The sequence below is a fragment of the Lactuca serriola genome, chromosome 8 (assembly GCF_051521515.1).
Source record: "Lactuca serriola cultivar US96UC23 chromosome 8, Lser_US96UC23_V15, whole genome shotgun sequence".
Classification (NCBI taxonomy): Eukaryota; Viridiplantae; Streptophyta; class Magnoliopsida; order Asterales; family Asteraceae; genus Lactuca; species Lactuca serriola.
In genome coordinates this window covers 252,388,370-252,460,458 of record NC_136415.1, presented here as the reverse complement: position 1 = coordinate 252,460,458, position 72,089 = coordinate 252,388,370, and positions in this window count along the sequence as shown.

Below are 72,089 nucleotides of genomic sequence, written 5' to 3'. Positions count from 1 at the left end.
ACTAGGCTAGGTTCAATTCTAGGGTGTTTATTGTCTAAGACTGGGGGTTTATGGTCCAAGAACCTTCTTGGGCTGTAAACTCATGTGTGACATGTTTTTGTATGCTTTGGTGCATATCATGAAGGAAAATAAGGTTCTATGCACTCAAGGAAGTTCATGGAAGCTATTAGAGGTGTTTGAGGGGTAGTTTAACACTTTGACAAGTGTTTATAGTCCATGCATATGGGTTTACGGTCTAAGAACATCCTTAGACTGTAAACTCATGTTTACTCCCCAATTGGTCCGATTTTGGTGTTCTTAGTCCTTTCGGGTAAGTCTCTAAGCCATTGCTAAGCATGAGAAGTGTTTGGGAAGGGTTTTTGAGCATTAAAACCCACATCCAAGGGGTTTACGGTTTTGGGATGCTCCCAAGACCGTAAACTCATGTTCTTGGGGTTTTTGGATGATTAAGTCACGAATTTGCAAGCTAGATAAGTTAGATAACAAGCTAGGAAGGTTTACTTACCGATTTGAGGCTCGGAGGGGCGATTTTTGACCAAAACCCGTTTGTAGAGAGAGAAAGTAGAGAGAGAGAGAGAGAGAGTCTAAGGTGGGAAAAGGCTTCTAAGGAGTGTCCACCCACCCTTATATAGGGCTTGGGCGTTGTACCCGGTATACGACTACCCGATACTTATGTTTAACGAGGTTTAAAATTTTACCTGGTTAAATGGCCGTAAATAAAATAAACTTTTTCCAAATAAATGGAAAGATTATTTACGTGTTTTTATTTTCGCTTGACGACTATTAATTAAAATATTCCAAAGAGTTTAAATCCGGTCAAAAATATTTTCGGGATAAATTTGGCTAATTTTTGACGTAATTAATTTCGACGTGGAAACTAACGGAAATTTTTGGGTTGTCACATCATCCCCCCGTTAGAGGGAATTTCGTCCCAAAATTCAGGTTTAGGCAAGGAAGTAGGTATGAATGATCGAGTAGACGTATGAGGGTACTTCCTATTTGGTTGGTCCTCGCACTCCCAAGTGAACTCTGGCCTTTGCTTGGCATTCTAACAAACCTTCACTTACGGGATGCGGATTCCATCTCGTGCCGTTAGCGATTCCTACAGGTTCGTCTACGAAGTTAGGGTTCCCAATGGTTTCTATCAAGATGAGTGGGACACAAAGAATGACGTCGGGCACACACTTATCAATGTCTAAGAAGTGGATTGATCTGGGGTGAAACTTGTGGAATATCCGAAAGTAGTGGTCTGACGAGGGTTGGACCAATCTCCGTAAGGAATCTCGGATGGTCCGAAGCTCTCGGAAGGGTAGAGCTCTTCAGTACTTAGAACATAGTGTACTTCTATGGCGAGATCATCACTGGCGTGATTGCCATTCCAAAGTTCCAACGTTCTCTCTCATACTGGAAGTGTAGTCCTTTAGGTGGGTTCCTCGAAAGCTCGGGCTATCCTTGGATTTCGCGTTTCTACTGTTTGACTTACAGAGGTTTTCTGGATCATCGAATGGATTGCATGTCTACGGGTATCTGTTTGCTGCAGAGTATCTATCTCAATCTTGTGCAAAATGAACCTGCACTTCCGATTCTTGAGATGTTTCTAACGGAAACTCTCCGGATCGGGGAGATAGGGTTTCACTAGACGAGTTTTGGACTATTCGGGAGGTGGTTCTACTATTTCTGTGCGAGATAGTATTCGTGGAACACCTAGTAGTCCAATAAATCTGTTAAGACATGCCCTATTCTCTAAGGCGTTGGTTTATTTCAGTTGCAAAAAGCGCGTGCTCTTGTATAACCCATCGACTAACACCTAGACTGGTGTCGGGTCTATAATCTCTTCGGGATCTGGGTTATAAGGCTTAACGCAACCTACTCTCGTACTTTATTCAAGTATTCATGGCTGCGGAGGTTATCCTGTGGTTCTCGGTATTCTAGTGTTCACTTCGGAGAATGCAGTCTATCGTCTACAGGGCGACAGTGATTTCCTCCATGCGAGAGGGCGGAGGGTCCTAGGCACTACTTGTCGGTAACAGGGTGAACGAAGTGCCTGAGTAGTGCGAACATCTTCTGCAACTACTCTTTCGAAGGTTCTGAGTTTTCTCGATCTAGGTCAAATCTAGTGAGTATAGGGTTCCATCACTCGGAACTTTAATCTCATCATCCACTCTTCTCAGAGTTTAACTTATCGTAGCTCCTAGGGTTCCGGGATATTCGCCGTGATGCTTAGTTCGTGGGATTAAGCGTGAGTAGATGGTCGTAGTCAATGTCCTTGACTCTTACGACTTAGGTTTCCTTACCAACCGAGGGTGTTAGCTACCATGTTGGCTTAACCTGGACGACAACAAATTTTGGATTTGTGGTCTTTATAGCAGCTCAACCCGTAGTGGTTCTCTTGACTCTAGCTCCTATTCTACGGAATAGGATGAAGGGTTTTACTATGAGGTTCGTGGTAGAGCTCATACTCGGCTTAACCACTAATACTTGGTGTATGCAAGTCGTATATAATTGAGGTCGGTAGGATGTTCAGTTGTGCGACTCCACCCCAGACCCACAACCCAACGAGGAACAGGGAGTAGGGAAGAAGCACACATCTTAAATCTTTTTGATCTCAATTATATACCACTCTTATGCATATACTCAGTTATAGTGGTCGGTCCCGTGAGTTCTATCCTCTGGGTTCACGAACCTGATTTGCGAGGTGCGAAGGGTCTTTCTGGGTTTCTACGGTGTCTGCTTCGGGTGGTCATCGTCTTCTGGAATGCCTGCAGTGCCTTTCAATTTGGTTTCTATCTGTCTAAGAGGGGTTGGTTAACAGCGCGCGGTACCTTCTCCTGGGTACCTCGGACGGTTTGAAATACGAGTGACGACTGACAGATCGCATTAGGTTTTATTATTCTTATTTTGTTTAGGTTCGGAAGAACCTTTATTTGCCGAAATGGCTATGGAGAAAGTTCTTTTTACACAGCACTAAGGATTTACACATGGTTGCACGAAGTCGAACCATGATTAATAGGGGCGTCGAAGTTGGCATACTTCGACCTGATATAGAATGAGGGTCGATAGAGTCATATGCCGAACGAGCACACAAGTTCTTGGCGTCTCGGGTTTCGTCCTGTGTATCACTGTTGCGGATACTTGGACCGATAGAGTTGACGCAGAACTGTAGAGGGTCCTGAATGTTTCTGAGTAGAGTACATTTTCATGAATGGATACTCACGAGGCATTTCCATAATCGCCTAATATATACTAGTCATGTATAATTAAGGTGGGAAGGACTGTTGACTGAGCGACTCCGCCCTAAATCCACAACCAAACGAGGAACAAGAAATGAGGCAGCATTCACTCACTCTAGGTCTATCCATCTCAATTATACATGGGCGTAATGTATATATCTAGCCATTATGGTTTTACCTGATGAAATTTTAAATTTTATAACAATGCTGCGCCTTTTGCCTTAATGGGGAAATAATTACATTTAGAATTAGCCTTTTAATGTTTTCGGTTAGTTATCTGAGATTGAGAGACATACCAAACTCTACCTGGTTCCTTGATGCTTCTCCCTAAGCAGTAGAGTCAGACTCCTCCTGTGCCCTTGTCGTTTCCTTCAGTTGGGTCGTCCCTTTTGAAGTATCCAATCTCACCACATAGACGGCAAATTGTATTGGCCGCCACATTGGTGGTTGATGTAATGAACTCAACTGGGGCTCTACAGGTACAAGAGGTATGCCCCTTCCTGTTGCACCTAGCACAGAAGAGTTCCCGACATATACCATGATGGTGGTAACTACACTTGCTGCAGTGGGGAAGGCTTCCTATGTATGGTCTCCTTGAAGTCGGGATGGAAAGGTTGGCAGGGGTGTTGACTACCTCAGCTCGTTGCCCTTCGGAAGGTCCTTGAGCCGAGGTACTTCCCACCTCGATCTTGAGTTTTCTCTTCAGTGGATTTAGTTGAGGTTCTTGGGTGGCTGGGTATACAGAGGTTGGCTGCTGCTGTCCATTACTAGGATCGGAATTCCCGATAGGGCTCTTGCTAACATTGACGTTGTTAGCATTTAGTTGAGCCATGACAGCTGCTACATCTGTCGAGACAGCAGCTTGGAACGTAGCTTCATGGAATAGGAGAGTTGGTTTCTTGCCAGCGGATGGGTTACGCTTCTTTGGAGGCATGGTTTTTCCTACACATAAAGGAACACAAGCCGATGAGAGACGATGGTTAACCCTGGACATATCAATCCTTACTATATTTGGCATAAATTTTTCCCGTGCTTCGGATACTAGTTGTTTGAGTGTCGACCTACATCCCTATGATGTAGTCCGGGTATTCAAGGTAAGAGTATGAGTGTCGGAAAAAGCCATAAGATGGGAGTCGTTCCTACTAAGTTACCTTTATACCGGGAAAGTTTTCACTCTCCGGCTTGGAAGGATTTGAGAACAGTTCGGAACGAAGGCCGCGGGAAGAAAGGCTCATGAAGACTTATGGCTAAACATCCTCAATAGAGGTGCGGGGATCCGCTCTAATCATATTACTTGCAACAGGAAAAGGCAATTTACCTAACACATAGGGTGAGTAGTGTAATCACTAACTCACTAAATTGTATTATTTTATGGGTGCGTCAGTGTGAAGAACACGAGGAAAAGACACTTCTCGGGTTCCATGTACTGGCTCCCTCTGTCTACCTCTTATCTTTGACTGGGACCGACGTTGGTTTCCTTTAGGTAGTTACCTAGGGTTTTCTTCTCCTATAGACATATTGAATTTCTACTCCGTCTTACTTCCGATTCCGACTCTGGGTGTCATCACTTCAGGATGGATGACTGGAAATCTCGGAAGGTTAGGCGAATTTCCCACCGATGTCCCTAAAAAGATATAGGCACTTGGTGATTTCAATAGTCTTGACCTAGTTCATTTATTTCCGAACTGGAAATCTTCTCAATGAACCTCTTCTGGGTCCGTATCAACTCTTCTGTCGTGTACTGAAGTGGATAGGGTTTCCTACAAGGTTCATGCGAGAATGGAAATGTCTAAAGAATCCTAAGAGATTATTAACATCTCACTGAGTGATCCTTATCGAGTCCTGCTACGATTACATAGGGTATACAAATCATATATAGCTTAGATCCGATAGGCCTTCGAATATGTGATACTACTCTATATCCACATCCCAACGAGGAAAAGGAAGTAGAGCGAAACCACACATTCTTAGCCCATGGGATCCTTATTATATATAAACTTGGGAGTATACCCTTTGTAATTGTAGGTATATCAATAAGGATCTTTTTAGTTCTTCACACAAGGTTATCTATGGATCCTAAAATACCCCTATGGTATTTTAATTTCTTGTTTGTTTCTTATCTTCTGAATATGATTCTGGGATTAATGTGAGTCTTTTTGTATTCCAAAATACTCCTATAGTATTTTAAACTTTATGTTTGGCTCTAGCATTCCTAGTTGGTAAGTTTCAGACTCGTTGCAACACCACTATCACTCCCAAGCACACGTTCATCACATCTCGAATAAATGTAGTTGATCAGGTTACATTTATTCCAACTTACGATTACATAACTGCCCAGGTTTGACGGTAATGCTCAATATCCGAAGACTTTTATTCTTGTTCTTCTTGTGATACTTGTGTTCGAGTGTTTAGATTCTGGATGTTCTTATACTTTGGTAAAATATGGTTATATTTTAAAGTATAATTCTTGGTCAGAGTGTTTTATCCCTATGTTTTTATAGGCTGTATATGTTTTATGATTTGATATACTTAGCTCACTATAAACAATGCTCTGATACCAATCTATCACACCCCAAAACCGGAACGACGGAAACGTTCTGGGGTGGATGACGTCATGTCAAGTATCACAACATATGCAGTATAGTAATCAAAGTACAACAATCATTGCATTAATAGTAATAGTTTTACATTACATAGAACATCAAAGTAATACAAGTAATAATATAGGTGCGGCTTGGTACTAAACTGTCTTCACCAAAAGCTCTTGGGATGTACCTGTCTATTGCTGACCAGAGAATACAAGTTATTTGAAAGCAAATATCAACATTTTTATAAATGCTGGTGAGTTCATTAGTATTTAGTGTCATTTTATTCAAATAACTTTATACAATTAGTAGTTTGAAATAAACAGTGTATTAGAGTCCTTTCCAGAAAATCCTATATTTTCTTAAATAAAAGAAGTCTTCTACCAAAACCCGACAGAGTTATGTTGTAAAAAGTAATTTTCCCTTAAACACTATCATTACCAAAATATGGTATTTGATTTTAAAGAAAGTAGGAGAATATTAGGGAAAATAACATATGCCTCAGCAGTGAAAACTGCTGACTAAGGCAAAAGAAATCATAGACTCCAGGAGAGTATTGAATGAACAACACGCCTGGCTCAGTCTAAAGAAAGGAGACACAGACTCCAGACAGTATCAAATGAATGATACGTCTAGCAAGGTCTAAAAAACAGTGAATACAGACCCCAGACAGTATCAAGTGAATGATACGTCTAGCAAGGTCTAAAAACAGTAAATACAGACCCCAGACAATATCAAATGAATGATACGTCTAGCAAGGTCTCAAAATAGTTAGTACAGACCCTAGACAGTATCAATTGAATGATAAGTCTAGCAAGGTCTAAAAACAGTGAATACAGACCCCATACAGTATCAAATGAATGATATGTCTAGCAAGGTAAAAAAAATAGTGAATACAGTGTTAATACCCGTTACCTTAAGGCCATGAATTATAAGGTAACCCCGAGATACTCGTAACCATACTGATAGACACTAGTGAACTTGACGCCCTGCAAGCGTCGGAAAGAATGTGACATTTGTCACCCCTTGGCTTGGTAGGACGTCGAATGTAGCTAGCGGTCACGGTGTGGGGGTGTCAATCCCGTATAGATCTATACACGTAATGCCTGCTCTCCCTACAGGAGACTCTGTTTACCAACTAGACAATGGAGAAGGCCGTGTCTTGAAGATGCATCTCGTGTAGTGAGTTCTGATGTAAATACTGGACTAATGATAGAGACTCACAAATAAACTGACTGACGTAAACCTATATGTCTATGCCTGTATACATAATATATAATTAATGAGCAAACGACCTTCGAACGGATATCCGATCCCACCAGACCACGTCTCAACAAGTAGAAGCGTATCACTAAGTAGAAGCGTATCAAGAAGTAAAAGCGTTAACAAGTAGAAGCGTATCACTAAGTAGAAGCGTATCAAGAAGTAAAAGCGTTAACAAGTAGAAGCGTATCACGAAGTAAAAGTGTTAACAAAGTAGTAGTATTTAACGAAGTAGGAGCATTAACTAAGTAGAAGTATAACGAAGCAGTAGTATCTAACAAAGTAGGAGTATAAAAACATGGGAGAAAACGTTGATGAAAACTTTGGAAAACCTTTATACTTAAGAAAATCATGAGTTGGTATTCTTTTGTAAAATAAGTTTGAAAACCTTTAGAAACCCTTGAAAATCTTTCATAAACAAGTTTTGATTATAACTTTGATAAAACAATATAAGTAAAGAAAACCTTTGTTTAAAATGTTGTTGTAACTGAATTTGAAATAAAACATACAGTGCGAAAGACAATTTGAGAAGAGCTTTGAACAACTAAAAATGTCTTAGAAAACCATTTACAGTATCATACTTGGTCAAACAGTTGACAATGTAAGAAATCCTTGTGCATGCGGGTTATCAATCACATGTGATTGATATGATAACTGACATGTTTTAACTTGTATTCCCCCCCCCCCCATAAAAGCATGTAAAAACATTTAAAAGGTTAATTCAGGGGTATGAACTCACCTGTTGTAAGCGGATCGAACGAAAGTGTCGGTTGGGTGCTCGATGTCAAGTAAAGACATGAACACACTTAGTGACCTATTAACATATGATGACATATGTTTACATACAATTAGTAAATATAATACTAATTAAACACATATACACACCCTAAAGTGCGGAAAATAGTTTGGTTAAGTGCTAAGAGTGTCCCGGGTAACATCTAAGGGTGTGCATGGCCTAGATAGGGAGTTTACTCTTCAAGAGTAAACTCTTTATAGAGTTTATGGCCCTAAGACCTTGTCCCCATGAGTTTACGGCCGTAAACTCATGGATGGTGTGTTCTTTGATGCATTAAGGTCTTATAACACTCGTGGAACTAGGCTAGGTTAAATTCTAGGGCTTATGAAGGGTTTAAGGCTTCAAAATGGGCCATTTAAGGAGTTTACGGCCTATGACTACTCCTTGAGGAGTTTACGACTGTAAACGCATGATTTTACGGTTGTAAACTCATGTTGGTCCACTTCTTTTGTTGTTTGGTGGTTCTAACTCATGAATGTAAGGTTCTAGTCACTTTTAGGAGCATAGGAAGGTGTTTAGGGCACTTAAACACCTTGGAAAGGTGTTTACGGTCTAAGAAGATGTTCTTGGGGAGTTTACTACCTTAAATACATGAGTTTATGGTAGTAAACTCATTTTTTCCATGAATCCTATGTTTTGGTGGTTGTAGCTTAAGCATACAAAGTTCTAGGTCCAATTCCAAGCCATACAAAGTGTTAAGGGCACTTTAACACCCTTTGGGGGTGTTTATGGTCTAAGAATGGGGGTTTACGGTCCAAGAACCTTATTGGGCCGTAAACTCATGTGTGACATGTTTTTGTATGCTTTGGTGCATATCATGAAGGAAAATAATGTTCTATGCAGTCAAGGAAGTTCATGGAAGCTCTTAGAGGTGTTTGAGGGGTAGTTTAACACTTTGACAAGTGTTTATAGTCCATGCATATGGGTTTACGGTCTAAGAACATCCTTAGACCGTAAAATCATGTTTACTCCCCAATTGGTCCGATTTTGGTGTTCTAAGTCCTTTCGGGTAAGCCTCTAAGCCATTGCTAAGCATAAGAAGTGTTTGGGAAGGGTTTTTGAGCATTAAAACCCACATCCAAGGGGTTTACGGTTTTGGGATGCTCCCAAGACCGTAAACTCATGTTCTTGGGGTTTTTGGATGATTAAGTCACGAATTTGCAAGCTAGATAAGTTAGATAACAAGCTAGGAAGGTTTATTTACCGATTTGAGGCTCGGAGGGGCGATTTTTGACCAAAATCCGTTTGTAGAGAGAGAAAGTAGAGAGAGAGAGAGAGTCTAAGGTGGGAAAAGGCTTCTAAGGAGTGTCCACCCACCCTTATATAGGGCTTGGGTGTTGTACCCGGTATACGACTACCCGATACTTATGTTTAACGAGGTTTAAAATTTTACCTGGTTAAATGGCCGTAAATAAAATAAACTTTTTCCAAATAAATGGAAAGATTATTTACGTGTTTTTATTTTTGCTTGACGAATATTAATTAAAATATTCCAACGGGTTTAAATCTGGTCAAAAATATTTTCGGGATAAATTTGGCTAATTTTTGACGTAATTAATTTCGACGTTAAAACTAACGGAAATTTTTGGGTTGTCACACGTATGATGGGCCAAGTAAAAATATATATATATATATATATATATATATATATATATATATATATATATATATACACACACACACACACACAATATATATATTTGCTAAGAGCCCTGGTAGTCTCGACAGGAGATCTCGAGCGGACGTTCAAATTAGATCTGAAGTCAAGAAACAAAGAAGACTGTAGCCTTTTCGTGAAAATGTCAACATATTGGAATGAATGCGAACCTACCTAATGACAACCTTATCGCAGACAAAGTGGATGTCAGTCTCAATGTATTTAGTACGCTGATGTTGGATCGGATTGGAAGATAAGTACACAACTTCAACATTATCACAATATACCATAGTAGCAGTGAGTGGTGGGTAAAGCAGCTCATGTTACAGATTGTGAAGCCAACTCGTCTCAGTAACATCATTTGCAACATCTCTATACTCAGCTTTGGCACAAGACCGTGATAGAGTGCGTTGTCTTTTAGAAGACCAGGATAACATATTCTAACCAAGGTAAACACAATATCCAGAAGTCGAGCGTCTAGTAGAGGGACAACCAGCCCAGTCAGCATCAGCATAAGCTACCAAACATCTAGAAGGAGAAGAGTATAACTATAAGTCATGATCCATAGTGCCTTGAACATAGCAGATAGTGTATTTCAGAGCTGAGAAATGAGGCTCTCTTGGGTCATGCATAAACAAACAAACTTGTTGAACTCCATAAGTAATGTCAGGATGTGCAAAAGTCAAATACTGCAATGCTCTGGCTAGGCTGCGATAGAGTTTAGGGTCTGATACAGGGGGCCCATGCCATCAAATTTTGCAGAAGTATCTGCCAGTGTACAAGCAAGCTTGCAATTAATCATTTTAGCTTGTTCCATAATATCATGGGCATACTCTTGTTGAGAATGAAACATATCGGGACTTTCGAGGGTAATCGAAATCCCAAGGAAATAATTTAACGAACCCAAATGTGTAATAGAAAATGCTAATTGAAGATATTTTATAATCTCTTGACGAAGATAGGTGGATTAGGCAGTCGTTAAGACAATATTATCAATATAAAGTAGTAAGTATGCAATATGAGTACCCTGTTGATAGATAAAAAGAGATGAGTGTGATTTGTTATTAAAGAACCCAAGTCTAGTAAGAAACTGTGCAAATCGATGATACCACGCCCGAGGTGCTTGCTTTTGGCCATAAAGGGACCACTGTAAGAGACATACATGATCAGGCATGGATGGGTCAAGAAAACCCGATGGTTAATGCATATAAACCGTTTCTTGAATATGTCCATGTAGAAAATCATTTTGTACATCTAATTGATGAACCGAAAAATGATGTGAAATAGCAAGACTTAGTGCAATCCTCATAGTAGATGGTTTGACAACTAAGTTGAATATCTCATCACAGTCAATGTCTGGTTGTTGATTGTGCCCATTTACAACAAGTCTGGCTTTATGTCGCGCTAGATAACCATATCATTAAGTTTCTTCTTAGACAACCAAATACAATTAACAATATTAGCATCCGGTGGCCGAGGTACAAGTACCAAGTTCCATTAGCAATAAGTGCACTATATTCTTCTTTCATTTCATTTAGCCAATTAAGATCTCGAAACGCTTGAGAGTAATTACAAGGAAGAGGATAGAGAGAGATGCAAGATAGCAATGTGAAGATTAAGCTTTTGTATATGTTTAGAGATCTCGCTTCAAGCACAGGTGAGCATGGGATGAGTGTTTGTATGAGCAGAAGTGGAGACAGAAGATTGGGTAAGGGTGGGGGATGGTAAAGTAGTGTTGGGAGGAGATGTTAGGATGGTATGAGTACCGACCGAAGGTTGGTTTTTGGCACCCAAGGAAACACCGACAAAAGAGTTAACATCGGCAGTGGAATGACCGTTGGTGGATGGGATAAAACCGAGAGGGTGAGAAGGGTTGGTTGGGTTGTTGAAAAAGTGTCGATTCAAGATCCAAGAAAGTGTATCGGGAGGATGGTTTGCTGTCGTGGAACCAAAAGGAAAAATGGATTCGTCAAACGTGACGTGACGAGATATAATAATTTGTTTGGCATGAAGGTTGAGACACCGAAAGCCTTTGTGATGAGGCGGGTAGCCAAGGAAAATGCAAGGCACAGACCGAGGTTGAAGTTTGTGAGTGTTGTTGGTTTGAGGGTAGCAAAGGAACCCGAACATACGAAGGTTATTATAGGAGGGATATTTGTAAAAAAGTTTATTATAGGGAGTACCATTTTTTAAGAGTGGAAGAGGGAAGTATATTGAGGAGGTGAGTTACTATATGAAGGGCTTCCACCTAATAGGTAGGCGAAAGCTGAGCTTGAAATGGAAGAGTTTAAATAGTGTTATTTATCAAGCGAAGCATTCTCTTAGATTTACCGTTTTGAGGAGAGGTGTAAGGACATGAAAAACGCATGTGTATGTCATGATTGTCACATAATTTGTGAAATTGGAGATTGTCAAAATCTTTTCCATTATCACACTGAAACATTTTAATATCACTGTGGAATTGATTTTTGATATAAGCAAGAAAGTGAATGAATTTAGAAACACTTTAGATTTTGTAGCACCTGATGGGTTTTAGCCAAAAGAACATCCTATGTGCTCATACAAACCCTAATGCTTGGATCTAGGTTTCTCTATTGTACATGCAATACATCCAAGACTTTAAACCCTAGATATAACATTCAATTAATCTAATTAACTTAAGAATGGGTTTAAGATATTACCTTGATTGCTATGTAGCAATAACAATCTCAAATCCTCCTTGTATTGACTTTTGAAAGCTTAGAGTCACAAATGTTACTCCTCTAATGGTTCACAAACACCAAGAGCAAAAGGATGAAGAGGAGAAGAGAAGAGACACCCAAAAACATGTAGAAACCCTAAGGATTCAGTTGCTCACGTTTCTGGTGCCCAAGGGGTCCTTAAATGGTGAGGCTATTAGGGTTATCTAACAAGGAAACCCTAATTTGGATGTTGAGGCCCTAAGCAACCCATGAAACCTTCTTTAATAAGCCTTGGACGATTTCTAATGGGTTTCCCCATAGAATTCATCCAACCTTATATTATAAGGTAATCCATAGCCCAATTGCAATTATCTTATAATTAAAATTCCAGTCCCTTAAGTTTATTTAATCTCTTTTAGCCACAAAACTAATTACCAATTAATTATTGACTAATATCAATTAAACAATATGATTTCTCCTTTAATATATTATTCTCATAATATATTAATAAATCATAATTAATCCTTTCTCTCCATAATTCATCCTATCAAGTTGCTTTGGTGAAGGCAACCCAAAAGGACCATGCACCATCGGGTCAAGTACATATGAAAATAGTTATGGACTTAGACACTAATCCAAGAGTCTCCCACTTGGATAAGTCTAATAACTATTCTGCGTATGACTTCAGATCCTGATCTACAATCGTAGCTTTCCAAAGCCGTTGTCAACTCTGATCTTATTAGATACGCGTGTCCTTTAGATAAGAGATCATATATTCCTCCATTATAGATATCGTATAGATATAAGACATGAATTCTAATCATTCTCTCTAAACTATTTCCCGACTTCCAATTTATGATGACTGACAATAGACTACAATTGATCACATCAAATTAGTCCCGGCTTGGCCAAGCGCTTAGGTGCCATCACTAAATCATCGAGGGGCCCAAAGATATCGCTTTTATCCTACTTTGGATAAAAGGAACGGATAAAATTTGTCTCAATGCTCGCTTGCACTCACTTACCGAATCACACACAACAATATGTTTTATAACACCAAGTTACTGGTGCGTTTACATATTATCAATGTGCAACCGACTCGCAAGATACAACTCACACATCTCAGTTTCAAGAATATAAGATATTATCGTCTCACCAATCACTCATGATAAAATTCATGAAGTGATCTAAGTGAGCGTGGGTTTAATCCAATGCTCAAATCATATTCATAAGCACTCATGAACGTTGCAACAAACATTTGCTTATGTCTAATACACTTTAGACAATCCACACCCGAATTCATGACAATCTTCATTCATACCTACTTCCAACATATGAACGACTGTGGCCTGTTCGAATCATTTGACTGTTCTAAAGCAATTTAATTATTCAGGAACTAAAAACATGCAAAGTGAAACACAAGAACAATACTAATCCCATATGGCTTCAAACCTTTGATTATAAATAAAACACCTTTTATTTATCACCATATCGATTGCTCATTATTTGTTGTTTCGGGTAATCAACTTCTTACTTGAATTATAACTACACTTGTCCCATGTTCTTAGCATGCACACAATGTCTACCTATGGTTCTTACTTTGTGAAATAGATCAAATGAACACATTTCCAATCATACTCATTTCACAACTCCTAATCCTTTTCATAAGTGAAAGAATATCAAATTCTTGCCACTTATAGAATATGCTAGATTCTAACATTTTATGCAATGATCCTTTCGTAATGCCATAGCACAAAAGTCATAATGACTATTGCCAATGAAATTACAAAGTCCTCTATTTGAGATTGTTACAATACAATTCCACAGACGTGATGTCTCTCATTCAAAGTACATTCCTTTGAACATTCTTTCTTGCAAAAACGTTTCTAATCTAGATATAGACTCTCAATATCCAACTCCTAATATGGAAACATTTCAATATTTTCCATATGACAACTCATTCTTAATAGAATCTTATCTATTAATAATAATGTTGATATGGTCCATCCAATGCTATACTTCCAATTACTCACAAGCGACCAATTCTCGGCGAACTTTGGATTGTCCTTTGATAGTTGTTTAATTATCTTAGTCAAAACCGATTCTTGTCCTTTTTCCCTCTAAATGCGCCAGACATTTGGAAAATTTTTGAATGGTCAAATATTATAGCATTTGCGATCGATCCTATACCCGAAGCGTATGGGACACGATGCATAATGTCTTACATAAAGATTTGATACTTTATCAATCTTCTGCCATAATATTTTATGTGCTACGTTCTCACAATTCGAACTATGAAGAGGAATGCCGTAATCATAATCGAAATTTAAGAACACACTATGTATCCATGACTAAAATTATTAACATTCCACAACCTAGGCCTTTAGATTTGAAATGAAGCATAATATTCTCTCCCTTAATTATAGAAAAACAACTATTCAACCCTTAGAACTTTGCAAAGTATGACTCTTGTTTTCTATAATTAATATTGCTAACTTGCAATACTTGCCTTAATAATCATACAAGCATAACATTTATGCTCCCACTATCACGATGATTATTATAAACATAACACTTATGCTCCCACTAGCTTTGACATGTATTCCGAAACAGCATAACTTTCAGAAAAACAATACCTATTGAATTTCTTAAGTTCATGTTTCTAATACCTAATGCTTTGATAATCCTTTATCTAAGCTTATACACCTTTCCCTTAGATAGCTCATATGTGTGTCTAAACAATTAAGACTAATTTCCAAATCTCACAATTCGAATCATGGAAAGGGATACCGTAACCATAATTAAATTCGAGAATACAATTTTCACAATTACTATCTTCTTAAAATCTCTTTTAGTGAAAGCATTTCCTCACAGTCATTTTCATGAAGGAGGGAATCTTATGACACTTAGATTTTAATGATGTATGTGTTCCTATCCATGTGAATTTGTCAAAACCAAGGTTTGCGACAAATCCAAACTCATATGGACCGAACTCTTAATCTTGATTTCTTGCCTTATGGTAACACGGCTGCCCACCATGTCTTCCAAGTAGTTAAGCAACTTACCCTTTCCTATCAATGTACCTTTCATTGATCAAGGTCCTTGCCTTTTATGCATTCAAATGATAACTCATAGGGCTCACATGCATAATTAACTCAATTGGAACGACACAGAAACAATATAGTGTCAACACGATTGGTTGTAAACCTCAACTCGTGTGCTAGTGATGATCGATAAGGTTTATTCTTGATTTGTTCTTGAAACCTTTCAAGACCATTAAGACTCCCACTGACTCCTTGACATATAAGATTCTCTTGTCAATAAACATTTCTCGACAAACAAATATTCAAGAGTTAGTGTAGCTTTTATCAAGACAAAACATTTCATAAAATTGGTCCTAGTTGGTCTTTGTCTTATCCAAGACATCACAACTTTCCAATTTCAAATGTGCGAGAATAAGAAAACCTTTTTCCAAATTCTACATTTGATGAATGTTATAGAACCCTCTTAAGACTTGTCACTCAATGTCACAATCTTAACTCTAAGACTTGTTTTGGAACGAAGTATGATTGACTTCTTGATTTAACCATTTCTTCAATTCTTGATTCCTCTTCTCAGACATACAATTGTACTAAGACTCACTTAGAGGATCGATTGAGATATGGTTCTTAATCATTAAGACCTATCATAAAACATAATAAAAGGTACTCTCCCTTCTTCTTAGAATAGAGAAACTTTTATCTTTTTGCCTACTTGATTCTTCTTATTCGTTCTGCTATTGACCTAAACCTTTTCAATCAATTCAGAATTACACTTAATCTTATAAGTATAATCACATTTACTAAACTTTTAGTAAATGATGACGAATACCTTTGTTACTCTTGTGGTGGACTTAATCAACACACAAGTTTGTGTACTCGATCTCTTAGTCCTTCACTTGACACTTTATCAATGGATTAGTCTAATTTCCAAATATGAAATTTCTCATTCATCGTGCAACCAAGTTGCATGATTCCAAGCTTCTGTCCAATTGAAACTTGGGTGATGAGAAACTCTCCCTATTTAGTAAATTATTGACATTTCCACAAACAACATAATTAAGAATCACATCCACTCGTTGTAGAAATATACGAACATCAATTTTTCATAACGATTTCATTGCAAGGAAATAAATAAATAAATAAATGAGTCAAACCAAAATTTATTTTATTCATAAAAGCAGCGGAAAACATCTGTCCTTACAATGCAAAATCAACTGAAAAACTATGTAGTCAAATCTTCCTAACAACTCTATCATAACTTTCTAAGCTCAAAATCTAATCTTTGAGTCCATGCGATCGAGATCCATTTCTTTGTGATTAGACCCATCTTGCGCTTTCATCAAGCTTCCTCTCTTTTCACTGATCCTGCAAAACATTCAAATGCAATCTTATCACATTATGTATTAAGAATCACCGAATAGGAACTTAATGGATTTAGATAGTGGATTTTACCTGAAGCACAGCCATACTCTTTGACTCTCCCATCTTCTAGACTCTTCAGGCTCTTAGGACAGAATTGTATCCAATGCCCTTTCACTTGGCAACAAATGCAGGTCGGTTCTCCTAGAACGTCCTCGGAAGCATGGTTGGTTGACTTTCCCAACAAATATGCTTCATTGCCTTGCCAAATCATTTCTGATTCAACAGCAATGAGCATGTAAGTTAAGTCAATGAGGTTTGCGTCATGGTCCATCATATGATACATTCTTTTGAACTTGTTATATGATACAGGGAGTGACTGCAGAACCCAGTCCACATCCAACTTATCAGGGAATGACGCACCCAACATTATCAACCTATCGATGTGTGATTTCATTCCTAGAACATGGGCACACACGGGTTTACCATCTTCATGTTTCATTTCCAATAGGGCTTTAGTGACATTGAACCTTTCAATTCTTCCATCTTGTGGGTTAGGGAGAATAATTGGAGGAGGTGGAGGAAGTGAAGCATGATTTCTTGTTCCTCGATCGAATCGTGGAATATCATCTTCATGTGGAATGCTTGTTCCACGGGATTTGGGAAGACCATAGTTGTCGTACTTTAACATCTACAAAACGGGAGAAAATAAATTCAAGTTAGTTGATTGACTGAGTCCTTAGTAAATCACCCAAATGAGATACTAAGGCTAGGACCCAACACAATATTCTACAACTCGGGAGAGGGATGCCGTAACCCAAATTGCAGAACATTTGAAGGTAAGTGAATAACGATTCACTAATTTTCCACCATGAAAAATGAAAAACAGATTAAGTTTTAAATCTATTGAAAATTCATAGATCTTTGAGATTCATTGAACATTTCAATGGCATGTTTAAATCTCGATATGCCCCTCTAGTTTGTGACTGGGATGCCGAGGATCACAAAGCGGGTGTGAATAACCATGCAAATCTACATGGTGCCCCCACATGTTACAGTTACCTATTCGATGTGCCGGTTAACCACACACGCTCCACTGAACTATGACAAACATTGAGTCACCCTTTGCTACCTTTGCTTAGAACCATTTAGTGTGCCGGTTAACCACACACGCTCCACTAACGTCTTCGCAAGGGCACAAAGTGTAATTTCATGGAATTGCATCAATTCACTTTTGCCTAAAGTAACTAAGATTGGGAATTTTATGAAAGCATTTAGTTACTTTTGTACTTCATTATACTTATAATGGAAGGCTTCTGTCCTATCCTACCCGTTCGGCTAACGACCCTCCACTACTCAAGAGTGCGGTGGGTAAGAGTGGATACCCATTCAATCGCCATTTTATAGGCAATTTCCTTAAACACCCCTTATAGACCAGCTTCGTGAATGAGGCCTACTAACGGTAACATTGACTTTTACTCATACATATATATAATGTTAGACTTTTAATGTTATATATAGTATAGGGTGTATTTTACACTTTTAAAATACTATGAGGTCAAATTTAATAATTATACTTTTAATTCAATTAAATTGTAAACCAAAATTTTTATGGATTTATTAAATCTCTTTTAATTATACATTTTAATTAATTAATCAAACCATAAGGGTGTAATTTGAACTTTTCAAAACAATACCAGGGTTTTAGAATTTAACATTCCTATATTAACTTTTAATCAACTTTTAAATTCAAAAAACTTGAGGGCAACTTTTGAAACATTTCAAAACATTAGGGTTTAGAATTTAAATATTTCAAAATTAAACCTTTTAATCAAAATTTAAATTCCAAAACTTGAGGGCAAGTCTTGAAACTTTTCAAAATACAAGGATCAAATAGCAAATAACTTAAATTAAACAATTAATCTAATTATTATCTAATTTGACCTAAAATCAATTTCTTGCAAGATAAGTCACCCAATTAATACAAATAATCAAACTTTAATCAAATAAGGAAGTTATTATCTAATCAATTGGTAATTATCTTTTGTTTAATCAAGGATACACTCAAAATATGATTAAAATTCGAATTTTAATGACCCAAAACAGTTAAGGCACTTCCATGACCAAAACAGCAAGAAATCCCAAAACTGCCGCCTTCTGACGCTCGAACTCGCCGAGTACGTTCCTCTATGGACTCGCCGAGTTCAGCAGTCAGAAAGCCAAAATTTTGATTTTGCAACAAGAATGAACATGCAAGGCATCAATACAATAGAAACCAATCAAGGCTCTGATACCATTGATGGGTTTTACCCAAAAGAACATCCTATGTGCTCATACAAACCCTAATGCTTGGATCTACGTTTCTCTATTGTACATGAAATACATCCAAGACTTTAAACCCTAAGGATGAAGAGGATGAAGAGGAAAAGGATGAAGAGGAGAAGAGAAGAGACACCCAAAAACGTGTAGAAACCCTAAGGATTCAGTTGCCCACGTTTTTGGTGCCCAAGGGGTCCTTAAATAGTGAGGCTATTAGGGTTATCTAACAAGGAAACCCTAATTTGGATGCTTAGGCCCTAAGCAACCCATGAACCCTTCTTTAATAAGCCTTGGACAATTTCTAATGCGTTTCCCCATAGAATTCGTCCAACCTTATATTATAAGGTAATCCATAGCCCAATTGCAATTATCTTATAATTACAATTCCAGTCCCTTAAGTTTAATAAATCTCTTTTAGCCACAAAACTAATTACCAATTAATTCTTGACTAATATTAATTAAACAATATGATTTCTCCTTTAATATATTATTCTCATAATATATTAATAAATCATAATTAATCCTTTCTCTCCATAATTCATCCTATCAAGTTGCTTTGGTGAAGGCAACCCAAAAGGACCATGCACCATCGGGTCAAGTACATACCAAAATAGTTATGGACTTAGACACTAATCTAACAGCACCTGGCTCCTGGTACGTATTCTTTGTAATTAACTTTTTTTAAATAATGCGTTTTTGACCTTGGACTCGGCGAGTTGAAGGACCAACTCGCCGAGTAGAAGTGGGATAAGACGTGGGGTCTAAGCTGTGGACTCGGCGAGTAGACCCTGTCTGGGCAAAAACCCTAACCCGGGTGTTTGCACCCTATTTAAACGCTCTAACTCAGCCTCCCTTGTCCCTAACACTTCCAGAGAGCTGTAGAGCGAAACGCTAGCCCCCATATTGTCCTTGTGAGTGATTTTTGGCTTTGTGAAGGAAGTTTGGAGCTTAAGAGAAGAAGAAGGAAGTGGAAGAGTGCAAGGAGAGGAAGTAGATCCGACATCTACCCTGTAAGAGGCTTCCATTCAGGTAGAAAAGTCCCTACCGTGATCACTAGTTCATTAGATCCCCTTTTGTCCCTTATTGGTGGTTTTCAAGCCCTAAAACTTCAAACTCCATGTGTTTGTGCTCTATGATCCGAAAGGACTTCAGATCTGGACCTTATGGACATCTTAGAAGTATAAAGTCTCTGTGGTTGAAGTGATTGAGGTCCCTATTGAGTGTATGACCTCATAAAGAGCTTGGAATTGCCTTTTTGAGCTCATAGGGCCATGCATGCACGTAAAGTTTGCAAGTTTATGTGATAAGCATGCCCAAGGAACCTAGATCTATGGTTTGGAAGCGTTGCATGTCTCAGATTTGGTCTGTATGAGAAAAGGGCTGAAGGGACTCGGCGAGTTCCAAAGTGGACTCGGCGAGTTCTATGAAGATGGTCTTAATCACGACGAGTTGGATGAACAACTCGGCGAGTCCTATGAAGATTTCCTGGAAATCGACGAGTTATTCTTCAAACTCGGCGAGTCATATGAACTGTTACTGAGTTAAGAGGGGTTTAAGTGTAGAAGGTCCAACCCTTCGTAGCTTCACGCAGAATTAGCAATTTAACGTGTAGCAATGGTCCCAGAAACCCAAATCCTCATGAAGGATGCTCTGGTGAGGATTTGGAAGCGAGTAGGAGATCTGCTCGTGGGAACTCGACGAGTTGTTCTCGGACTCGGCGAGTCGGATCGCGAGTCAATCTAATCGTCCCAAGTAGTGATTAAGGGTGACTCAGTGAGTGGGAACATGGACTTGATGAGTTAGTACCAGGATAGTAGGAGAGGGTCTCGGCGAGTCTGTTCCATGACTCGGTGAGTCCAGTCAACAGGAAGTTGACTTTGACCAAGGAGTTGACCTTGGACTAGGGGTAAGTTAGTCATTTGACCTAAGGGTATTTATGAGTGACTAATCTATGTTTATGGATTTATAGCTGGAGGATTGCCGGTTCAGCAGTCAGACGTCTAGTAAGCATACTTTCAGCAGCTACTTTTTGAGGTGAGTTACCTTCCAGTAGCGGTGGGTCTACGGCCACAATGCCGACCCATCAGTAGGAGTTGTATGATTAGATGATTATCTCTGTGATATTCATCTAGGGTTGCTGCTACCTATTATGTTTATGTGCTAGTATGACATGATATTATGTGCTAGTGACAGTGGGGGAGATAGTCCCCAGATTACCGGCCGATAGGGCCGAAGGGGTAGTCATGCCCATCCATGCTAGATAGATTATGTGATAGTAGTAGGGGTGAAATAGTCCCTAGTACCCGGTCAAGAGGACCGAAGGGGAGACCAGCACCCAGGTATGCTAGCCAGTATCCGGTCGAGAGAACTGAAGGGGTAGGTCCGGCACCCAGATATTCCTGACAATATATGTATGTTATCTGGTTATATGGTATGTGGTACAGTGGGGGAACTCACTAAGCTTCATGCTTATAGTTTATAGTTTTGGTTTCAGGTACCTCTTTGGCGAAGGGGAAGGAGCTGGCGCGGTAGCGGCACATCATACACACATCTTGTTTTCCGCACTATGAGATTATTCTGGGATTTGTACTCTAACACTATGGTTGATTTCATGTTTTGGTTTCCAGAGACGTAATATGTTTTAAGAAATGATATGATTGAATGTTGTTTATTTTCAAATGTTTTGCAAAGTGTTTAATTAAAATGAAATTTTTGGACTTGAAAATTGGGTCGTTCCAAGTTGGTATTAGAGCCCTGGTTTGAGGGATTCAGACACACCCTCGAGAGTGTCTGCACTCAAATCGAGGGAATAAAAGAATTTTTTTAAGAGAATGATTTTCTTAAAAGGTAAACTAAAGAGTTTTGGGAAAGGTACGAAGTGTGTGATGTGCGCGACCGGCCGAGCTCAAGTAAGTATTTCCCGAAGTACCCATACAATGTTATGCTATGTTGATCAATTTCAGTAGGACAACATGCTAGAATAGGACTAAGGACTTAGGAATGATGCCTTATGTGCCTGCTTTATGTGCTTCAGCTTATGAGAATTGCATGCTAGTATTGAGTGATAGTAATAGGATAGCCTGTTTAGGTTATGCCTGGTAGTATGAGCTCAGAATTATATGCTAGTTCAGCTTCTTATTATGAGGAAAAATTTGCTTGAGTAGTTTTCATGCGTCCGAATGCCGTTTGCTTTGTGCTTTGTGGGACTCTGAGTGATGGGAGTTAGCCATTAGGTGAATACGTCACGTCACATGTGATCAGGGTTGAATAATCTTAGAGTGCTGGATTTGGCCCTATTGTGCAGCTCTTGTTTTATTCTAACCATTGTAGGGACGAGTCTGTTACTCGAAGGATTATCTGAGCCTCATCACATGTGATGGTATTCAGGTGATGGCTAATTAGCATTACGAGGAGGCCTTCAGCAGCTGAGGACCGGGTAGGGTGAAGTCAGAGGTTTCCCTAGGGTAAGCCTAGGATGAGTGTAGCAGAGATTAGAAGTGGTAAAATGGATCTGGTGGAGTCGAGGCAGCCCTTGAAAAAGGTACGGATAGATGTGGAAGGTAGTATGGGCCCGTACTACTGAAAGCAGAGGATCCGTACCCGAACCAAGGAAGGGCAAGATAAGACTAGGGAATGTGTAGTAGATGTGATCCCTTAAGAAGTATCAGCATCACCAACGGTTGTTATTTATGTATTGCAGAATGGTGGTACTACGCTCGAGGCCAGTAGTTGGCTGTTCAGGAGAGGGATCGGGTTCGGGATCAGGTTCCGAGCCAATAGATGAGGGGCTACGCGAGTTCATCACGTCAGAGATCACCAGGGGCATCCTTCAGTCGACCCCCATAATCTTTGGGTCGATCAAGGAAGGTATAGTTGAGTTGATGGAGGATCGCCTCAGGGCATTCAGGAGCGACATGGCATCTGGCCAGTTGGGATCTCGCACACTGTCCTTTAAGGACTTCAGGGGCAGTGATGCACTGGATTTTCATGGGCCGAAGGACCCCATAGCTGCCAGGCGATGGATTGCAGACATCGAGTCTGCACAATTGACTAGCTTCTGCCCTGAGGGGTCGAAGGTGAGGTTTGCAGCAGGGTGTTTACAAGACCGAGCCAGAGATTGGTGGCAGTCCGTCAGTGACTCGTTGGGAGTCTCGGCTGTTGAGGCTATGACCTGGTCGGACTTCGTGACCAGGTTCATGTTGGATTAGTGTCTAAGTCTGTAACTATATTTGGTAAGTACTTGACCCGGTTGTGCATGGTCCTTTTGGGTTGCCTTCACCATAGCAACTTGACAGGATGATTTGTTAAGAGAGAAGAAATATTATTGTTAATATATTATGAGAATAATATATTAAAGGATTAATAATGTTATTTGATTAATATAAGTCATATATTAATTAAGAATTAATTTGGTGACTTAAAGAGGTTAATTGAATAAAGGGGCATAAACTGTCAAATGTGTGATAGTTGTGTTTTGGGCTATGTATCCTTGTAGGTAATGGGGTGGACGAAATTTAAGGTTTGGGAACCTTAAAATCGTCCAAGCCTAAAATCTAGAAGGATCTTGGATTGCTTAGGGCCTAAGTTATTCAATTAGGGTTAAAGGTGAAACCCTAGTATCCCATAGTATAAATAGAACCCTAGGGTGAGGGAAATCGACACTCATGCAAGGCAAGAAACGCTAGGGTCGATTTCTCACCCTCCCCTCTCTCTCTCTCAAATCATCTTCTTGCTAGTTGGTGTTTGTAAGCCACTAGAGAAGTGACAATTGTGACTCTAAGCTCCAAGAAGAAGAAGTATCAAGCAACCAATCCAAGGTATTGTTCTAGATCCTAATTCATATGATTAGAATCAATTGTTTACATTAGATCTAGTATTGCAAGTCTTGGATAGAATGCATGTTCAATTAGGGAAACCTAGATCCAAGCAATTAGGGTTTGCATGTGCACATAGGAAAGTTCTTATGGCTCAAACCCATCAGTGGAATCAGAGCTTTCATTGATTTCTATTGAATTGATGCATTGGTTAATTGCTTGTTACTTGAAAAATTCAATTTTTGGTCTTCTTCCTGATGAACTCGGCGAGTCCATAGTGGGAACTCAACGAGTTCGAGCGTCAGAAAGAGGGAGTTTCGAGATATATTGCTGTTTTACTTGAGGAAACTTGCCTTAACTGTTTTGGGTCATTAAAATCCGATTTTAACCATATATATGAGTATATTCTTGACCAAACAAAAGATAATTACCAATTAGTTGAATAATAATTTCCTTATGTGATAATAATTGATTATTTGAATTGAATTGGTGAATTGTTTTGCAAGTAATATTGAATAAGATCATATTGAGATAATCTAATTGTTGATTTACATTATTTGCTATTTGATCCTTATGTTTTGAAAAGTTTAAAACTTGTCCTTAACTTTTTGAAATTTAAGTTTTGTGATTAAAAGTTTAATTTGAATAATTTAAATTTCAAACCCTAGAATTTTACAAGTTTAAAATTCAACCCTATACTATTATATGATTACAAGCTTAATATATATATATATATATATATATATATATATATATATATATATATATATATATATATATATATATGTATGTATGTATGAGTTAAAATATGTTAGTCTTACCGTTAGTAGGCCTCATTCACGAAGCCGGTCTATAAGGTGGGTAAAAGGTTGCTGCCTATAAAATGGCGCTTAATGGGTGTACACTCACACTTACCGCTTGCTTGACTGGTGGAGGGTCATTAGCCGAACGGGTAGGATAGGACAAACCTCCTCTCATTAACAAGTATAATGAATCTATATAAAGTAACTAAACTATTTTATAAAATTCCCAATCTTAGTTACTTTAGGAAAAGTGAATTGATGCAATCCCATGAAATTTCAATTTGCACCCTTGTTTAGATGTTAGTGGAGCGTGTGTGATTAACCGGTACACTAATTGGTTCTAAGCAAAGGTGGCAAAGGGTTATTCATTGTTTGTCATAGTTTGGTGGAGCGTGTGTGGTTTATCGGCACATCAAATAGGTGATTGTAACAATGAAGGCACCATGTAGATTTGAATGGTTATTCACACCCGCTTTGTGATCCTCGGTATCTCAGTCATAAACTAGAGGGGCATACCGAAATTTAAACATGCCATTGAAAAGTTCAATGAATCTCAAAATCTAGGAATTCTCAATACATTTAAAACTTAAAGCTTATGTTTTTCATGGTGAAGAATCAGTGAATCGTCATTCACTTACCTCCAAATTATTTGCATGTTGGATTACGGTATACCTTTTCTAATGTGTAAATAATGTTGTTGGGTCCTAGCCCTAACTTTCCATTTTGGGTGTTAATTAGGGACTTAACTCTAATCAACTTTGTTCCTTTCTATTTGTAGATGTCTAACACAAACAACGCTGCTGCTAGCTCATTTACGCTAATGAGCCTTTGTCAAAAGGTGATTTTTGATGGATCGAACTTTAGCGAATGGATACGATACATTCGCACGATCGCGCGTTACGAGGACAAGGAGTATGTTCTCGATGAGAAGCTCAAGAAGATCAATCTAGAAACTGCTACTCCCGAAGAAATGGTTGTGTTTGAAACACATGAGCGTGATGCAACGAAAGTCCATTGCATCATTATAGCCACCATGAACTCCGAATTCCAAAAGTCCTATGAGGACATGTATCCCTATGAGATGCATCTAGACTTGATGGAGCGATACCACCAAAGCGCGAGGCAAGAGCGCTATGAGATCATAACGAATATGATCACTGCTAAAATGGGAAGTGGAGAATCTCTTACCGTGCACTTGCAAAAGATGCAAAAGTATGTCGATCGTCTTTGCATGTTGAATGTCAATTTTGGGGAAGATTTGGCTATTGACATTGTTCTCCACTCCTTGCCCTCATGCTACAACCAATTTAGGATGACCTACCACATGAACAAGGAAGAGGTCACCCTAAGCAAACTCCAAGGGCTCCTCAAGACTGCTGAGAGCAACCTTAAGGACAAGTCTGTTGCACCATCTCCCAATCCGTCTACTGCTCCTGTTTTGGCTATTGGGCAGGGAAGGGGAAAGAAGATGAAGGGTTCTTCAAAGAACCACCGCAAGGGAAAGTCCCAAGATGGTTCCTCTTCTAGTGGGACCAAGGTTAATCCTGCTAAGCCCAACCCTAACCCAAAAGATGCAGAGTGCCATCATTGCCACAAAATAGGGCATTAGAAGAGAAGATGCCTGGAATATCTACAAGCCATCAAGGATGGAAAGATCAAGCCATCTTTTGCAGGTATATACACAATTAAATCTAATGATTCATCCCATGCTATTTCTTGGGTTCTTGATACAGGGTGTGGTTACCATATTTGTTCTGATTTGCAGGGACTAGTAAGAAGTAGGGATGTGGAGCTTGGAAGAATAAATCTAATCATGGGGAACATAAGATCCGCCTGTTACCAAGATTGGAGTGTATTCTTTAGTGCTTAGAAATGGATTGAATTTAGATTTAAATAATTGTTGCTACTGCCAGATATGGCAAGAAACATCATTTCTTTTCATGGTTTGTTTAAATAAGGATTTAGATATTCGTTTAATAATGAGAATGGTTCGATTTATGCTTATCTAAATGGTGTTTTATATTTTGAAGCAATGCCTTGTAATGGAATTTATGAAACTGTTATGGTTATAGATAACCTAGGAAATGATGTGTTGTGTATGGATTCTTCCAATAGTATGGATAGAGCCTCCTTATGGCATTGTCGTCTTGGACATGTCAACAAGAAACGCATAGCCCAAATCCAAAAGGATGGAGTGTTGGAGTCATTCAACCTTAGGGAAGATGACACGTGTGAATCTTGTTTACTTGGAAAGATGACCAAGTCACCCTTCACTGGCACTTGTGAGAGGGGTGAGGGTTTATTGGATCTCATACATATAGATGTATGTGGGCCCTTTAGATCTACCACAAAGGATGGGAACTGCTTCTATGTGACTTTCACCGATGATTATAGTAGATATGGGTATATCTACCTAATCAAGCACAAGTCAGAAACGTTTGAAAAGTTCAAAGAATTCAAACATGAAGTGGAGAATCAATTGGGCAGGAAAATCAAGATGCTTCGTTCCGATCGAGGAGGAGAGCACCTAAGTCTTGAATTCCACGAGGTTCTCAAGGAATGCGGAATAGTTTCGCAATTGACGCCACCTAGGATACCACAGTTGAATGGTGTGGTAGAAAGGCGTAATCGAACCCTATTAGACATGGTTCATTCTATGATGAGTCGTGCTTCACTACCTATCCCATTTTGGGGGTATGCCTTAGAGACTGCCGCCCATATCCTTAACCAAGTCCCTACAAAGAAGGTTGCCAAAACTCCTCACGAGATGTGGACAGGGAAAGCTCCCTCGTTGGCACATATTAAGGTTTGGGGCTGTGAGGTTTTCGTAAGACGAGAGATTCATGACAAGCTTGAACCTCAAAGTGAGTGATGTATTTTCATCAACTACCCGCAGAAATCCTTTGGATATCTCTTCTATAGACCGAGTGACAATGTTGTCTTCATTGTGAGGAGAGGGGTTTTCCGAGAGCGAGAACTCATAAGCCAAGGAGACAGTGGGAGGCAAATCGATCTTGAAGAGATTCAAGAGTCGAGCGATGAAGGAACCTCTAACGCTGGCGCTCAACCCGATGAGGAAACTCCGGTTGAACCGATTGACGAGTCCTTACCTCTTAGACATTCCGAAAGAGTTAGAGTTCAACCCCAGTTCTATGATTTTCATATTACTACCGTAGGGGATACGTATATTACTGATGGTACACTAATAAATCTAGATGAACCTAATAGCTATAAGGAAGCCATGGCAGGCCCAGAATCTGTAAAATGGAAAGAGGCGATGGACAGCGAGATTCAGTCCATGTATGACAACCAAGTTTGGAATTTGGTTTACAATGTGCCTGGGCGTAAGACGGTTGGGTGTAAATAGATCTTCAAGAAGAAGACCGACGTGGATGGGAATGTGCACATGTATAAGGCATGACTAGTGTAGAAGGGATTTACTCAAACTCCCAGAGTTGACTATGATGAGACCTTCTCACTAGTTGCTAAGATAAAATCTATTAGGGTGATGCTTGCCATTGCTGCATTTCATGATTATGAGATATGGAAGATGAATGTCAAGACCTCTTTCCTTAAAGGAAAGTTGGCTGAGGATGTTTACATGGCTTAGCCAGAGGGTTTTGTCGATCCGAAGCATCCCAATAGAGTGTGCAAGCTTGAGAAGTCCATTTATGGACTTAAGGAAGCATCTCGCAGATGGAATCTTTGTTTCGATGAGAAAGTCAAAGAGTTTGGATTTGTACGAAGTGAAGATGAATCATGTGTATATGTCAAGGCCAGTGGGAGTATAGTTAGCTTCCTCATTTTGTATGTCGATGACATATTGCTCATAAGAAACGACGTCCCGACTTTGCAAGAGGTTAAATCCTGGCTCGGGAAGTGCTTCGCTATGAAGGACCTCGGAGAGGCTTCCTATATTTTGGGAATAAGGATCGTGAGAGAAAGAAGTAAGAGACTAATAGGACTTATTCAGAATACTTACTTAGATAAAGTACTAAAACATTTTAGTATGGAAAAATCGAAAAAGCGAGAACTACCGATACAAAGTAATGCCAAGTTGAGTAAGACTCAAAGTTCGAGTACCGAAGCCGAGATAGCTAAGATGAGCCGAGTACCCTATGCTTCCGCAGTTGGCTCAATCATGTACGCTATGACTTGTACTCGCCTTGATGTGGCCTTTTCTTTGAGCATAGTCAGTAGATATCAAGGGAACCCTGGCAGAGCTCATTAGATTGCAGTCAAGAATATACTTAAGTACCTTCGGAGGACCAAGGAATGGTTCTTAGTCCTCGGAGGGAGTGATGACTTAAAGGTGCGAGGGTATAGTGACGCCAGCTTCCAGATCGACAGGGACAACTACCGTTCGCAGTCGGGCTGGGTCTTTACCCTTAATGGAGAAGCAGTGACTTGGAAGAGTTCCAAACAAGAGACCGTAGCTGATTCAATGTGCGGATCAGAATACATTGCAGCGAGCGAAGTGTCAAAGCAGGCGATGTGGTTGAAGAACTTCATTGGTGACCTTGGAGTTGTGCCTGCTATAAAAGAGCCTATGGAAATTTTCTGTGATAATGAAGGAGCGGTTGCCTTGACCAAGGAACCGTGGGATCATGGTAGATCTCGACATATCAACAGAAAATATCACTTTATTAGACATCGAGTAGAAGAAGGACACCTCATAGTGAAGAGGGTATCGTCAGAGGATAACCCAGCAGATCCGCTTACGAAGGGTCTGAGTAGGGTTAAGCATTTGCAGCACGCTAGGAGCATTGGGCTGAAAGACGATATTAGTTTAGATTAGATAGTTTTGAAACATGTAATAGATAAATGTAATTGACATTTGATGATTAAATAAAAGAGTATTATTTATAAGTAAAGATACTGTCTTATGTTAATTGTTTAACTATTGTTTCACTTTGCATGTTTTGACTTCCGGAATAATTAAGTTATTAAGAATAATCGAATTATTCGAATGGTCCACAATTGTTCATATGTTGGAAGTAGGTATGAATGAAGATTGTCATGAATTGGTGTGTAGATTGTCTAAAAGAATATTAGACATAGCAAAGGTTTGCTACAACGTTCATGAGTGCTTATGAACAAGTTTTGAGCACTGGAATAAACCCGAGCTTGCTGGAATCACTTTTTGGAATGTGACACAAGTGATCGCAAGACGATAATATCATATGGTCTTAAAACCAAGATATATGGTTTATTGTTTATTAATTGGTTGTGCATTGACAATACGAAACCGCATCAGTAAATTGATGTCATAAAATGCATTGTTGTGTATAGTTGATTACTAAATGGTAAATGCATATAAGTCAAAGTTTATCTGTTACTTTTATCCTAAGAGAATAAAAGCGATATCACAACCGCTCGATGATTTAATTTGACTTATGTGTCGGGCCCGGTCAGGACTGAATTGATGTGTTCAATTAAGTTCTATGTCAAATAAATCTGAGCTCGAGAAACCAATTGCTGGACAATAAATTCCATAAGATTGTCCGCATAATATCTAAACAGGGGACTGTACGATCCCTTATCTAAAGGACAGGAAATTGATAAGATCAGAGTTGACAGCGTCTTTGAGAGCTACGATTGCTAATCGGTTTGTGTTTGCATATATAGTTACTAGACTTATCCAAGTGGGAGACTGTTGGATTAGTGTCTAAGGCTGTAACTATATTTGGTAAGTACTTGACCCGGTTGTGCATGGTCCTTTTGGGTTGCCTTCACCATAGCAACATGACAGGATGATTTGTTAAGAGAGAAGAAATATTATTGTTAATATATTATGAGAATAATATATTAAAGGATTAATAATGTTATTTGATTAATATAAGCCATATATTAATTAAGAATTAATTTGGTGACTTAAAGAGGTTAATTGAATAAAGGGGCATAAACTGTCAAATGTATGATAGTTGTGTTTTGGGCTATGTATCCTTATAAATAATGGGGTGGACGAAATTTAAGGTTTGGGAACCTTAAAATCGTCCAAGCCTAAAATATAGAAGGATCTTGGATTGATTAGGGCCTAAGTTATTCAATTAGGGTTAAAGGTGAAACCCTAATATCCCATAGTATAAATAGAAACCTAGGGTGATTTCTCACGAACGGCAAGAAACCTTAGGGCCGATTTCTCACCCTCCTCTCTCTCTCTCAAATCATCTTCTTGCTAGTTGGTGTTTGTAAGACACTAGAGGAGTGACAATTGTGACTCTAAGCTCCAAGAAGAAGAAGTATCAAGCAACCAATCCAAGGTATTGTTCTAGATCCTAATTCATATGATTAGAATCAATTGTTTACATTAGATCTAGTATTGCAAGTCTTGGATAGAATTCATGTTCAATTAGAGAACCTAGATCCAAGAAATTAGGGTTTGCATGTGCACATAGGAAAGTTCTTATGGCTCAAACCCATCAGTTTACGGCAGAGTTTGCACCGGCTGTCGAGCTTCAGCAGCTGGCCAGGGAGTTTTTGGATATGAGGCAGACGACAGAAACTATGACGGAGATCACCGCCAAGTTCCAGGAAAGGGCATTGTTGGTGCCCCAGTACATGGGTGATGAGGATATGAGGAGGACCCGCTACCATGACATGCTACGAGCTGATATTCAGGAGCATGTCAGGTTTTCCGCTTTCCCTAGTCTAGAGTCCATGATTGCCATGGCAAGGGAAAGGGAGAACGACCTGGAGCACATTCGGAAGAGGAAGGCAGAGGAGGGGCAGGTTACGGGGGCTTCAGGGAAGAAGCCCAGGGGACCAGACGCAGGGCCGAAAGGCCAACAGGGACGAGGCCATTGCAGGAAATGCGTCAAGACGCACGAGGGAATGTGCAAGTTGGGATCATCAAGCTGCTACAAGTGCGGCAAGACGGGGCACTTTAGTAGAGTTGGGATCGTCAGGCTACCCCTACATCGGTTGTTCAGACGTCAGAGCTACTGTGTATCCACTGCAACCATAGGGGCCACAAGAATGCCAACTTCCCTCAGTTGATAGCAACAGGCGTGCCGGTGAAGGCGCCAGCCCCAGCGACGTTGCGGATCACGGATGGCCGGCAAGGCAAGTCGGAGGCTCTAGTGGTGAGGAGTTGGGCCTTTCATCTGACTACAGAGGAGGCACACGCCACACCCGATGTGGTGACAGGTATGATTTCTTATTTATGCTTTTATGTTATGCTGCTGTAATTTTGATATGTTATATGTATGTGCCTTGTTTAGGATCGTTCCATGTGAACGGTATCCCAGTTAAGGTATTGTTTGATTCGGGGGCTACTCGATCATTTGTTTCTCTTGCGCTTAGCAAGAAGTTTACTGAGTCCTTGGGCATGTTGGATTGCCCTCTAGAGGTTGAGATTGCGGACAACCGGTCGGTGCGAGCATCAGAGGTCTTCCGGGATTGTGTATTGAGATTTTTTGAGGAACGGTATCTGGTTGACCGGGTTCCCATTCCATTGCGGTGAAACAAGGTTATTATTGGTATGGATTGGCTGAGCCCCAATGGGGCAGTGATAGACTGCGCGCAGCAGCTAGTACGAGTCAGAACCCCGAGTGGGGGAGAGTTGGTGATTCAGGGTGAGAGACCACAGCGAGGGCCAGCCTTATGCTCAGCGGTGAGGGCGAGGCGTTACCTTCAGCAGGGTTGTGCAGGATATGTCGCTTACGTCATGGACACCCGAGAGGCGGGTAAGGCGACAATGGGCGATGTGGCCGTGGTTCGAGAGTTTGCGGATGTATTCCCCAAGGAGTTTCCTCGGATACCTCCGGAGCGACAGGTGGAATTCAGGATCGACCTAGTCCCCGGTGTGGCTTCGATAGCCAAGGCACCATATCGGTTAACTCCTCCCGAGATGCAGGAGTTGTCTATACAGCTGCAGGAGCTGATAGACAAGGGATTCATTAGACCGAGCAGTTCACCCTGGGGAGCTCCAATTCTGTTTGTGAAAAAGAAGGACGGATCGCACCAGATGTGTATAGATTACCGGGAGCTGAATAAGAAGAAGGTGAAATACCGTTACCCACTCCCGAGGATTGATGACCTTTTCGACCAACTATAGGGAGCATCTTGGTTCTCGAAGATTGATCTGCGTTCGGGATACCATCAGATGAGGGTCAGGGGGGAGGATGTGCAGTAGACCGCGTTTTGGACGCGCTATGGCCATTATGAGTTTGTGGTGATGCCGTTTGGGCTCACCAATGCTCCTGCCGCGTTCATGGACCTCATGAACCGCGTGTGCAGACCGATGTTGGACCGGTCTGTGATAGTTTTCATTGATGACATCTTGGTTTATTCCAAGACGCAGGAGGAGCACAAGGGGCATCTGCGAGAGGTGTTGGAGACCCTGAGGAGGGAGAGCTTATATGCTAAGTTCTCCAAGTGTGAGTTCTGGTTGCGCGAGGTGCAGTTTCTTGGGCACCTCATCAACCAGGACGGGATTTCGGTGGATCCGGCCAAGGTAGAGACCATGATGAGGTGGGAGGTTCCGAAGTCTCCATCTGAGATTCGGAGTTTTCTAGGATTAGCAGGGTACTATCGGAGATTCATCCAGGATTTCACCAAGATAGTTGTACCCTTGACGCGGCTAACAAGGAAGGCCGTAGTCTTCCGATGGGGGCCTGAGCAGCAGACAGCGTTTGATATGTTGAGGCAGAACTTGTGCGAGGCGCCAATCTTAGCCCTGTCAGAGGGCGTGGAGGATTTCGTTGTTTATTGCAATGCGTCTATCTCAGGTCTGGGCGCAGTATTGATGCATAGAGGGCATGTCATTGCTTACGCCTCGAGGCAGCTGAAGCCTCACGAGGCGAACTACCCGACGCATGATTTAGAGCTGCGGGTTATGGTGTCCGCCCTCAAGATTTGGCGTCATTACCTCTATGGAGTTCGGTGTACCATTTACACAGACCACAAGAGTTTGAGGTACCTCATGGATCAGCTGAATCTGAACATGAGACATTGTCGGTGGTTGGACGTGGTGAAGGATTATGATTGCGAGATCCTTTATCACCCAGGGAAGGCCAATGTGGTGGCTGATGCGCTTAGTTGCAAGGGAGCGCCGATCAGAGGAGTGTACATGAGGATGACGGTGGTGACTCCCCTATTAGAGCAGATTCGGGAGGCTCAGCAGGAGGCGATAAAGGAGGAACATCGGAAGAGTGAGAGGATTGTGGGTCAGATTTCCTCTTTCGACTATGATAGTCGAGGATTGTTGACACTACACCGTAGGGTGTGGGTCCGTACCATGGAGGCGCACACCAGGTTCTGATGGCAGAGGCGCACAAATCTAGATTCTCCATTCATCCCGGGGCGACGAAGATATATAGAGATCTTCGTCTAGACTATTGGTGGCCATGTATGAAGCGGGATGTAGCTTGGTACGTTGAGCGGTGCTTGACCTGCAGGAAGGTCAAGACCGAGCATCAGAGACCGCACGAAAAGATGCAGCCGTTGGATATTCCGCTGTGGAAATGGGAAGACATTTGTAACGCCCGCAAATCTGGGCTAGTCAAATTAGAGGCAATAGGGGTCGAAAACAACTTTTCGACAAAAGATTATTTAGAATAAATAATCTTAACCAAGTTGTAGAGTATGTTACAAGGTTTTCGTACATATAAAGAACGCCGAAAACCGAGTTATAACGAAGAAGTTATGACCCGTTGAAGTTTCGCGACGGAACCGGCACGATACCGAGAAGCGTAAATAGTGAATTTACGATAGAGCGAGATTTAGCCTTAGCGATCTAAACGAAAGTCGTAGAATATGTTAAACTAAGAACATCGATAAATAGAATGCCCAAATCTGACTTCGTATGAGGAAGTTATGATTTTTCTAAGATTTAGCATAGCAGTGCACAGCCCGAAATCTGAATTTTAGATCGGTCGATTTTTAGCCGACGGGATCTAAATGAAAGTTGTAGTACTCGTAAATACCAACGCGTGGATATAAAGAACGTCGATAATAGAGCTCGTATGCGAAAGTTATGGACGAAGCTTAGTCCCTACTTTTCGAGCGCGGCGAATTCGATACAGTTTCGTAAATACGAGATAGAATGAGAATTAGCCAACGAGGTCTAAATGAGAGTTGAAGATCTCATTAATAGGAACTCAACGGTAAAAAGACAGACAAAAATGGAGCTCGTATGCGAAAGTTATGGACGAAGCTTAGTCCCTACTTTTCGAGCGCGGCGAATTCGATACAGTTTTGTAAATCCGAGATAGAATGAGAATTAGCCAACGAGGTCTAAATGAAAGTTGAAGATCTCATTAATAGGAACTCAACGGTAAAAAGACAGACAAAAACGGAGCTCGTATGCAAAAGTTACGGACGAAGCTTAGAGACTACTTTACTATAAAACTCCTATAAATACAAGGGTGAACTCCTCATATTTTCTTCACACCATAAGCCTTTCTTTCTCTCTCTAACTTCTCTCTAGCCTCCCTAAACCCCTCCCAAGTCTACGGAACCTCCCTAGCACGAGAAGAAAGCCCCGGAGCGCCCGACGGCTCCGAGAAGAAAAGCTTTCGGCTTGGAAACGCTGCTCCAGCGAAGACCGGTTTTTAATAAAAACTCGTTGTAAGTGAGCTACGCCTATACTATATTTAATATAGATTTTATTTAATTATAGTAACATTATTAGGACCTTAAAATAATTATTTAGGCTATTATTATGAGTTATATTGAGTGTTATTTAACGCTTATATAATAGTAATAATAGCTAGACTATTAAATTAGTCTCGTCAAGCGTTAGACTAAACTCTAGTGGTAATGATACTAGGTTTCGTCAAGGGATAATTGTTTTAAGAGTAACGAAGTGCTGTCCGAGTGCCGACTCACCACCTTTCAAGTGAGTGCATAGTTACTTTCATCTTACACATAGATATGAAGTATTTTATTATAAATTTACGTGCTATGTGTGCATATTGTCTAAATACTTGCTGTCTATGCTGGTGAAAGATTTTTATACATGTTTTAAATGATGTAAACTGTATAAAGTATTTTATATCTACAAGATATGTTGGGTAAAACATGGGTAGATGAATGATGATGGATAAAAGCTGAAATAGAAGAACATTAGTAGTACGGACCTAGTGCCCTATAGGTATACATTGGCAACAGTGGACCTAGTACCCTATAGATGAGCACTGGCAGCTGCGCCACAACCCGTAGATGATTTAGATCTACGGTAAACGTCCTAGCAGCTGCGCTATAAGGATAGTATCGGCAGCTGCGCCTAATAGGGAGCCTTATGACCATGACAGTAGTGTTTAAAGGTCAATACCGGCAGAAGCGCCTCATAGAAAATGTCCTAATTCTGGCAGCTGAGCCTAAGTGACAATATTAGCAGCTGCGCTTGACCAATGTGTCATTGGCAACAATGGACTTCATGTTGTTTCCTTAGGATGATCCTTAGGAATGAATGAATGAGAAATAGCTGATTCTTAGGGTAGATCCTTAAGAATAAAGAAGATAATGGGGATGGGTAATTGGGTTGATTGTTTGATTGTTTAAACATAATAATTATATTATTGTGGGTTGAAAACCCTATGTACTCACCAGGTTTCCCAACCTGACCCACTCAGTTTATTTATATCACAGGTGTTGATATGAAGTGACATTACACTGAGAGATTTAAAGAGATGTAGATCACTAGTGTAAATAATTGTAAGTTCTGTTTATGCTTATGTTTCTGTATTAACGATGACATCCCAAACGTTTTAAAATGAAATAAATACGTTTCTTCGAAAATGTTTTAATAACGTATTTACCATGTTTTTCTGGGAACAAATTCCGCAACATTTTTATAAAATGAAGTACTCTGATTTTTATAAAGCATAAACAACATCGGTCTTTTTTGGCCGTGAAAATGGGGATGTCACAGTTGGTATCAGAGCATTAGTTTAAGCGAACTAGGAATATGGATTTATTTCTAGACTTAAACTTAGAATGCTAAGCGATGATTGTGAGGTGTGAGCACTAGCTTATTTTAGGAATTATGCCTAAAATGCTTTTATGTGCTAAATGCTTTATGCCTTATATGCTGTTATTTATTCGGATCTATGGTCTGTTGCCGACCGGATCTGGAAACCTTATATGTTTAGGATTCTAAACGTACGACTACGATATTAGAACTAGCATGTAAACGTTTCGGAGTGATAAGGATGATTTAAACGTCAATCCTAAGTAAAGGTCTAGATTCACCTTATTCGGTGTATAGATCAAGATGGCAAGGACCCGTAGCGGAAACGTGAATGCAAATGAGAATAGGAACCAACCCCTAGTGGTTCAGCAAATACCTGTTGTAGAAGAAGTTGCACCTGAGCCAGTCACGATGGCTAGAGTTCAAGCCATGATTCGGGCTATGCGAACTGAATAAAGGGAAGAAATGAGGAGGATGTCGAATAGGGACGAACCTACTATGCCCAATGAGCAACCCGAGCTGATTCCCGAGCAATCGGAGGAAGGGAACTACAGTCGCCAAGTGAGTCAAGTGGGGACTCAAGATGGCCTGGAGAGGAGAAACGACAAGGATGGGCGAATGTACAAGAATTTCTTGGGTGCGAAACCACCAAGTCTCTCAGGAAGCCCAAAGCCTGTTGAGATTATGGATTGGATCTCCGAGATGGAAATGGTGTTTGAGAGCTGCGACTGTAGCGAGAAACAGAAGAATGTCTTCGCCGTAAGACAACTGAAAACTGGAGTCTTGAGCTGGTGGAAGCTATTGGCAGATACGATGCCATGAGGAAAAGCCTTAAGGATGTCATGGGAAGAGTTCTTGGAACAGTTGAAAATGCAGTACTGCTCGGAGATAGATCTGATAGACCTACACAACGAGTTTCAGAACCTGAAGAAAGGGAAGATGAGTGTTGATGAGTATGCCACCGCATTCACCAAGAGGATGAAGCTATTCCCCTACTTGGTGCCTTCTAAACTCTCCAAGATTGATAGGTTTGCTAACGGACTGCCCACTGACTTTGGCCCAATGGTCAAAATGGCAACTACCTTGAAAACAGCTGTTAGGGCAGCTAAGAACGTAGAGGCCCAGGTAAGAGAAAATGGTCTAGAAAAAGATAATTCAGGAGAGAAGCGGAAGTTTGAAGGATCTTCAAGGTCCAAAAAGGAAAGCAAGACTACCCAAAGAGAGAGGGGGCTACAAAGCCATATGTACCGCCAAAGCAAAAGGCGAGAACATTTCAAATGATTCTTGACGAAGCAGATGACAATGCGAAGATTCAGGAGTTAACGCTTGACATCCAAGGATCGAGTTATGGAGTAATCGTGTAGATAGTACCTCGCGATGTAGCCTGTTAGGGGCATAGTTTAGGGTGAACTTGAACACCTATGTAAACATTTTAAGGAATAATATAAAACCTTCGTTTTGATATTTTATGTGTTAAACTGTTATGTGATTTTCTTGTATGGTGACTTGGAAAACTGCGAGACAATACTTGGGACGGGTATGAGTAGGTGTGGATGGTAGTAGAGGCCTATACTACCGGAAGCACAGGACTCACACTTGGATCAGGGAAAGTCACAAGGTTACCAAGAAGCTAGTAATTGATTTCGTTTTATTCAAGTGTGTTGTTACCATCGTTTCGGTAATGACTAAGAAGATTGTTGATATTCCGACCCTAGTGGTCATATCGAATCGAGTCCGACTACGATGAGTATGTTGTGTGGTTCAGAGAACCAAGTTTGATGTAGCGTCCGACTTAAACCAAACGGTTGAAATCAAAGCGATCAATAGAAGTATCGCACTCGTTGTTAAAGAAGTTGGTGGCTAGAAATGCCTAATGTTAAAGTGTGATTATATCACATTAGAACATGAAGGAAGGCATAGTCTGTTTTAGAATTTAACTCTAAGAGACCTAAGTCTAAGTGTTGCAACATACGATGATAGGTCATTAGAATATGATACATCGATCTATATTAGTAATAAAAGAACTTATCTCAAGTCCCTATCCAGCAGGGATCGAGATTGTGACTTGAAGGTCATAATTTGGAGTCTAACCTGAGGTAGAGAGCAGGTGCACGATCGAGTACACTTACAGTCAATGAGTTTAAAAGATAGAATTGAAGGAATGTAGAAGTTATAATTATTACCTAGGATGAAGAGATGACGTATGGAGTCATTATACGACCCTGTTTTGTTGATGATTCCGGGACGTAATCATCCTAAGGGGGAGATAATTGTAACGCCCGCAAATCTGGGCTAGTCAAATTAGAGGCAATAGGGGTCGAAAACAACTTTTCGACAAAAGATTATTTAGAATAAATAATCTTAACCAAGTTGTAGAGTATGTTACAAGGTTTTCGTACATATAAAGAACGCCGAAAACCGAGTTATAACGAAGAAGTTATGACCCGTTGAAGTTTCGCGACGAAACCGGCACGATACCGACAAGCGTAAATAGTGAATTTACGATAGAGCGAGATTTAGCCTTAGCGATCTAAACGGAAGTCGTAGAATATGTTAAACTAAGAACATCGATAAATAGAATGCCCAAATCTGACTTCGTATGAGGAAGTTATGATTTTTCTAAGATTTAGCATAGCAGTGCACAGCCCGAAATCTGAATTTTAGATCGGTCGATTTTTAGCCGACGGGATCTAAATGAAAGTTGTAGTACTCGTAAATACCAACGTGTGGATATAAAGAACGTCGATAATAGAGCTCGTATGCGAAAGTTATGGACGAAGCTTAGTCCCTACTTTTCGAGCGCGGCGAATTCGATACAGTTTCGTAAATACGAGATAGAATGAGAATTAGCCAACGAGGTCTAAATGAGAGTTGAAGATCTCATTAATAGGAACTCAATGGTAAAAATACAGACAAAAATGGAGCTCGTATGCGAAAGTTATGGACGAAGCTTAGTCCCTACTTTTCGAGCGCGGCGAATTCGATACAGTTTTGTAAATCCGAGATAGAATGAGAATTAGCCAACGAGGTCTAAATGAAAGTTGAAGATCTCATTAATAGGAACTCAACGGTAAAAAGACAGACAAAAACGGAGCTCGTATGCAAAAGTTACGGACGAAGCTTAGAGACTACTTTACTATAAAACTCCTATAAATACAAGGGTGAACTCCTCATATTTTCTTCACACCATAAGCCTTTCTTTCTCTCTCTAACTTCTATCTAGCCTCCCTAAACCCCTCCCAAGTCTACGGAACCTCCCTAGCACGAGAAGAAAGCCCCGGAGCGCCCGACGGCTCCGAGAAGAAAAGCTTTCGGCTTGGAAACGCTGCTCCAGCGAAGACCGGTTTTTAATAAAAACTCGCTGTAAGTGAGCTACGCCTATACTATATTTAATATAGATTTTATTTAATTATAGTAACATTATTAGGACCTTAAAATAATTATTTAGGCTATTATTATGAGTTATATTGAGTGTTATTTAACGCTTATATAATAGTAATAATAGCTAGACTATTAAATTAGTCTCGTCAAGCGTTAGACTAAACTCTAGTGGTAATGATACTAGGTTTCGTCAAGGGATAATTGTTTTAAGAGTAACGAAGTGCTGTCCGAGTGCCGACTCACCACCTTTCAAGTGAGTGCATAGTTACTTTCATCTTACACATAGATATGAAGTATTTTATTATAAATTTACGTGCTATGTGTGCATATTGTCTAAATACTTGCTGTCTATGCTGGTGAAAGATTTTTATACATGTTTTAAATGATGTAAACTGTATAAAGTATTTTATATCTACAAGATATGTTGGGTAAAACATGGGTAGATGAATGATGATGGATAAAAGTTGAAATAGAGGAACATTAGTAGTACGGACCTAGTGCCCTATAGGTATACATTGGCAGCAGTGGACCTAGTACCCTATAGATGAGCACTGGCAGCTGCGCCACAACCCGTAGATGATTTAGATCTACGGTAAACGTCCTAGCAGCTGCGCTATAAGGATAGTATCGGCAGCTGCGCCTAATAGGGAGCCTTATGACCATGACAGTAGTGTTTAAAGGTCAATACCGGCAGAAGCGCCTCATAGAAAATGTCCTAATTCTGGCAGCTGAGCCTAAGTGACAATATTAGCAGCTGCGCTTGACCAATGTGTCATTGGCAACAATGGACTTCATGTTGTTTCCTTAGGATGATCCTTAGGAATGAATGAATGAGAAATAGCTGATTCTTAGGGTAGATCCTTAAGAATAAAGAAGATAATGGGGATGGGTAATTGGGTTGATTGTTTGATTGTTTAAACATAATAATCATATTATTGTGGGTTGAAAACCCTATGTACTCACCAGGTTTCCCAACCTGACCCACTCAGTTTATTTATATCACAGGTGTTGATATGAAGTGACATTACACTGAGAGATTTAAAGAGATGTAGATCACTAGTGTAAATAATTGTAAGTTCTGTTTATGCTTATGTTTCTGTATTAACGATGACATCCCAAACGTTTTAAAATGAAATAAATACGTTTCTTCGAAAATGTTTTAATAACGTATTTACCATGTTTTTCTGGGAACAAATTCCGCAACATTTTTATAAAATGAAGTACTCTGATTTTTATAAAGCATAAACAACATCGGTCTTTTTTGGCCGTGAAAATGGGGATGTCACAACATTACGATGGATTTTATCACGAAGCTTCCCAGGACCGCGCGAGGAGTAGATTCGATATGGGTCATCGTGGATCGATTGACCAAGAGTGCCCATTTTATTCCTATTCAGGAGAGCATCTTGGTCGAGAAGTTGGCCGAAATCTATATCAGGGAGATAGTGGCGCGACACGGGGTGCGATTGTCAGTGATTTCAGACAGGGATGTGCGTTTTACTTCCAGGTTTTGGAAGACGTTTCATGACGAGGTGGGCACTCGTCTGCACTTTAGCACCACCTTTCACCTACAGACAGACGGTTAGAGTGAGCGGACCATCCAGACTCTTGAGGATATGTTGCGGGAGTGCGTGCTAGACTTCGGTGGTAGCTGGGATACCTATCTCCCTCTAGCTGAGTTCTCATACAACAACAACTACCACACGAGTATTAACCGTCCTCCCTTTAAGATGTTGTATGGGAGGAAGTGCAGGACCCCGATATGTTGGGGAGAGGTTGGCCAGAGGGTCATGGGAAGCACCGAAGTGGTGCTCAAGACGACCGAGAGGATTCAGCAGGTCTGAAGCAGGCTTTAGACTGCTCATAGTCGGCAGAAAAGTTATGCCGACAAGCGCCAATCCAACTTAGAGTTTCAGGTTGGAGACATCGTTCTCCTGAAGGTGTCGCCTTGGAAAGGTGTCATCCGATTTAGGAAGCGGGGCAAGTTAGGCCCAGGTATATTGGACCATTCCGGGTATTAGCCCGGGTGGGTAAGGTGGCGTATAGGTTGTATCTGTCAGCCGAACTCAGACAGATCCACAACACTTTCCACGTCTCTCAGTTGCGGAAGTGTTTGGTGGACGACTCGGCAGTGGTGCCTTCAGAGGATATTCAGGTCGACGACAACTTGAATTACATTGAGAGGCCAGTAGCAATCCTTGACCGGAAGTCGAAGGATTTGAGTAACAAGAGGGTGGAACTCGTGAAGGTGCAATGGTAGCACAAGAAGGGATCGGAGTGGACTTGGGAGCCGGTGGAAGAGATAATGGAGCACTACCCCGAGCTGTTTCAGGGACGAGCATAAGACTTCGAGGACAAAGTCTAAAATAAGTGGGGGAGATTTGTAGCACCTGGTTCCTGGTACGTATTCTTTGTAATTAATTTTTTTTAAATAATGCATTTTTAGCGTTGGACTCGGCGAGTTGAAGGACCAACTCGCCGAGTAGAAGCGGGATAAGACGCGGGGTCTAAGCAGTGGACTCGGCGAGTAGACCCTGTATGGGCAAAAACCCTAACCCGGGTGTTTGCACCCTATTTAAATGCTCTAACTCAGCCTCCCTTGTCCTTAACACTTCCAGAGAATTGTAGAGCGAAACCCTAGCCCCCATATTGTCCTTGTGAGTGATTTTTGGCTTTGTGCAGGAAGTTTGGAGCTTAAAAGAAGAAGAAGGAAGTGCAAGAGTGCAAGGAGGGGAAGTAGATCCGACATCTACCCTGTGAGAGGCTTCGATTCAGGTAGAAAAGTCCCTACCTTGATCACTAGTTCATTAGATCCCCTTTTTGTCCCTAATTGGTGGTTTTCAAGCCTTAAAACCTCAAACTCCATGTGTTTCTGCTCTATGATCCGAAAGGACTTCAGATTTGGACCTTATGGACATCTTAGAAGTATAAAGTCTCTGTGGTTGAAGTGATTGAGGTCCCTATTGAGTGTATGACCTCATAAATAGCTTGGAATTGCCTTTTTGAGCTCATAGGGCCATGGATGCACGCAAAGTTTGCAACTTTACGTGTTAAGCATGCCCTAGGAACCTAGATCTATTGTTTGGAAGCGTTGTATGTCTCAGATTTGGTCTGTATGAGAAAAGGGCTGAAGGGACTCGGTGAGTTCCAAAGTGGACTCGATGAGTTCTATGAAGATGGTCTTAAACTCGATGAGTTCGATGAACAACTCGGCGAGTCCTATGAAGATTGCCTGGAACTCGACAAGTTGTTCTTCAAACTCGGCGAATCATATGAACTGTTATTGAGTTAAGAGGGGTTTAAGTGTAGAAGGTCCAACCCTTCGTAGCTGCTTGCGGAATTAGCAATTTAATGTGTAGAAATGGTCCCAAAAACCCAAATCCTCATGAAGGATGCTCTGGTGAGGATTTGGAAGCGAGTAGGAGATCTGCTCGTGGGAACTCAACGAGTTGTTCTCGGACTCGGCGAGTCGGATCGCGAGTCGGTCTAATCGTCCCAAGTAGTGAGTAAGGGTGACTCAGTGAGTGGGAAGAGGGTCTTGATGAGTTAGTACCAGGATAGTAGGAGAGGGACTCGGCGAGTCTGTGCCATGAATCGGCGAGTCCAGTCAACTGGAAGTTGATTTTGACCAAGGAGTTGACCTTGGACCAGGGGTAAGTCAGTCATTTGACCTAAGGGTATTTATGAGTGACTAATCTATGTTTATGGATTTATAGCCGGAGGATTTCCGGTTCAGCAAGCAGACTTTCAGCAGCTACTTTTCGAGGTGAGTTACCTTCTAGTAGCAGTGGGTCTACGGCTACAATGCCGGCCCATCAGTAGGAGTTGTATGATTAGATGATTGTCTCTGTGATATTCATCTAGGGTTGCTGCTACCTGTTATGTTTATGTGCTAGTATGATATGATATTATGTGCTAGTGACAGTGGCGGAGATAGTCCCCAGATTACCGGTCGATAGGGCCGAAGGGGTAGTCATGCCCAGCCATGCTAGATAGATTATGTGATATGTGTTATGTGGTAGTAGTAGGGGTGAAATAGTCCCTAGTACCCGGTCGAGAGGACCGAAGGGGAGGCCAACACCCATATATGCTAGCTAGTATCTGGTTGAGAGGACCGAAGGGGTAGGTCGGGCACCCAGATATTCCTGACAATATATGTATGTTATGTGGTTATATGGAATGTGGTACAGTGGGGGAACTCACTAAGCTTTGTGCTTACAGTTTATAGTTTTGGTTTCAGGTACCTCTTCGGCGAAGGGGAAGGAGGTGGCGCGGTAGCGGCACATCATACACACATCTTGTTTTCCACACTATGAGATTATTTTGGGATTTGTACTCTGACACTATGGTTGATTTCATGTTTTGGTTTCCAAAGACGTAATATGTTTTAAGAAATGATATGATCGAATGTTGTTTATTTTCAAATGTTTATCAAAGTGTTTAATTATAATGAAATTTTTGGACTTGAAAATTGGGTCGTTCCAGATTTAATACGTAAGGATACACCTATAAGAAGTGAGATAATTGATCATCAAAAATGACATTATATTTAATTCCACTATGACTTATAATCGAAGAATTCCAAACATCCGAATGTATAATTTGAAAAGAAAACATAGAAAAGGTTTTAGATAAAGTGAATGATAAAATGTATGCTTGCCAAGCTCACGAGCATGAAAAAAAAAACTTAGAATCTCTTTTATTACATGAAATGCAGTTATTGGAAAGAAAATACTAATACACTTGCTCCGTCTTCTCAAAAGCTCAGGAATGTACCTATTTATTGGTTCCCTGAGAATACAAGTATTTTGAAAATAGAGCATCAACATTTAAGTTGAGTGAGTACATAAGAATTTATGTTTAGAAGTTTGCTATTTGTTTCTTGAAATAGTAATCATGTTTATTAATCCAGAAAATCTAATATTTTCTAATATAACTGGATAATAGTTTTAATACCATAAAACCGTTCTGCATAAGTGTTGTTGTACTATAAAATAGTGTAACATAGTTTTAATTCAATAAAACTATAAAAAGAATGTTTTCTGTATTGTTTATGTTTTCCAAATTTTGTAATTGTACTCTTTGAAAACCCTGTAAAAGAGAATATGCCTGACTCCGCCAGCTGTAGTTGTAAATTGTAATGTAACACTGTAAATTGTATTATTGTAAAACTAGTACTTTGTATTCGTACTCTTTGGTTTAATTAATTATACACTAATCATATTTGTTCATATATTTTTGTGAGTTATTATAACCATGCTATGGCTAGATGGTCTGATATGATGCTTTGTAGGTGCATGAACTGTTAACGACATTTGTCACTCATAGGCATACCGGCCTAACTGTAGCAAACATTCTTAGTGCGGGATTGTCAATCTCGTATAAATCTATACACATTTTTCATCACATGTTATTTCCTTTTCAGCACTACTGCTGAATTTTAGTGATGCATAATAGATTAAGACGTGACCGTAAACTACTTTTAGTCGCATGGTTTTTCATTTGTCATTACTATTGTTGACTTTTAGTGACGCATAATATATAAAACCGTGACAACAACTACTATTAGTCACATGTTTTTTCATTTGTAAGGACGATTGTTGACTTTTAGTGACACATAATATATTAAACTGTAACCATAAACTAGATCTAGTCACATGTTTTTTTATTTGTCATTGCTACTGTTGACTTTTAGTGACATGATATATATTTAATCATGACCAGAAACTACTTTTACTCACACATTTTTTTCATTTGTCATGACTATTGACTTTTAGTAACATATAATAGATTAAACGGTGACCAATGTCAACATTTAATCACACTTTTTTTGTTTGTCATGACTATTGTTGAACAACCTAAAATCATTTACATGTCAAATATTGATCAATTAAAATCACGTTTGTTATTCTGATAACTAAATTAATTGATAAATATATTATACAAATTGTCTAATACATTAAAAATGTCTAATACAATTACATAGAAAATATAATAAATGTTTAACAACTTAGTTTAAAACAACAAAAAGAAAACCTAAACACCATTTGTTGGATTATCAAGTGGTTGTTAAATTATATCATAAAACCCGCTAGTTTCTCTTTATGTTGTGTTTTTCTTCGTTGTATTTCTATTTGTATCTCTCCATTTACTTGCAACAAGCAACATGTTTTCACCAATTGGTAAGATTTCTCAAAGTACAATGTTAAAACAGTAAAATATTAAAAGTATGACACTATATATAATGACCAAATGGTGATTTTTTTTTTACCAATCGAGAGTCTCAAGAACAAGAACCTTCAACAAACATACGCACATTTTGTAAAGAAACGAAAAAAATCCCTACCCTTGCCAAAAAGTGAAAATAGATTTAAAATGTACATTTCCAATAGGTTGATCTTAAGAAACTAAGGAGTTTTATTTGTAATGCCCATTTAAAAATTTTCCACTCATTGTACCTACAATTTGTATCATCTATTTGATGATTGAAATTTAAATTTAAAGAACTAAAAGACCTAAAGTTGAAGAAAGTAACACACTTCCTAAAATAAGAAACTAATTGAAAAAAGAAATGACCAGTGTTATTGATAGTATTCAAAAGTCAAAAAAATATGAATAAGTGAACAATTTATTTTCTTGGATGAAATCATAAATACTTGTAAGAAAGAAATAATCATTGTGAAGTAATTTTCATGATCACTAACCTGAGCCTCAGCCTCCACCTTTGTTTTCATCAAGCAATGAAGCTGTATTTTTAGTACCAATCTAAATGTTCAAACCTGCAAGTTGAAATAGTGATCTCATTGCCTTTTTAAACATTCACTTATATATATAGCTATAACCACCAAAAAGAAATTTGCAAGCAAAAGGAAACAAAGGTAATATATGTTTAACCATTCTTGTAACATTCACATACCAATTTAATGTTATCTCCAAAGTTTTACCAAACCCATTCCTTTTCCATTATGTGATGGAATTCACAATTCCATCCCAATTTGAAGATAGGTTAGTGGATGGGGTGGGAATGGGTGTGTGTTTATATTTTAGAAAAATTTTGGAATTAGAAAAATGTGTGTGCGGGTGGGGGTGTTAAGGTGGGGGTAGGTAGAAGTGGATGAGATGGGAATGGGTGTGTGTTTATATTTTAGAAAAATTTTGGAATTAGAAAAACGTGGAAAACAATGCTTATCTGTTTTCCAAATATTTCCAACTTCATTGTAATTTTAGAAAAAAGGAAAATTTTCATTTTCCATGAAAAATTTAGAAAAATAGACGAACTAAATGCGTTTTAAAAAATCTCATTTTTCTTGGAAATTTTTTCCGGAAAACGGCCCATTTTTCAGCAACTAAACGTACCTAGTTGTGGAAAATTGTTTTCATTTTCCAAGAAATTTTTTAGAAAATAGAGCTGAGTGTTCATTTTTAATTTTCAATGAAAATTGTAGAGAACGTGTTTGGTTGAAACCGGGGGAGTTTTCATTTTTCATCTTAGAAATTTGGAAAACTATAAAAATCACTTTTCTAATTTACATATAATTTGGAAAACTGAAAATTTTCATTTTCTTGGAAAATTTTGGAAAATTGAACGAACCAAACGCGTTTTCAAAATTTCCATTATTTTGGAAAATTTTCTTAGAAAACTGTAAAAATTTTCTACAACCAAACGCACCTTTAGTTTTTGGTAAAGAAGGAAAAAAATATTTAAATTTTAGTTTAGAAGGAAAATTGAAATTTCTTAGAAGACAAAAAAATTGAACTCCTTCGAAATCTTTTATTTATTTTTTAACATTTGACTGTCATCATAAAACACTTTATGTGTTTTATGTATCTTTTACCGTTACAATTTTATACTTTTAGATAAATATAAAAATTAAAACGTAACTATAAAATACTTTTAGTTATATGTTTTGTCTTTTTAAATGTCGTAATAAATACTTACAGTCAGATGTTGTTATTCTTTAATATTTCAAAATCATTAAATTTAGACATACATTTGAAATTAAATTGTTATCATAAAACATCTATAGTCATATGTTTTTTTAAATATAATAATAAAATACCTACAGTCATAATGATCTACCGTGACCATTGGCTTGTATCTGTCACATTTTTTTTATGTAAAACAGGAGCAACATGTGTGAAAATAGTTTGCAATGATGACGATTTTTAGCTATTATGTAACTAAAACATCACTGAAATTTATCTAATGACCTTTAGTGACGCAATTAACCAAATCCGTGACAAACCATTTTTCTAAAACTAGTGACCATAGGTCATTTTTTATACTAGTTATAAATCGCATGAAAGTGTTCAGTGTGTTTAATAATAATAAACACATTACCACCACTTGTACAACCCATCGTTCATTTTGAAGGTTGTCTTCAATCCATCATATGGCGTTATCTGAATCTACCAATAACAACTATGTAAATCTATCTTCAATAATATATTTGCTCCATAAAGTTGGTCGAGAAAATCATCAATACCACGGTCTGAGAAACCTATACGTGGCATGTTTGTGAACACACATTCTCTGACTACCGTCATTCGTTGGTGTTGGGAGGGCATACACGTCACAAAGGGGAATTCTAAATTTGAAGAAATGACATATTTTGTCATTAAAACTTGATCACAAAAAATTTGGAAATGGACCAAAGGTTTGGAAAATTCAAAAATTGGAAAAACTAAACAACATAATTTGGGGATCGACTAGGAGCTCTAACCAGAGGCGGAGCCAAGATATTCTAATAAGGGGCTTACATACTAATAACATATTAGAATATATTTTATCTTCAAATAATAATAATAAGTTTTTAAATTTGAAAAAAAAATTGACAAATAAATTGATCGTCTAAATAACACTTCCAATATTTTTTTTACGGTTTTCACTGATGGATCATACATTCTTAAAATAATGAGTGAACCTAAAATAAATTATAATATAAGTATAGATATCCAACTATATTTATAATAGTTTAGTAATAAAATATAAGAGATAGAAAAATAACCTATATATATATATATATATATATATATATATATATATATATATAGTGGAGGGTTAATGTGAAAATGCAAATAATTTGCGAAAACACAAAAACAAGAAAACCCTATGATATTCTGTCACCTCAACATTATATTTTGGAAAATAATTCATCCAAACTTTGATATACATGATAATAATCGATGATGGATGAGAAATTATTTCATATTAGAAAAGTATGATTTTTAACATTTTTATTATAAAAACATGAATTTAAAAATGATTAAGGACGTGAAAAAAAAATAATTATTAAAAACGTCTTTAAATTTATATTACTATAACATCATCCAATGTAAACTTACTATCTTTAATTTATTACTAATAAATTTATTTTTTTTATAGAACATATGTTTGATTTTCATAAGATAAAATTTGTTTTCGCGTTTTCACAAGATATTTATGTTTTCGTATGAACCTACTTCTATATAAGGGGATATATATATATATATATATATATATATATATATATATATATATATATATATATATATATATATATATATATATATTAAGTATATGTATTGTTGTAATAGAAATGTATGTGCTCATGTTTACTAGTTATAGAAAAAAACAAAAAGGTATAAGATCCCGAGAATGATGATGAATGCGAAAAGGAAATGATTATGTGAATCAAACAATATCAAGAACAGAAGAAGTAAATAAAATGATTTAAGCTTTTATTAGTCTAAAAAGTAATTATAAAGTAGGTCTTGCAATATTTCTCTCACTAAACTAATCTCCCATTTGTCACATAAATTGGAGTCACTCACTTCCTATTTATAGAAAAGCTCAACCCATTACACATTCCTAAGAGGGTAACCTTACGTCACATACGAGGAGAACTTTGAACCCTAACATTCTTCCCCTTAAAGTTAGGACTGGATGTCTTGGCTTCAATATCCAAACGAGTACCAACCGATCAAGACCAACTCCCCCTCGAAGTAACATCGATCTTCAAATCCTCTTTGAAAAGAATATCCAAAAAGCTTTCGAATACCCATTTCAAATTTCTCCTCCTTTTTATAATCAACAAATGATTATAAAACGTCGAAAGGGTATGAAAAATGTTCGAGGAATAATCCATACAAAACTCCCTCTCGATGTGTAACAAAAATGAAACCTTTAGTTCTGAGAAAATCCAAAAAATACTCCAAAGTATTCTAATCTTTGACTTCCCGGACTTGAAAATGAACACACATTGTTCATAAACTACAAAAAATATTGCACCAATTAACAAACTCGAAAAGCCGAGAGAAAATCATCAAAAGTTGTGAAGATTTCGACTTCTGGTCGAGAGTTGTTAATATTCTGAAACTTCATGGACCAAAAATGAAAATATACCAACTCCTTCCCATTTGTATGTTTCATTTGCAAGAAATTAAGAAATAGGATGAAATATGATAATTCGCTGAAACTCTATGGACCTAAAATGAAAATCTCTAACTTCTTCCCCAATTGACAGAAGCAAAAGAACTCAACAATACAATCGAGTGATCAACATCAAACCATCAAAACTCCATACTCTCGATTCGAAACTTCACTTTCTACTGTTAAATTCATTCACTCAAACTCTTGATTCCAAGAGTCATTGAAGTTTCAATTCCAATCATTCTCTAATTCATCATTTGATTACAAGACAACACTTTCATTCTAGTTTATCTTCCCAGTCGAAACTTAAAACATTCGATATTAAATCACACCATTTTCGACCTTCATTCTTATTCCCCAAAAATCTTCCAGATGCGAAAATCAACTCATCCTTCTCAAATTAGATTTTCGATTTGATACCAAAAATCAAAACTTCCTTCTCGATATGACATCCTGCCTCAAACTCAAATATAATCACTCCATTTTAGAATACCCATTAAACTCAATACAACCATTTGTTACCTCCAACCATTCGATAACAGATACATTAATGTTGTTATCGAGCATCAAACATCTTCGATCTAATAACGAGATAATCAACAATGAAGCCCAATCAAAAGTCAAGTTTTGGCTTTTTATTTATTAACCATCGGTACTGATAGTCTTCCAAAACCTTCACTTCTGTGTCAAATCAGATCAACCATTCCATTCGATATCCAAACCATTTAGAATCGAAAATCAAATATTGAATATGAATACCAAAATCAAATATTGATTACCAATTCTTCCGTCATTTAAAAATTTGATATCGAAATCCCATTCTCAAAAATCCAATATTGAAAACTTATAGAACCTTCTTCCCTTTCGATTACAAAACAGTCTTCCCATCAAACCACTAGATTTGAAAAGGCGATATCAACCATTCTGAGTCCAAATTCCACATAAGAACATCAAGATCAAAAATCCATAACTCGTAATCAACTACTTCAATATTGAAAATTAGTAGCCTTCCTAGCCGAAACATAACTTTCAATTTAAAACCAAAGTCAGATAAGAGATGAATATTTGGGTTTGAACTTGGATCGATGAACAGTAGAGTTTGAATGAACAGTAACGAATTATGAATATTAGGCTCAAATGACGCATGGATCAATGAACAATGAAGTTTGATTTCGAATAAAGTAACCTTCAAGATCTTTTTGGAATCCATTTAAAAATTTGTGAGAATTCCTTGAAAATCCTTTTTCCCATTTGCAATGCATTAATCAAACATGAAAGATCCAACTTTTGAGAATGATAATAACAACTATGTTCTTTGGTTGGAAGTAAGAAATTTCCAAATTTCAAATTGTACCACCCATGAAGTTTCTTCGATGTTCTCCTAAATCTAACTTCATCATCATGTTGAATTTTATAATCTTCAACAATTTTCGCTTTGGAATTCGATACCATAGCAACATTTGATGATTTTTGCTTAAGAACCCAAATATTCTTCACAGATTTCGACATCAAACCAACATTTGATGAATTTTGCTTGGGTAACCAAATTTTCTTAATTTCTTCTTCTTGTATCTAGAAGTTTTGAATCCAAAAACAACATCATTCTTCACAACTTCAACTTTGCAATTTTGAATCATATCTTTTGGAGTTTGATACATTTGAACATCTTGGATTGAATGCTTTCTATAAGGTGTAATTCCTTCAAATGAATCACAAGAATACAAACAATCATCAGTTTTTGAACTCCAATCAAACAAAAAACTTTTACCACTTCATGAGAATTGCTTTGAATCTCCTTGTCTTGAACCTCAAGAATATCATGAACATGATAAACTTCTTCGAGAACATCTTCAATAAATTCAAGAGCATGAAAATCATTTGGATCTTCAATCAGAGAAACATATTTCTTCTTCTCTTCCTTCCTTTTTATTTCCTGCCCTAGTTATCATATTCATTGTTATTTCAATCAGATTTTTGATTTTACAAAGAGGTCGAAATATCAACTTTCCATAATCATCTTTCTTGTTCCCATATGAAATCAAAAGTATTCCACGTAATCAGTCCTCCTTTCAAAAATAACCCATAATATTGTTCTTCATTGACTTTGTACTTGCAATCTTCAATCATCACAATCCAAGAATCATAACTCAAACACACCATATTTGATCAATTAACAAAACAGATCACAAGAACTTGAATATTTCTAAAGAGAGAAAGTGAATTTGAAGGAAGTCTCTACAGAAAGAAAGTGAATATGAATGAACTTCTAGAGAGAGAAAACAAAATTGATCAAAATTATAAAGAGAGAAATCGAAAATCACATGAATTCTAGAGAGGGAAAATCAAATTTGAATCAAGTTCAAAGAATTAATTCAATTTCTAGAACAAAAAACTCTCCTAACACACACACACACAAAAACATGATGCTTGATTAATGATTGACGGAATCAAAAATGTTATCATGGATCAATTTCCTGAAACTTCAGGAACCCGCTCTGATACCACATGTAAAATTGCAAGAATGTTGACGAATGTGGAATTGTAATGATTATGTGAATCAAACAATATCAAGAACACAAGATATAAATAAACCGGTTTAAGCTCTCATTAGTCTAGAAAGTTATTACAAAGTGGTGTTGTAATATTTCCCTCACTAGACTAATCTCTGATGTTATTACATAAAGGGAGTCACTCACTTCCTATTTATAGGAAAAGCTCAGCCATTACACATTCCTAAAAGGGTAAGTCAATATCACATCCAAGGAGAACTTTGCACCCTAACAAAAGGTTTAAGTGGCAAACTATAGGAATATAGACAATTTAAAAGGACTAATTATGTAAAATTGATTTTTTTTAGATACATAATTAAAACTCCAACAGTCTAACTAAAGGGCATAGTCAACTATGGTGAACTTATTAAAATAGACAGGGATTAGGGGATAAGCACGAGGTGGCCCCGGTTCTCCCTTCGCCACTGACTCCAACCCGTCGAGAGCTTTCCCACTATTTATTAGACACCTCCAAATTCCTTACAGATCAAAATTTAGGTCCAAAGTCAGAACTGCATGACTTAAGGCGTGTTCGGCAAAATTAGCTGGCAGCGGATAGTGGGTAGCTTGTAGTTTATGGAGTTTTGCTTAACGCTACATGAAGTAACATTTGGATTTGGAGCGTTTTGTTTAAACTAAGCGCTAGAAGTTTGTAGTGGCAAACAAGACTTTCTATTCAAAACTGAACGTTTTGTCAAACGTGAAAAGTTAGAAGTGCTCAAACTCTCCATGTCGAACACAAGCAAATAGATCTGCTTCATCTTCTAAATGTACCTAAATTCCATAGCACAAACTTCCTGGCTTACCGACCTTCCTAAAGCAAAACCGATAGACTTACATGAGATTCCTAGCTAAGCCTTGAACTGCCCCATTCTTCATCTCTAGAAGTTGCAAAGATATCGGGTTTGCCAATTTCGAAGTTCCGTGATTCCCCAATTACTTTCCATTTATGGAGCTACCATTCTGTATTAAAGTTCCACCACTATTTTGATCTTTTATTTTTTTTGTTTATATATGTCCTTTGACCACTGGAAAATTGGCTATAGAGTACACCCCCATCTAATACGGTTGTAAAAAAAACCCGTATTATAAAGGGATAAATAAATATAATACACACAATTGCACCCTCTAATACGGTTAATTGCAGCATCTAATACGGTTAATGAGATGTACTAGAAACAAAATCAAATAACTAAAAATACGCCCCCATTTTTATTAAGTACGGCTAATACCTAAATTAAATACGGTTAATACCTAAATTGAATACGCCTCCTCCTCCTCACATACTTAGCTTCCTCCTCCCACACTAATCGGTCCTTCATCTCCATCTCCCCTGTCGCAACACCATCATCATCGTCCAGCCTCGCCTTTCCTGGAACCTCCAATAATTCAACCAACCTGAAAATCCCACCACTGGACATGCGGTTCAAATTTAAAGGTTAAGCGCTTTGATTTCTGTTTTTGCAATAGACAAACATAGGTAGCGATTCAAATTTAAAGGTAAGAGATTTGATTTCTGTTTTTGCAACAGAAAAACAAGAGCAGAAATACAAATACAAAGGAACTACAACTGTTGACGAAGGACAAGGAAGCGTTTTGGCTTTGATGGAGATGCAGAATCAAATGGTAGGACCTCTATTTTGAAAACTTAAAATTCAACCACATTCCCTATTTCATCGAGTCCTTAACAATCCTTAAGTACTAAGTTCATACCAATCAATTTCAATATATCAACTTCTTACTCATAGAGACCACGTTCCCTATTTCATCAAGTCTGTCAAAATATTAGATTAAGTTCCATAATACACACATATATAGTGCAAACATAATATGTATACCTGCTTAATAATCTTGAAATTTTGGCTAAAATCTTTCAAGAAATGATAAAATTGGTGGTTAATTGTTGTTTTTTTGTTTACTGTAAGCATTTGAGTTTGCATCGACTAAAAGGATAAAGATTCCCTCTGTACCTCATAAACAATGGTTATTCTTTCATTTCTATCATATTCTTCTAATAATTGTATCAATTCCAATGTAATCAACTATTTAATAGAATCATTTTGATTTGTAAAAAATGATAAAATTGGTGGTTAAATCTTTTATCTGGACCAAATTATCCTTGAAACAGGTTTATTAATGATCAACATTTTTGGTTAAACATGATATATTTGCCTGATTCAGGTCACAAAAATTGTAACAAAGTTGATTTAAAAAGTAATGAGTTGTGTTGTGGAAGGTTGTGTGATAATTTTGTACCTATAATAGCAATGCACTTACATTTCACTATCAATGTAAGCATTATACTATTATTTGTAAATAAAAGAAAATACATTGTTATTATTTTGTGGGATAACTCTAATCCTTTCTTTTTGTGGTATTATTTTACACAGATGTATCGTGAAACTTGGATGTATGGACTACCACGGGCTAGCAGTGAATATTTACATAACGTCAAGAAATTTCTTAAAGTTGCTGAGGATCATCGGGTACATAGAGGAGAATCTTACATTTGGTGTCCTTGTAAAATGTGCCGAAATTGTAAAAAGGTCTATGATTTGGATATAATAGAAGAGCATGTGATATGTGAAGGATTTATGAATGGATATACGTGTTGGTCACAACATGGCGAGTTATTGATTGATCATAACACAATTGATGTTGAATCTAGTTATGATGATACAGATGATTCAGAAGATGGCATCCATGATAACCTAGATGACATGTTACATGATATTGAAGATAATGTGCCTGATAGAGATTATGAAAAATTTCAACAGTTGTTTGAAGACGTTGAAAAACCATTGTATGACAGCTGCATGAAATTTACCAAGCTTTCTGCTGTCCTGAAACTGTTTAACCTAAAAGCAAATAATGGTTGGAGTGATAAAAGTTTCACATAACTGTTAGGGGTTATACATGAAATGCTACCTGAAAGTAATGAGTTACCTGTTTCACTATACCAAGCGAAAAAAACAATGTGTGCAATGGATTTGGAAATCGAAAGAATACACATATGTCCAAATGATTGTATGCTGTATAGAAATGAGCATGCAAATCTACATGAATGTATTACATGTGGAAGGTCGCGTTATTTGTGGAAGAAACAAACATAATATAATAGTGATGTGACAAAGAATGCCCCCCCTGCCAAGTTATTATGGTATTTGCCCATTGTACCAAGACTGAAACGATTGTTTGCAAATGCCAAAGATGCAGAATTATTACGTTGGCATGTCGAGAAGCGTAAAAGAGATGGAAAGATGAGACATGTGGATGATGCTCCGCAATGGAAGAACATTGATCATGAATTTGAAGAATTTGGTAATGAGAAATCTCCGATTCGAACTTAGTGCAGATGGAATTAATCCGTTCAAACACATGAAGTAGTCACAGCACATGGTCGGTTCTTCTTTTCTTATACAATCTTCCACCATGGTTATGTATGAAACGGAAATACATCATGATTTCATTGCTAATTCAAGGTCCGAAACAACCCGGTAACGACATTGATGTGTTTTTGGCTCCATTAATTGACGACATGAAAGAATTATGGAAGTCGGGAGTTAAAGTCTATGTGCATTCAAGAAAGAGTATTTCCATCTACATGCAATGATTTATTGTACTATAAGTGATTTTCCAGCTTACACAAATTTGTCCGGATATAGTACAAAAGGAAAGAAGGTGTGTCCAGTTTGTGAAGAGGACACACGGTCGATGTGGTTGAAAAACTATAAAAAAAAATGTATACATGGGACATCGACGATCGCTTCCAAAGAATCACTTGTATCGTACCCAGGGTAACTTGTTCGACGGTAAAACCGAGGATGAAGATATGAATCTCCCAATGGGTGGAAAAATGACATTTTCCCGATTTCAAAATTTAAAGATTGTTTTTGGAAAACGCAGTAAAAACAATCAGCCGGCCAACTGGAATATGATGGGTTTCAGTCATAAGAACATCCTATGTGCTCATACAAACCCTAATGCTTGGATCTAGGTTTCTCTATTGTACATGCAAGTTATCCAAGACTATAAACCCTAATTCTAGCATACAAGTAATCATACTAACATAATAATGGGTTTAAGTTATTACCTTGATTGTTATATAGCAATAACAATCCCAAATCCTCCTTGTATTGACTTTAGAAAGCTTAGAGTCACAAATATCACTCCTCTAATGGTTCACAAACACCAAGAGCAAGAGAATGAAGATGAGAAGAGAAGGAGGCTACCCAAAACGTGTGGAAACCCTAGAAGGAAGCTTGTCCACGTTTTTTGGGCATAAGGGCTCTTTAAATAGTGAGGCTATTAGGGTTATCTAACAAGGAAACCCTAATTTGGATGCTTAACCCCTAAGCAACCCATGGACTCCTTTACTTAAAGGCCTTGGATGATTTCTAACGGGTTTCCCCATAGAATTCGTCCACCCTTATAATACAAGGCAATCCATGGCCCAATTGCAATTATCTTATAATTACAATTCCAATCCCTTAAGTTTAATTAATCTCTTTTAGCCACAAACTTAATTCTTATTAATTCTTGACTAATATTAATTAAACAATATGATTTCTCCTTTAATATATTATTCTCATAATATATTAATAAATCATATTTAATCCTTTCTCTCCATAATTCATCCTATCAAGTTGCTTTGGTGAAGGCAATCCAAAATGACCATGCACCATCGGGTCAAGTACATACCAAAATAGTTATGGACTTAGACACTAATCCAACAGTCTCCCACTTGGATAAGTGTAATAACTATTATGCGTATGACTTCAGATCCTGATCTGCAATCGTAGCTTTCCAAAGCCACTGTCAACTCTGATTCTATCAGATACGCATGTCCTTTAGATACGGGATCATATATTCCTCCATTGTAGATATCGATGAGACATGATTTCTAATCATTCTCTTTGTACTATTTCTCGACTTCCGATTTATGACGACTGACTAGTTGAACAAATCAAATTAGCGCTAGCCCGGCCAAGCATTTACGTTTGTCATCACTAAATCATCGAGGGGCCCAAAGATATCGCTTTTATCCTACTTTGGATAAAAGGAACGGATAAAATTTGATTCAACGCTCGCTTGCACTCACTCACCAAATCACACACAACAATATGTTTTATGACACCAAGTTACTGGTGCGTTTACATATTATCAATGTGCAACCGATTTGCAAGATACAAATCATACATCTCGGTTTCAAGAATATAAGATGTTATCGTCTCACCAATCACTCGTGATACAATTCATGGAGTGATCCAAGTGAGCGTGGGTTTAATCCAATGCTCAAATCATATTCATAAGTACTCATGAACATTGTAGCAAACATTTGCTTATGTCTAATACCTTTTAGACAATCCACACACCAATTCATGACAGTCTTTATTCATACCTACTTCCAACATATGAACGACTGTGGCCCGTTCGAATACTTTGACTGTTCTCAACCAATTAAATTATTCAGAAAGTCAAAACATGCAAAGTGAAACACAAAAATAATACTAATCCGATATGGCCTCAAACCTTTGAGCATAAATAAAACACCTTTTATTTATCACTATATCGATTACTCATTATTTGTTGTTTCGGGTAATCAACTTCTTACTTGAATTATTACTACACTTGTCCCATGCTCCTAGCATGCACACAATGTTTACCGATGGTTCTTACTTTGTGAAATAGATTAAATTGAACACATTTCCAATCATACTCATTTCACAACTCCGAATCCTTTTCACAAGTGAAAGACTATCAAATTCTTGCCACTTGTGGAATATGCTGGATTCTACCATTTTTATGCAACGATCCCTTTTGTAATGTCACTGCACTAAAGTCACAGTGACTATTGCCAATGAAATCACAAAGTCCTCTATCAGAGATTGTTACAATAAAATTCCTTAGATGTGATGTCTCTCACTCAAAGTACATTCCTTTGAAAATCCTTTTGCATAAAATTTCTAATCTAGACATTGATTCTCAATATCGAACTCCCAATATGGAAATCTTTCCATACTTACCATATGACAACTCATTCTAAATAGAATCTTATCTATTCATAATAATGTCGATATGGTCCATCCAATACTATACTTCCAACTACTCACAAGCGACCAATCCTCGGCGAACTTTGGATTGTCCTTTGATAGTTGTTTAATTATCTTAGTCAAAACCGATTCTCGTCCTTTTTCCCTCTAAATGCGCTAGACATTTGGAAAATTTTAGAATGGTCAAATATTATAGCATTTGAAATAAATCCTATACCCGAAGCGTATGGGACACGATGCATAATGTCTTACTTGAAGATTCGATACTTTATCAATCTTCTGCCATAATATTTTATGTGCTACGTTCTCAAAATTCGAACTATGAAGAGGAATGCCGTAATCATAATCGGATTTTTAAGAACGCACTATGTTTCCTTGACTAAATTATTAACATTCCACAACCTAAGCCTTTAGATTTGAAATGAAGCATAATATTCTCTCCCTTAATTATAGCAAAACAACTTTACAACCCTTACGACTTTGCAAGGTGTAACTCTTCTTTTTCTATAATTAATATTGCCAACTTGCAATACTTGCCTTAATAATCATACAATCATAACATTTATGCTCCCACTATCATGATGATTATTATAAACATAACACTTATGCTCCCACTAGCTTTGACATGTATTCAGAAACCAGCTTAACTTTCAGAAAAACAATACTTATTGAATTTCTTAAGTTCATGTTTCTAATACTTATTGCTTTGATAATCCTTTATCTAAGCTTATACACCTTTCCCTTAGATAGTTCATATGTGTGTCTAAACAATTTAGATTAATTGCCAAATCTCACAATTCAAATCATGGAAAGGGATACCGTAACCATAATCGAATTCGAGAATCCAATTTTCACATTCACTATCTTTTTAAAATCTCTCTTAGTGAAAACATTTCCTCACAGTCATTTTCATGAAGGAGGGAATCTTATGACACTTAGATTTTAATGGTGTATGTGTTCCTATCCATGTGAATTTGTCAAAACCAAAGTTTACGACAAATTCAAACTCATATGGACTGAACTTTCTTAATCTTGACTTCTTGCCTTATGGTAACACAGCTGCCCACCATGTCTTCCAAGTAGTTAAGCAGCTCACCCTTTCCTATCAATGTGTTGTCCATTGATCAACGTGCCTGCCTTTTATGCATTCAAATGAGAACTCATAGGGCTCACATGCATAATTAACTCAAATGGAATGGCATAGAAACACGATAGGTTGTAAACCTCAACTCGTGTGCTAGTGATGATCGATAATGTCTATTTTGATTTGTTCTTGAAACCTTTCAAGACTATTATAACTCCCACTGACTCCTTGACATATAAGATTCTCTTGTCAATAAACATTTCTTTACAAACAAAATATTCATGAGTTAGTGAAGTTTTATCAAAACACTTCATAAATTGGTCCTAGTTGGTCTTTGTCTTATCCAAGACATCAAAACTTTCCACATTTGATGAATGTTATAAACCTTCTTAATACTTATCACTCAATGTCACAATCTTAACTCTAAGACTTGTTTTGGAACGAAGTATGATTGACTTCTTGATTTAACCATTTCTTCAATTCTTGATTCCTCTTCTTAGACATACAATTGTACTAAGACTCACTTAGAGGATCAATTGAGATATGGTTATTAATCATTAAGACCTATCATAAAGCATAAAATGTACTCTCCCTTCTTCTTAGAATGGAGAAACTTTTATCTTTCTGCCTACTTGATTCTTCTTATTCGTTCTGCTATTGATTTAAACTTTTTTAATCAATTCAAAATTACACTTAATCTTATAAGTATAATCATATTTTCTAAACTTTTAGTAAATTATGAAGAATATCTTTGTTACTCTTATGGTGGACTTGATCAACACACAACTTTGTGTACTTGATCTCCTAGTCCTTCACTTGACACTTTGTCAATGAATTAGTCTAATTTCCAAATATGAAATTTCTCATTCATCGTGCAACCAAGTTGCATGATTCCAAGTTTCTGTCCAACTGAAACTTGGGCGATGAGAAACTTTCCCTATTCGGTAAATTTTCGACATTTTCACAAGAAACAAATCCATTATTGATAATAATATAAACATTCTAACACCAATTTTTCATACACGCCATTGTAAGGATAAATAAATAATATAAAATCAAAATTTATTTTATTGCGGAAAAAATTTGTCCTGACAATGCAATTCATTGAAAAACTATGCTAATACATCTTTCTTAGCAATCTTATTCTAACTCTAAGGAGTAGCTCAAGAATCTAATCTTCAAGTAATGCGATCGAAATTCATTCCTTCACGGTTAGATTTTGCTCACTTCTTCCCTTAAGCTTCCTTTCTTTTCTCTGATCCTACAAAACATCAATTGTAATCTTATCACATTATGGATTAAGAATCTAGAATAGAAGCTTAAAAAGTTAGTCAATGGATTTTACCTAAAGCAGAGCCATATGTTTTGACTCTCCCATCTCTTAGATCTCTTAGGTAAATAGGGCAACTTCGTCTCCAATGCCCCTTTTCTTGGCAATAAAAGCAAATCAACTCTTTTGGAACAGCACATGGAACTACTTCAGATATTGCCTTTCTCTTATGATCAAACTCTTCGATCATGGCATGTCTTTCGTTGCCATTTCCTATATCCATAGAGGTCTGGAAGGCAGATTCACCAATCAACTTTGCTTTTCCATTACGCCAAACCATTTCTGATTCAGCAGCAATAAGCATATAAGTGAGATCTATAAGGGTCACGTCGTGGTTCATCATATAGTACTCTCTTACGAACTCACTATACGAGTTAGGAAGTGACTGAAGAACCCAATCAACAGCCATCTCCTCACAGACAACGGATCCCAACATTCTTAACTTATCAATGTGTGACTTCATCCCTAGGACGTGTGCACACACCGACTTTCCTTCTATATGTTTACTTGCCAAAAGGGCTTGAGTGAGCTTGAACTTTTCAAGCCTTCGAAATTGTGGGTTAGGGAGAATAATTGGAGGAGGTGGAGGAAGTGAAGCATGATCTCTTGTTCCTCGATCGAATCGTGGAATATCATCTTCATGTGGAATGCTTCTTCCACGGGATTTGGGAAGACCATAGTTGTCGTACTTTGACATCTACAAAACGGGAGAAAACGAATTCAAGTTAGTTGATTGATTGAGTCCTTAGTAAATCACCCAAATGAGATACTAAGGCTAGGACCCAACACAATATGCTACAACCTAGAAAAGGGATGCCGTAATCTAGTTGCAGAATATTTGAAGGTAAGTGAATGACGATTCACTAATTTCCACCATGAAAAACGAAAAAGAAATTTAAGTTTTAAATCTACGAAAACTCCTAGATCCTTTGAGATTCATTGAACTTTTCAGTGGCATATTTAAATCTCGATATGCCCCTCTAGTTTGTGACTAGGATGCCGAGGATCACAAAGCGGGTGTGAATAACCATGCAAACTTACATGGTGCCCTCACATGTTACAATCACCTATTCGATGTGCCGATAAACCACACACGCTCCACCGAACTATGACAAACATTGAGTCACCCTTTGCTACCTTTGCTTAGAACCATTTAGTGTGCCGGTAAACCACACACGCTCCACTAATGTCTTCGCAAGGGCACAAAGTGTAATTTCATGGAATTGCATCAATTCACTTTTGCCTAAGTAACTAAGATTGGGAATTTGTACAACATTTAGTTACTTTTATACTTCATTATACTTATAATGGAAGGTTCTTGTCCTATCCTACCCGTTCGGCTAACGACCCTCCACTAGTCAAGAGTGCGGTGGGTAAGAGTGGATACCCATTCAATCGCCATTTTATAGACAATTTACTTAAACACCCCTTATAGACCAGCTTCGTGAATGAGGCCTACTAACGGTAAGACTGACTTTTATTCATATATATATATATATATATATATATATATATATATATATATATATAATGTTAGACTTTTAATGGTATATATAGTATAGGGTGTATTTTACAGTTTTAAAATACTAGGTTGTCAAATTTAACAATTATACTTTTAATTCAATTAAATTGTAAACCAAAACTTTATAGATTTATTAAACCTCTTTTAATTATACACCTTAAATAATTAATAAAACCATAAGGGTGTGATTTGAACTTTTCAAAACAATACTAGGGTTTTAGAATTTAACATTCCTAAATTAAACCTTTAATCAACTTTTAAATTCCAAAACTTGAGGACAAGTTCTGAAACATCTCAAAACATTAGGGTTTAGAATTTAAATATACATCAAAATTAAACTTTTAATCAAAATTTAAATTCCAAAACTTGAGGACAAGTTTTGAAACCTTTTTCAAAACATTAGGGTTTCAACTATTTAAATTTCAAAACTAAACTTTTGAGTTCAAATTTAAACTATAAAACCTAAAGGGGAAAATTTGAAACTTTTCATAACACAAGGGTCAAATAACAAATAATATAAATTAAACAATTAATTTTGTCAATATCTATATTTGACCTAATTTCAATTTCTTGCAAAATAAGTTACCTAATTAATACAAATAATCAACTTTAATCGTATAAGGAAGTTAGTATCTAATCAATTGGTAATTATCTTTTGTTTAATCAAGGATATACTCAAAAATATGAATAAAATCGGATTTTATTGATCTAAAACAGATAAGGCGAGTATCCATGAGAAAAACAGCAAGAAATCCCGAAATCCCCTCTTTCTGACGCTCGAACTCGCCGAGTACCCATATGGACTCGTTGAGTAGGGGCCTACTCGCCGAGTCCACAATGGGACTCGCAGAGTTCATCAGGCAGTTTCACAAAAATCGAATTTTTCAACTTGAACAAACATACAAGGCATCAATACAATAGAAACCAATCAAGGCTCTGATACCACTGATGGGTTTCGGTCATAAGAACATCCTATGTGCTCATACAAACCCTAATGCTTGGATCTAGGTTTCTCTATTGTACATGCAAGTTATCCAAGACTATAAACCCTAATTCTAGCATACAAGTAATCATATTAACATAAGAATGGGTTTAAGTTATTACCTTGATTGTTATATAGCAATAACAATCCCAAATCCTCCTTGTATTGACTTTAGAAAGATTAGAGTCACAAATGTCACTCCTCTAATGGTTCACAAACACCAAGAGTAAGAGGATGAAGATGAAAAGAGAAGGAGGCTGCCCAAAATGTGTGGAAACCCTAGAAGGAAGCTTGTCCACGTTTTTGGGGCACAAGGGCTCTTTAAATAGTGAGGCTATTAGGGTTATCTAACAAGGAAACCCTAATTTGGATGCTTAAGCCCTAAGCATACCTTGGACTCCTTTCCTTAAAGGCCTTGGACGATTTCTAATGGGTTTCCCCATAGAATTCGTCCACCCTTATAATATAAGGCAATCCATGGACCAATTGCAATTATCTTATAATTAAAATTCCAGTCCCTTAAGTTTAATTAATCTCTTTTAGCCACAAACTTAATTCTTATTAATTCTTGACTAATATTAATTAAACAATATGATTTCTCCTTTAATATATTATTCTCATAATATATTAATAAATCATATTTAATCCTTTCTCTCCATAATTCATCCTATCAAGTTGCTTTGGTGAAGGCAACCCAAAAGGACCATGCACCATCGGGTCAAGTACATACCAAAATAGTTATGGACTTAGACACTAATCCAATAGAAGAAGGGGTCTATTTTTTGGGAATTACCACACTGGAAACGTTGGAAGTCCGACATTGTCTTGATCCCATGCATATTACGACAAATGTTTCTGAAATCTTAACAAGCTTGTTGTTGAACATTCCTAAAAAATCAAAGGATGGGCTTAGTGTTTGAGATGACATGGTTGCAATGGGAATTCGGCTAGAGCTTGCTCCTATTAAGAAAGAAGGAAGACGTACATATCTACCACCAGCTTGCTAAACATTGTCTAAAGATGAGAAAACAAAGTTTTGTACATGCCTACATAGTATCAAGGTGCCATCTGGCTATTCTGAAAACATCTAGAAGTTGGTATCAATGAAAGACTTGAAATTGATTGGTATGAAGTCACGTGATTATCAGGTTCTAATCACACATGTGATTCCTATTGCAATTCATGGAATACTTCCAAACCATGTCCGACATACAATAACAAAGCTTTGCTTGTTCTTCAACATGATTCATTCAAAAGTGATTGATCCTGAAGTTTTGGACTCATGGCAACATGATATCTTCCTCACTCTCTGTGAACTTGAAATGTACTTTCCACCTTCCTTTTTTGATGTCATGGTTCACCTTATATCCCATATTGTAAGAGAAATAAAGTCTTGTGGTCCGGTGTTTCTGCGATACATGTACCCTTTCGAGAGATATATGTGTGTCTTAAAAGAATATGTAAGGAACCGACATCGACCAGAAGGCAGTATTGTTAGAGGATATGCTGCAGAGGAAGTGATTGAGTTTTCTACAAACTATCTCAAAGGAGTCAACACTATTGGAATACCGCAATCACATCATGAAGGTTTCAAGGAGTTGGTATAATTGGATCGAAAGTGGTAATTCCTGATCGAGATGTGACATCCCTTTTTTCACGGCCAGAAAAGACCTATTTTGTTTATGCTTTGCTTGAAAATCAGAGTAACATTTTAAAGAAAAGTGTTGCGGAATTTGTCCCCAAATAAAATATGATAAAGATTTATCAAAAGCATTACCAAAGAAATGTATTTCATTAAATGACTTGGGATGCCATGTTCGTTACAGATCAAAAGCATATACAGTACAATATAAGCCTTACTACATTATTTCATATCTATAGGCCTATATCTGTAATCCCTCATCCAAAACATCACACCTATGCTCGTGCGCCACTACATGTAATACAAGAAACTGAGTGGGTCAGGCTTGGGATCCTGGTGAGCATATAGGGTTTTCAACCCACAATAAATAAGTTTATTCATTTCATCAATCAACAATAACCTGATTACCCATTCCCGTTATCCTCACTTTACGTCCCTAAACACCTATCATAAGGGACCTAACCTAAGGATCATCATCGGGATGGACACTACTGCTAAGGGGGTTCCTCAGCAATAAATGTCCTAAAGGCAACCATGTGAGGGGTGGAGTACACCGGTGAACACATCGTTCACAAACACCTATAGGTTGCGAGCCTGCTAGCGTTCCACTGGACTGTGTAGAAGAGTCTGTGGTCGTCATCCATACTCCGCTAGATGACAGAATCAACAACATCAATATCGAGGTCTCTCATCATTTTATCACACATCACCTATTACATCTACCCATGTTTTACCCCAACATTTTCGTAGATATAAAATACATATACAGTTTAAATCATTGAAAACATGTATAAAAACGTTTATCCAGCATAGATAGCAAGTATTCAGCTAATATGCACACATAACACGTAATTTAAATAAAATACTTCATATCTATGTGTAAGCTGAAAGTAACTATGCACTCACCTGAAAGGTGGTGACTCTGCACTTGAACAACGCTTCGTTATCTCAAAATAATTTTCCCTTGACAAAACCTAGTATCAATACCACTAGGGTTTAGTCTAACGTTAATCGCGAATAATTAATAGTCTAGCTATTATTACTGTTATATAAGCGTTAAGCAACACTCTTATATAACTCATAATAATAGCCCAAATAATTATTTTAAGGTCTTAATAACGTTACTATATTGAAACATAAGTTATACTAAAGATATGTTAGGCGTAGCTCACTTTCAGCGGGTTTTTCTCAAAACCGGGCTCTACTGGAGCAGCGTTTCCGAGCCGAAAGGCTCTTCTTCTCGGAGCCTTCGAGCACTCCGGGGCTTCCGACTCGTGCTAGGGAGGTTCCCTAGGCTTTTCGGGGGGTTTCGGGGGCTAGAGAGAGGTTCTAGATAGAAGGGAAGAAGTAGGAAGGTGTGAGAATGAATGGAGGCCTCACCACTTATTTATAGGGGCTAGAGGAAGGTTCATGTCGTGAGTCTCTTGATGTTCACGTCGTGAGTGAGCTTGGGCTCCAAGTCACAGCCTGGTGCTGACACGTGGCATCGCACACAGGGTGGAAATCATCTGATTTTGAAAAATTCATAACTTTCACATACAAGCTCCGTTTTCAACGTTCTTTATATCCCCGCGTAGGTAAAAGCAAGATCTACAGCTTTCATTTAGACTCCATTGGCTAATTCTTGACTGATCTTAAATTTAACAGTAGGAGGAGATTAGACTGCTAAATGACCGCGAAGAATTCGTAACTCCTTCATACGGAATCCATTTTCGTCTATCTTTTTACCATTGAGTTCATATTAATGAGATCTTCAACTCTCATTTAGGCCGCGTAAGCCAAAAACCGATCGAACTAAAATTCGAGTTTCGAGCTATACACTACTAAGCCGAAACTTTGAAAAATATTGTACGACTTAGTCGTTGTTTTTATGGATTTTCTCGGTTTAATATACTCTACGACTTTGGTTTAGATTACTAAGGCTAAAAAGTCTTTTATCGTAAATTCACTTTTTATGCTTTCCGGTACCATGCCAGTTCTATCACGAAACTTCGACGGGTCATAACTTCTTCGTTATAACTCGGATTTCAGCATTCTTTATATTCCCGTAATCCTTGTTTCGACCGCTACAACTTCATGTAAAGATATCGGACTTATCTCACACTTTAATTTTGATGTTTATTTTTATTCTTTATTAATTATATCTTTATAATTAAGTAATAAGCACACAAATACACATAATTCACATACAATTCAAATCTTTCATGTTTATTACTTCAAAAGAGTTACAATAGTTGACCTAGACTATTACATTGTCTAAAAATTCTTAGCCTTGAAACCCGGGCGTTAAAATTCTCTCCCCCTTAGGATGATTCCGCCCCGGAATGATGCATCAGCAAACAGATGTGGATAGCGACTCATCATGTCACTCTCTATTTCCCAAGTGAAATTCGGCCCATTCGAATGTTTCCATCAGAGTAGCACTAAGTCGACCATCTTGCGTCGTAACTTCTTAGTCTTACCGTCAACAATTGTCTCGTGCTCTTCGATTAGCCTCTTATTCTCATCAATTCTTAACTCTGATATAGGGATTATGTCGGGAACTTCTCCCGTGAATTTCATCAAATAACACACATGGAAAGTGTTATGGATACCATCTACTTCTTCGGGTAATTCGAGCTTCTAAGCTTGGTTCCCAATCTTCTGAAGAACTTTGAACGGTCCAATAAACCTTGGACTCAACTTTCCTCGTTTCCCGAATCTTATAAGTCCCTTCCACGGTGAGACTTTATGCAAAACTGAATCCCCAACTTCGAAGGTCATCGGTCGTCTTTTCTTATCAGCATAGCTCTTATGATGATCTTGAGCTGCTAACATCCTTTCCTTAATCACCTTTAGTTTCAGTCTCATGGATTATATCGGGGCCCGTAAATTGATTCTCTCCAGCTTCAAGCCAACAAGACGACGTGCGACACTTATGTCCGTACAAAGCTTGGTAAGGTGCCATCTTGATGCTCGAGTGGAAACTGTTGTTGTAGGAAGATTCTACCAGAGGTAAGTGCTCATCCTAGCTACCTTGGAACTCGAGGGTACATGCTCTCAGCATATCTTCCAGTGTTTGAATCGTTCTTTCGCTCTGACCATCAGTTTGTGGATGGTAAGCCGTACTCAAACATAATTTCGTACCCAATTCTTCTTGTAGACTCCTCCAAAACCTCGACGTGAAACGACTATCACGATTTGGTACAATAGTAAGAGGAACACCGTAAAGTCTTACTATCTCTTTCATGTAAGCATTTGCAAGCTTATCCATAGACCACTTCTCGTTGGTTGCTATGAAGTGTGCACTCTTAGTGAAACGATCGACGACTACCCAAATCATGTCATGACCGTTCTTCGTCCTGGGCAGTGTAGTCACAAAATCCATGGTGATGTCTTCCCATTTACCCATGGGTACAGGTAAAGGTTCTAAACTCCCATACGGTTTCTGATGTTGCATCTTAACTCTTGCACATGTTACACACTCAGCTAAATACTTCGCAACATCGAGCTTCATCGTCGGGCACTAGTAGTAGGGTTTTAGGTCCCTATACATTTTAGTGCTACCGGGATGAATCGAGTACATGGTTTTGTGTGCTTCTTCCATCAGAAGGTCTCTTATTCCTCCCGTCTTAGGTACCCAAATCCGATCTTGGAATACGTTCAGTCCTCGACTGTTTGTACCGAACGCTAACGTTTTGCCCAAACGTTCTTCCTTTTGATCATTCTTCTCTAAAGCTTCTTCTTGAGCTTTCCTGATACTTTCCACAATCATCGAGACGACTTCGATTCTCAACGCTCTTGGCCTTTTCCTTTCAAGATTGACTTTTCGACTGAGAGCATAAGCAACAACATTTGCTTTACCGGGGTGGTAAAGTATCTCACAGTCATAGTCCTTGAGTAGTTCTAGCCAACGTCGTTGGCTCATGTTCAATTCTTTCTGATTAAAGAGATACTGGAGACTCTTATGATCAGTGAAAAGCTTGCACTTCGTGCCATAGAGGTAATGCCTCCATATTTTTAAGGCAAATACTACCGCTGCCAACTCCAAATCATGAGTGGGGTAGTTCTTTTCATGCTCTTTCAATTGTCGAGAGGGATATGCTATCACCTTTTCTCTTTGGGTCAGAACACAACCCAACCCGACTCCAGATGCATCACTGTAAACTGTTAAATCTTCAACTCCATCGGGTAGAGAAAGTATTGGTGCTTCGCATAACTTCTTCTTTAGCTTCTCGAATACCTCTTCGTGTTTCTCACTCCATGTATATGTGGCTCCTTTGTGGGTCAAAGCTGTCAAGGGAGCAGCTATCGAAGAAAAGCCTTGGATAAATCGTCGATAATATCCGGCTAATCCTAGAAAGCTTCGAATCTCCGTGGGACTCTTTGGACGTTCCCACTTCATTACCGCTTCGATTTTTGTTGTGTCAACCATTATCCCTTCTTGGTTAATCACATGACCCAAGAACTGAACTTCTCGTATCCAAAAGTTGCATTTGGAGAACTTAATGTAAAGCTTCTCCTTCTTTAGCACTTTTAATACTTCCCGTAGATTCTTTCCATGCTCCTCTTGGCTTTTCAAATAGATCAGAATGTCGTCGATGAACACTATCACAGATTTATCGAGGAAAGGTTTACAAACCCTATTCATCAAATCCATGAACACTGCTGGAGCATTGGTTAGTCCGAATGACATAACCAAGAACTCGTAGTGTCCATATCTCGTTCTAAATGTAGTCTTCTCAATATCCTGCTCTCTTACCTTCAGTTGATGATATCCTGACCTAAGATCAATCTTTGAGAAGTAGCTCGAACCTTGCAGCTGATTTAATAGGTCATCAATCCTCGGAAATGGATACTTGTTCTTCACCGTTACCTTATTCAGCTCTCGGTAGTCTATACACATTCTCATGCTTCCATCCTTCTTCTTCATGAATAACACCGGTGCTCCCCAGGGTGATCGTAGCACCTGGTTCCTGGTACGTACTCCTTGTGCTTTATATTTTAATTTTATGCATTTTTGCCCTGGACTGGGCGAGTTGAAGGACCAACTCGCCGAGTAGGAGCGGCACAAGGCGTGTGGTTTGAACTTTGTACTCGGCGAGTTGGTCCCTGGACTCGGCGAGTAGACCATGTTTGGACAAAAACCCTAATCCGGGTGTTTGCACCCTATTTAAACGCTCTAACTTGGCCTCCTTAGTCCCTAACGCTTCCAGAGAACTATAGAAAGAAATCCTAGCCCCCATATTGTTCTTGAGAGTGATTTTGGCTTTGTGGAGAAGGTTTGGAGCTTAGAGGAAGGAAGAGGAGGTTGAAGTGGGCAAGGAGGGGAGGTAGATCCAGAATCTACACTGTGAGAAGCTTCCATTCAGGTAGAAAAGTTCTTACCTTGTTCATTAGTTCATTAGATCCCCTTTTGTCCCAAATTAGTGGTTTCAAGCCCTAAAACCTCAAATTCCATGTATTTCTGCTTTAAGTTCTGAAAGGACTTTGGATTAGGATCTTATGGACATCCTACTAGTATAAAGTCTCTGTGGTTGGAGTTATTGAGGTTCCTATTGAGTGTATGACCCCTTAAAGAGCTTGGGTTTGCCTTCTTGAGCTTATAGGCCCATGCATGCACGAAAAGTTTGCAACTTTACGTGATAAGCATGCCCTAGGAGCATAGATCTATGGGTTAGAAGCGTTGCATGTCCCAGTTTTGTTCTGTTTGGGAAGTGGGACGTAGGGACTCGGCGAGTCCCAAAGTGGAACTCGATAAGTTCTATGAAGATGGTCTTAGACTCGGCGAGTTGGATGAACAACTCGGCGAGTTCTATGAAGATTGCCTGGAGCTCGCTGAGTTGTTCTTGAAACTCGGCGAGTCATATGAACTTTCGCAGAGTAAGAGGGGTTTAAGTGTTCAAGGTTCAACCCTTCGTATCTGCACGCAGAATTAGCAGTGTAACATAGTCCCAAAACCCCAAAACCTCTTATGGGGTGTTCTGGTGAGGATTGGAAGCAAGTAGGAGATCCGCTCGAGGAACTCGGCGAGTTGCTCGCAGACTCAGCGAGTCGGGACACGAGTCGGCCCCATAGTCCCGAGTAGTGAGTCAAGGGTGACTCAGTGAGTGGAAAGAGGGACTTTGCGAGTAGGACCGGATTAGTAGGGGAAGGACTCGACGAGTCTGTGCCACGACTCGGCGAGTCCAGTCAACAGGAAGTTGACATTGACCAAGGAGTTGACCTTGGATCAGGGATGGGTCAGTCAATTGACCTAAGGATGTTTATGAGGGGCTAATCTATGTTTATGGGTTTGTAGCCGGAAGATTACCGGTGCAGCAGCCAGACGTCTAGCAGTCAGACTTTCGGTAGCTACTCTTCTAGGTGAGTTTCCTACCAGTAGTAACGGGTCTAAGGCACCAATGCCGGCCCGTATAGACGATATGTTAGTGTCGGAGTGTGAGCAGAGCCCGCATCTCACAGTTGAGTTTGATTATGATATATGCCAGTATGATAGAATTGTTTATACTCGTTGTCTGTGTGATACTTGTATGTTATGGTTGAGCAGCTGAGTGTGGGCGAGGTCTGTATCTCTTTGATAATGGAGTGTGGGCGAGGCCTGTATCTCCCAGATAGCAGAGTGTGGGAGAGGCCCGTATCTCTCGGATAGCGGAGTGTGGGCGAGGCCCGTATCTTCATGACTGTGGGC